Genomic DNA, 68,980 nt, shown 5'->3' with positions numbered 1-68,980 from the left:
TTGAAATTTTTTTAAAAAACAAACACACCCTACAAATCAATTAAAACAAAAACTCAACTCAACTCAACTCTAAATCCAAACGCACTCTGTATTGTTGAATTATGAGAAAAAGTGTGAAAAAGTAATAAATAATTGAGAGAAAGTAATGATTAAGTAATGATTGTGTTGTTGAATTGTGAAAAAGTAATGAATAATTGAGAGAATTTAATATTAAAAATTGAATTGAATGGTTAAAAAAATTTTAAAAATGAAAAAAAGTTTTTTGAATTTTTTTTAACTCAACTCAACTCAACTCTACTTATTTTCAATTCAACATCACAATCATTATTTTTTTCATTTTTTAAATTTTTTTAACTATTCAATTCAATTTTTAATATTAAATTATCTCAACTATTCACTACTTTTTCACAATTCAACAACACAATCATTACTTAATCATTACTTTCCCTCAATTATTTATTACTTTTTCACACTTTTTCTCATAATTCAACAATACAATCATTACAAACCAATTAAAATCAAAACTCAACTCAACTCAACTCTAAATCCAAACGCACTCTTAATGTGTTTGGTTTTTGAGTTGAGTTGAGTTGAGTTTTAATTTTAATTGGTTTGTAATAATTGTATTGTTGAATTATGAGAAAAAGTGTGAAAAAATAATGAATAGTTGAGAGAAAGTAATGATTAAATAATGATTGTATTGTTGAATTGTAAAAAAAGTAATGAATAGTTGAGAGAATTTAATATTAAAAATTGAATTAAATGATTAAAAAATTTTAAAAATGGAAAAAGTAATGATTGTGTTATTGAATTGAAGATAAGTGGCAGTGTTATCAGAACCGGACCGGATGATGAACCGGAAGGGGTACGGGGTCATGGGTTTATGGGTCCAACCGGGGGTTCGATGGGTCGGACCGCTCGTTTATTTAAAATAAAATAAATATTCATATTATTAAAAAAATTATGATAATTAAGATAAAAGTATGATGATTTTAAAGAAATATAACAATAGTATAAGAAAGTATCTATATTTAATATTTCTTACTTCAAAATAAATATTTTATTTTAATAAGTACTTAAAAGTAGAGTTAAAAGAACAAAAAAGTGGTGGTGGCTTGGTTGGTAGTATGCTAATATGAAAAGCAAGAGGTCATGAGTTCAAATCCTTACACAACCAATCAATTTTTACATTAAATAGGAAACCCATAAAAACCCATAGAACCGGCCGGTTTAATGAAATTTTGCTTAAAACCGGCTGGTTCAATGGGTCCGGCGGTTCAAAGCTGCCATTTCGGTTTTTAGGCGAACCGGACCGGACTTGGTGCCGGTTCCCGGTCCGACCGGTCGAACCGGCCGGTCCGGTCCGGTTCTGATAACAATGATAAGTGGAGTTGAATTGAGTAGAGTTGAAAATTTTTTAAAAACCAAGCACACCCACTTTCCGTTTTTTCTCAATTATAACATGAATTTTTGAAAGTTACTTGTAAAATCATGAATTTTCACTTTTGTTCCCCATTTAGCCTATATTAATTTTTTATGTTTTTTTATGATGTGGCAAAGGTCTTGCTGACGTGGCAGACGTCCTGCTGACATGGAAAATTAAAAATTTAAAAGAAAAAGGAAAAAAAACCTAAGATTCATGAGAAAACACAAAGTAAAATAAAAATTTTAAAAATATGAAAATTAAATAGATAAATAAATAAATAAATTCAAAACTTGTGTTTTCTTCGAGTTTTTGCCGACGAACCTTGGTCCAACGCTCCCCCTCACTATCCAACTCCCAATATGTAATCCTAAATACCAGTAATGGACCTCAAAATTATTAATTTTGCATTGACTTTTCATCAAATTTTCTAAACCGTCAGTGTTAATCAAACTTCACCTCGAGCCTCCGATTGGGTGAGTCTAGTTTGCTCCTTGAGCTTGAAGAGAGTGGTTTCTCTTTGTATGAGCTCGGGGCTCCTGAGAGCCGGGTTCGCACAGAAGGGGGGCCCATTGACACCAGGGCTGGGGTCAGGAGTCTAGCAGGAACTCAACCCTATGGTTCTCAAGCTCTAGGTGACTTGAGCAACCACGGGTTCGCCGGACCCGCCTAGTTTTGATGACAATGAAACAAGAGAAAAACTTCTTCCTTTTTTGAATTTTATTTATTTTATTTAAAAGATCTCTTGGATTTCATGAGAAATTCATGTCACAATAGATGGAATACAAAAGTGGAAGTTCGTACTTTTACATGTAATTTTAAAAAGTTCGCGTTAGAATGAGAAAAAGTGAAAAGTTGGGGTTTTTTTTTATGTTGTTTCTCCTAAGTTAAAATGAAAGATATTTTTTAATTCTTTTTTTGAATTATAATGGAGGTTCATGAGTTTAGTGTAATAAAATGAAAATCTTAATAGCTAAGAGACAAGAGTAATTCCACTAGGTATCAGCCTAAAACTTTTTTATTATCAGGCAAGAACGTGCGCCACTGTGCTATAGCCTCTTTCGATAGATGTTTTTCAATTCTGATTTTCGCTACAAGTGTAAGAATTAGAATCTATCCGTATTTAATCGATTCCTTATTTTGGGAAGCAAAACCCATATCTTGAGGGACGTTAGGACCACCCCAGAATCTATCCGATAGGTCCACTCCAAGAAGTTCGGGATAAAATCTTTACCTATGCTTGCTGCTGTGCAGAACTTTCATACAAATAGATTTTATATGTAATCGAATTACGTAATACATTTAAACTCAATAGGGTGATTCAATCCTCTTTTTTAAAAAAAAAAAATTTCAAAATCAAATGACAATTAGCAGATATATTATTGTACACATAGTAAAAGAGTAAACATGATCTCTCTCTAGGGTTTTCAATTTTTCATTGGCAGCTGTCGAAATCTCGGCCTTCTATATATATAGATATTATAAAAGGAAAATAAAGAGAGTAATGCGACCAATTGTGCGTATATATTATGCCTAAATTGTGCAGAATATATATGAAACCCATGATAGATTTGGTGCCGGAAGAATAGATTCAATCGCGAAATTACATGACGGAGGTTGATCAAGACCTGAGGTCACGACGTGTGGACTTGGTAGGTTCACTAGGGCAAACATGTGGAAGGTTCGAGGACAGGGCCACTGTCAAATCTCTCCTGATCAGATAAATGCTCCTGTCACTTGAATATTCACTTGTAATCTGTACAAACATGTTTCGGAATTCTTCTTTTGCTTTCTTTTCTTTTTTCTATATGAATATTGATGATGAGATTATGATTGAGAAATGGCAGATGAATTAGTACCATATTCATGTGAGGAACGTGGAGAATCTGAATATATGTATCTGTTAAATTGTGTGTACGTATATGTGTAATATATATATATATATATATATATATATATATATATATATTTCCTTGCACCCAAAGGGAAAAAGGAAAGTGACAATATGAAACAAAAATTATTCGGAGAGAATCACACACTCAATTAAGAGAGATCGCATTTCAACTTCCACTTGTGCTAGTGATAGTGCTGATATAAGCAAAATGCAAAACCCTAAGAGAGAAGAGAATATAATCTAGCTATTTATGTGTTGACAATGGAAACCTCGAGCAAGGTTTTGATTAAAGCATATCACATGAGAGGGAATATTACAGAGCAAAAGTCGTAATTTGTGAAAGTGATTGATCAAGATATGTATAGATAGTTGCTAATCGGTGCATATAGCATTGGTTCCATCGCTAGACTTTGAGTTCGGGTAAACCTCTTTAACATAACCATCAGATTCTTCTTTAATCGGGACGAAAATCCATTATAACTGCAGCTGGCAAAAATCTTGCATTTGTAATGAGATTATAGCCTTATCTCTAAAATTTCAAATTAGCCAATGGGAAATTAACGAGTATGCAGTGGGCCTCCCTATGTAATGGGAATAAAAAATAACGAGAGTGCGAACTCTTTCGACGGAAAATGTTGCGGTCGCTTTGACAAAATTTAATCCTCACACTGTAAGTCATCAGATTGACTTATAAAATGATCTTACACCTACAGCAGTAAGCCGATATGATGACTTAAAATCAAAGTGATCATATGCCTCTCACATATAAAAGGCCCCCAAAAGGGGTGCTTGTATGATAAAGCAAGAACTAGCTAGCTAGCTAGCTAATAGGCACCGATCGCTTGGAAAACTAGCAAAAATTGTGTATGCGTTCTAGCTAAAAGGTGTAATATCTTTCAAGATGTTATTATTAAGATCTTGGAAGTAAAAATATAGAAAATAAAAAGAAAAAGAAAAGCAAAAAGATTGAGGATGAAAATCCAATATGAATTGGTTATGATGATTCGGTATTTGTTCTCTTAAATAATGTTTCAGATTCAAGTTTTGTTAATTGAAAATTTTAAATTAATATATGCAAGATCCAATTTGATTCCGATATACCAGGATGAACGGCGAAAAAAGAAAATAGGATTGGGGGTACAAAAACAATTAATTTGTTGTGGAGAAAGTGATGTCCACGATCGATCAATTTGGTTGAAGAAACTTAGTAAAAGCCACCGGCTGCTGCTGATTGAGTGACCAGTGCAGCGGCAGAAGACCAATTGGCATCCTATGTTATGGAGGAATCATGAGATTCATGAGACCCCCACGTCATGATCTTGCTTACTCAAATCATATACAGCCACACCAATTTGAAATTGTTCCGATTTTTGACTGCTAGGTTAATCGGGAACCGTAAAAGTTCTATATATGATATTGAGGAGGATGATTGACATTACGTTAATCATAATTAAGAGAATAAATAAATATGATGTCAAATCGTAAATTATTATGGAGGTATTGTCGACAAAACATTTCATAAGCAATAGAATATGAAAGGTGATATTTACCAATGGGGATTAAAAGAATAATAGAAAAAAAATACTAAAACTAAAGTAGGTGTGGAAATATTAAAAGTGGTTTCAGTGTCAGCAGCCCCTAACATGAATTGCTATTGCATAGATAGGCATAAATCAAAATTGTAAATGAATAAAATAATTGAAAGAGATATATGGTGGAGGAGCCTATATAATGTATATAAGGCCTGGTGGTACACACTTTGGTCCTTGGAGGTTGTACGTAAGTTTTACTTAAATATATGGTGGATGCTGATGAAGAAGTCCATTTAGGACCCATTAGCATATTATATATATATATAATTATATGGCCCTACATGCATGCCCAATCAAACCAATCGCCACATAAACATGCATATATGTGTACACATAAGTAGAATTACCAACATAATAAATCAATGAGGATTCGGAAAAAGAAACCGATTGTATACGGAGTGCTTATGAATAGCAGATGCCCACTTAGGCACATGATCTATGCCCAAATGCTCAATCTGTTGTGCCACTAAGACAAATCTTCGTCCTGAAATGGCATCATATTTCCTCAATAAATTCATCTCGTACCCGTTCTTATAGATGCCAATGACTTCTGTTGGGCAAAGTGGGTGGCAGGGTTCAGGGATAGGAAATCGACGTCATCGATCAATAATTGTCAAACATTTGTCCATTTCATAGGAGTATATCACTGTACAAATAAAAATAGAGAATAAAAACATGAGCCTATCGATGGCATGACATTAGTGACATGTGGGACTGAATGCTATGCGTAGATAACACCTTCATAGCCGTAGTAGAAAATGCTATAAGTTAGAACTTCAGTAACATCGATGTTGGCAATCATATATCCAGGGCGATCTCGAAGCTAGAAACTTTAATTAACAGGTCTCTTTGCCTATTGATTCCAACATATTTATCGTTATCATAATAGACACTAAGGGGTCGTTTGGATTCAGAGTTAAAATTACTTTAATTTTAATTTTGATTGTGGAAAATGACAAATGAGATGTGATTATAAATTTGACTTGGTAAACGTGTGTTTTTATTGTATAGTGTGTTGAGTTAAAGTTAAAGTTAAAATTTTTGAATTGGAAAATGTGTATTTTTGTTGTATAGTGTGTTGAGTTAAAGTTAAAATTAAAGTTAAAATCAGTTAACTCTCAATTCAAACGGAAAAGAAACCTATCAAATTTGAGAACTAATTAATCAACCTCTCCTGCCTACGATGTGATGGGAATAATGTGATATGCCTCGAGATTTAAAATCAAGATGGCCAATCATGAAATTGCAAGCCAAATTGGGTTAAATTGTTCTCACTTTGCCCACCAACATGTAATGTATTGCTTTTGCTTTAATCAAATCTTGAATGATTGCTGTCCCTCTTGTTGCAAGAAAGACATCTTGTCAGCATCCCACCTCTTTGTTATGATCATAATAACCACAAAGACAATTTAGTATAATGACATACATTTTCGCTTATCAATTAGGATATTATAACTTCGATTTTTACAGTGAAATTATTTATATTTTTTTACTAATTATTATAATTCTATTGTATTAGTTTTATGGATATTTCTTATGACAGAAAAAAATTATGATCATAATACACGGATTGAGTGGAATTTCACTGTTTAGCCTTCAGATAGGATCCAAGCAACTCCCAATACAATAAAGCAAAGTGGCCACACATAGCAATTGAGAAGAAGAGAATATATGTGTTTTTCTTTCCATGTGCCTGAGTGGATAAGTTTCATGTATTTATTTACATTTTAGGTGGGGAATATATATTGCATCATCATCATCAGGACTTAAAATTCTCCCTTTCCTTTTATTTGGATTCTCTCTTTTTGGAATAGAACGTCATCATATCCACTTCTTATTGTCGATATCTCAGTTGCTAATAATTCCTTATTACCCTTGATTAAGATTAATATATTATGTGTATGGATGTGTCCCCTTATTTACTGACTTTGAGTTTGAACATCTATCTTATTAAGTAATTAATAATAAATTAGGTATAGTTATTACGTAAATATATAATTTTTCAAAATAATTAGTTGTAGTTATCATAAATTTTTCAGGTGGTATCATACTCATGTTCAAGTTGCCATGCGTTTTCGTGGTCTAATTTTTAATCAATTTCATGGGTAAGACCAATCAATAATTCTACTCATTTAGCCAAAGTTTTAAGTAATAAATAATGAGTCACGCAAAACATAAGGTATAATTTAGTGGCACATTCCCTCGTCTAAAAATCAAGAGATTATAAATTCGATTCTATTAGTAAGATCATCCGAACCTTTATTTAACATTGCATTTTTTGCATTAGACTTATAGGCTTTTTATAACCGAAAAGAAATAACAAGTCATATATTCAATTAATTTTGTTAACTTTTCAATGTAATTAGTTGTGGTCATTTTAAAATGATCATAAGTTTCGGTGCAAGAACTAGTTTGGTTTATGTAATTCCACTAAAACTCTCTGATGTCGGAACTGAACTAATATTGAACTAATATCAGAGAATTTTAAGATATGATTGTACAAAATATACTACTTTATTCGAGTGTTATATTTCATTCCATACTTGATTCTATGCAATGTACATTCAATTCCCTAGACACTAACAATCCCTTTTCTTTTTTCTTTTTTTTGGCTTGAAACAAAATATTTTTAGACACTAACAAAACTAACTAATGCTATCCTGAAGTGTAACCTTTTAAAAGAAGAAGAGGAGAGGGGGCGTAAAGTTGGGATGTGTTTATACATGCAAGCTTCTTTTTCCAGCTTCACCTTTTCCCCCAAATCTCATGATAATTTGGGGCCCACACGCAACAATTTGCCCAAGAATCTTTGGCCCACCAAAACAACCAAGAGACATACGCAACCTGAAGTGCCAAGGAGAATCATAGTTTAAGCCTCAGTGAAGTCTGTCTTTGTTTAGAGGAAAATTCCTTGTCCTTGCCCTCCCTTCATGGATATAGAAGCTCAAATCAATCCCATAGTATAACAATCTAATTTCTCAATTTTCTCATGTTAGTGTATATGAGTTAGCAGTAATCAGACACGCTCATATGTAAAAAAATTAGGACCGAGGAAAAAGAAAAATCACCTGTGAACAGAATTATGTTAAATAATTATGTGATTATAATGTCATCATATTTAGTTTATAGTGTACGCACGACAAGCACCATGTATCCAATTAATGGTGCCAGACCAAATCCGTGACCCAATTAAAAGCAAAAACCAACCCCCAACACACTTTTCTAATTTCCTCTTTATTTTTATTTTTCCATTGATTTAAAAATAAGGAAATTAAATTAAACTCCACTCAACCCTCCCACTATTTATACATTTCCCAACCACCTATTTCGCTCAAGTTCACATCCTTCGCTTCCTCTTTACCTCTCTCTCCTTAAATCCTTCCAAATCATTTCCAATTTCAAAAAGAAAAATCCTCAAGAAAAAAAAAAATGAGAACCCTCCTTGATGAAACACCTAATGCACCAACATGGGCTTCATCAGTGCCACCGCCGGCACCGGCGATGGTGTCTGTGCAGCGATCGCCGTGGCATTCTCCGGTGCCCTACTTGTTCGGGGGCCTAGCGGCGATGCTGGGGCTAATAGCGTTTGCTCTCCTCATCTTGGCGTGCTCTTACTGGAAGATCTCGGGGAACCCTAGCGAGGGCGGTGAAGAAGGGGACGTTGAGAAGGGGGCCGCCGAGAAGGGGAAGGAAGTGATAAGGGTTTACGAGGAGAAGATCGTGGTGATCATGGCGGGCGACGAGAAGCCGACCTACTTGGCCACGCCTGTGTGCAGCCGGGGCCCGTCCTTCGGGGACAGCAATAAGAAGAGTGAGGATCAAGAAACCAAAAAGGAATCAGCGGACGACTCAGAGAAAGTTAACAAAGATGGCAATAACAACAACAGCGCCGACTCTGTTGCCGATCATCATGATGACCGCGAGCAAGTAATTGTTCAGTCACTGGGAGGCGGCGAGTCAACACGACGAGCGGTGATTTAAGAGGCGGGTTCAGAGAGAGAGGTTTAGTATAACGGAACGCGGTGTTCTGCAGGGAAAGATCGAGGAGTTCTCGGTGAGCAACACAAGCTTTCATCGGGCCAAGTTAATCCATCGCGGTGTAGCGTAATTTCTCATCTCTCTTCGTGTAGAGAGGAAAATTTTTGTTCTGTGTTGTCAGTTTTGCCCTTTTCAGTATCGATTCGGGAAATGTAAATTTTTTCTTTTAGGTTGACGCTAGAGATGACGAGCAAGTTTCTGTTCTCTTTTTTCGGTTCCGCCCAGCAGCATTGCGTCGGCTTGTCTTTCGATATGACCATGGTCTCTCCTCAATATTTAGCCACCAACTTAACAGATTCGGCTTAAAAAGGGCAAAGAAATTCATGTTTAAACATGATAGTCCGCCCTGGCCGGACGCCGGAGAGACTCCGCCGTCGTCGGAGAGAGATTTTAGCGGTGGCCGGAGAGAGGTGGACACGGCTGGGTTATCGGTGGGGGGAGGGAAGCTGGAGGTGACAGCTGCGGCACTTAGAGCAAAGTGATGTCGAAACGTGTCGGGATCCTATTCGTCTGGGACGAAGTGTAGGGCTAAGCAGGAGAAGGGGCTTTCCTGCGCGGCGACGAGAAACTGCGGGTGATTTCACTTTCCTTGATTACTGTGTCGGCTGGCGGTCGGCTAATGAGCCGAGCGCAGCCGAGCCGGTGCATAGCGCCAGGTTGACCCGACTGCGGCTTAGGTGAGGTGGAGCCATGTCCGTGTGCTTGTCTTCTTTTTTTCCTTTTCTTTCTCCTTCTTTTTGGGGTTTCCTTTTTCTCTATCTCTCCTCATTTTTTCTTTTATTTTTCAGTCAATTGAGATCTTTTTCTGTTGCGGCCTTGCTGGGGAAGTGTAATAAATGAGAAAACGTTACTATTTTTTCGGTAATAATAAGAGAAAAATATTAGTTAAAATTAACAAATATAGTATGCAATTTTTTATATTCATATTTGACACATTATTTTATGAAATTTGCTTTTTTTTTTTTGCATTTTTCTCGGCATTTTGTATTAGTCTTTTAAAATATTTTCTCGTATTAATTTTTTTCAATATAACTCTAGGAAACACGAGATATATAAGGAAAAACTGTCAAAGGAGTTTTCTTCCTTCTCAGGGAAATTCTACTGTACGTTTACGCTAGTGTACCCGGGTCCATGAGATCCGTCGAATGATCAAAGCAAACAGTCCTCAGTGTCCCAAAGATTCTATATATGTTCTTGAAGGAGGTTCTTTTTTCCTGTTATAGAGCTTCATAATTAATATCTCTATCAATTTTTGTTGTCAATGACACATCGCAGCATAATGTTAAGTAACTATTGTCGACCACTCACAACCACGACCACCGAGAGTGTCAATCTTAGGCTTTTGAGGGCCCAAGGTGGCTCGTCATAGTAACCAGGACCCACGGGAGGGGCACAGTTGGGGGCGATTTTGGCCTTCGAGAGGATCATGGTGGTTTGCCCACGACCGCCACCATAGTCTATATCAAGGTTTTCAAAGAGGTCAAGCTGGCGGTCAGTCTTCTCCTTCACATGCTTCCCCCGAAGTAGGGTTTTGCCATGCCAAACCCGGCCATCTCGATCTTTGTTGAGCTTGTTGGCAAGATTTGTCGGCGCCCAACAGCCTTGCTATGGGATGTAATTGTTTACACTCATTTTTCGCACTTCGTGAGAAAATAGAATTGAGGAGTGTTTTGGATTAAGATCAAGTGTGAGGCCGAAGCATCGAGTTTTAGGCCATGGATTTTCATGAAGACGACCAAGATTAATTTGGAGCTCGATCCGAGGTGGCCCGTATTTTATTAGATATGGGTCGTGTTTGATTTGAAGCCCATTCGAGGAGGCCCGTGTCTAGCTCGTTGGATGTGGATTGTGTTCAATTGGAGTCAAGCTTATAGATGAGGCTTATTTAGGGAAGTCAATGCAAGCCATGGAGGAAGATTCAATTAAAGCCTTGGACGTGTTTTGAGGCGGCGGAGGAAATTTGGATGGTAGCTAGCATGCTTATGGAGCAAGGAAGAAATATTACGGGTATCTTTGACTTAAGGCATTGAAGTTATTGGAATATCTCTTCCGGTATAGAATATCTCGTTTTATAGGTTTTAGGTATTTAGGTAGCTATTTCATTTTTGAATAATATTACAATACCGTAATTATAAGAGTATCCGATTATGATAGATTTCTTAGGTTTCATGCACATGCCTATAAATGCGGTGAATTGAAGTTCGTAATAAGGGTCCTCGACCAACACATCAATCATATCTTACTTATCTTTCCCTTTCCCGCACATTATTTTTATCTATCCTTTACTTTTCCTTGCACCTTTACATTTCCTTTCTTGCCCCTATCCCGCTTTCCGGAGCCGAACCCGATTAACCTTTCGGGGTTGTTCAGTGCCCTCTACCTATCTTGGCTTCCAAACCGAGGTAGTCTTCCTGAGTCTAGGTTCCGGCCTAGATTCACTCTTTTCGGCCATTTAAGGTCGAGACCCATTCTCAACACGATAATGAGCAAATTAACCTCTCGAGCAAAATAAAAAAACCTCAATCGACCTTAGTTGGCTGGAAACTGATTTATTGGGTGGAAAGGATTGGAATGCTGAAATAATATTCAGTTAAGTGTTTATATGTGTAATGGGAACGGTCAAAGAAAAGTCATGAAAGGCTGCTGTTGACTCACTCCCATCTTCCTCTCATCTTCTTCATCAACATGATATTATTAATATTAGCAATAAATATTAGCAACATGAAAGGAAGAAGCTTTAAAGGACCGATTGCATTTCTCTGACCCGTTCGTCTTCTTCTACCATTCCCCACAGCAGAGAGAGAGAGAGAGAGAGAGAGAGAGAGAGAGAGAGAGAGAGGAACCAGAGAGGAGATTGAGGGACTTGGACGTACTTGAGACTGAGGACCGCCGAAGCGGAAGCGTTGATCGTAAGGCAGAGGCTGCACGATCACAATAACGTTGTTTTCATACTATTCAGTAAGTTCTTGGTATCATTTCCGAGTTATTTGCATCGTTCTTGTTTTGGTTTAACTAGGCCTGAGAGATAAAGCTCTTAGGGTCGTTAATGGCAACTCTTCATAGGAACCTTTATTGACCCAAATTTCTCGATGCTTTCATTGTATTGATCACTATAATGGATTTTATGGAACCAAATTCGGTTGAATTGTTTGGAAGATATTATGTTTTCAAGTTTCTACAAACATGATGAAAAGTGATATTTGAGCCAGTTTTCTGATCTGTTCTCTTCGTCTTTTGAAATTCTTTTGATTCTGATCTGTACCGTGTTGTTTGGGGATTTCTTGGACACCTAAAATGCAGTAATCCAACTTTTGTTGACATAGAAGCACTCTTCCGTTGTTGGCCTGACAGGCAGTTCGGGGCTGCCCGTTCTAGCGATGCACAACTTTGAGAGGTCCGTTTAATGCTTACTGATGTCTGATTTCAATGATTTTTGCAAGTACGAATTCGTATTTCAATTTCATATTTCCTGTAATTTTATGGGATTTTCTGAAAATATAAAATTTTAAGGTATTTTGGAAATAAATGCAATTGTCGGGTTTTTGGGCCTCATGAGAGCTTAAACATACTCTTAGGTTTTCTGTTTTTATTTTTAGAAAATTATAAAAGAATTGTTGTGTTAGAAATGCGCTTGTGTTGGTATCGATTAAGTCTATTTCGGGATTTTAAGTTGAAAATACTAATTTTCCGAAAATTTGGATCTTGAACCATAATATTGATTTTAAAAAGTGCTGAATTTTGATAAATTATGTTTTCTAACATGCTAAACTGTCCAGATGGAGTTATGACTCTTTACCGACAAATATGGGTATTTTAGTCTTTTCGACTTCGAGGAGTTTTCGAACCATAAGCTACATTAGAAGTTGAATATTAGCAGTGACCCTATACTTCGATTACAGGTTTATTTCCTCATCCGAATCTTCGTTTGTGAGCTGACAATTCAGGAATAACAGAGGTAAGTAATCCGGCCTCATTTCTATTATTTGCAAAATAATGAAATAGAGTTTCTATGCATATCATTGAAATAAGAGTCGTAACCGGCCATTCATTAAAAGGCTTATATTGGTCTAATAGTAAACGAAGCCGTCAATCGAGACATTGTAAGATAATAAAATTACTAAAGTTTGTCTTTATTAAAATTTTATGGAACCGCATCCAACATTGTCAATAGAAGATAAATTTTCAACAAAAATTCTCCGACGAAATTTATTCAATCAAATAGAACTATGAGATGGCTGAAAACCCTCTAACATCCCCGACTCCTCGAACGGACCTTTTAGAACGCTAGCCTCTAAAATTATCCTGAATTCGGATCTTGGGAACAAGGAAAAAAAGGGGTGAGCAAACCACATGCTCAGTAAGTAATCAGCACTCACTCCTATCGAATCAAGTATCGATGAAACAAAATTTATTTCTAAAGCATAATAGAAAATTTAATAGTTCATGAAAGAACATACAAAATTTACTTAATAATTCATGAAACAGATTTAAACAACTATTTTTAATCACGCAATAACAAGATTTTGTAAATACGCAATTCAATTAATCATTGAGTTAAAAAATTATTCAAGTATCACACAAGCTGCAAATACTCACGTAAATCAATTATATTCAAATATTGTCTATATCAAAACATTTATGCTCATTGCCTTTGTACTACATACGGCTCACTAGTTTTAGCTGACTAGATACGGCCTTACCAGTTTTAGCCGACTAGATATTACACCAATAATAAAGTATCGTGATACCCAATAACGTAGTAGACAGACGAGCCTTAAAAACGATAAATTCGATAACTTCACTTTCCGGCATGTTTCCATAATTTCATTTACTTTAAAAGTATTTCGCAAATAATATTCTTAATACCATACAATAAGATCAATCATCATTCATAAAATTCATAAAGTTGAAATATTAATAGCAAAGAGCAATTATCGAAGGAACAATACATAAAGCACCGATTTCTATAAATTCCATATCGATAAATCTGGTGTTTAAATCATTGCCATAGTAAGTTCATTGTCTTCAAATCCTCGATACTTGATCATCCTTTTAAAATCATGAATATTTCATGCTTAAACGATAATAATTATTTTATTTTAAATAATAGTTCAAATAATTTTCATGACATGCAATCAAATATCATTTGGTCTTTCACAATAAGTAGAAATGAGTCCTGATTACTTACCTTAATTGTCCCCAAAATAATAACTCAGAACCGACGATCCAGATCAGGAGATAGACCTATATTCGAAACATATTGTTACTATCAAACGAAGTAATAACATGTCCTATGCGGTCCTTATAGTCCCTTAATCATAATGACTAAATTACCCTCACTTATCGACTATGATCATGTATTGACTTAACCAATTAGTATGCTGTCACGACCCGAAATTTCAGCACAGTTTTCCCTATAGTTCCTTGATATCCCTTATCCCATAACTATTCATATAAAACACGCTTTCCATAACTCCAAAAAACATATAACTAATCCAATAAGCTCTCACATATATATTTATATAAATATAATTCCAGCAGAGTTACATCACTAAACTAACTAGACAAAAGTTTCATGTCGTAACATTTTTAAATACATTCTATACAGAAAGAATACTTATCGAATAACTAAGGTCCTTACCTAGTTCTTCGAACTGTCAAAAATGGTTCTCCCTCGCAGTTAGAAACTTATCTGGAAAAATATATGAAGGGTGTGAGCTGCTTCTCAGTGAGGACCAAATTCCAAAGTGAAATGAACTATTATTAACTAATATATATATATATATATATATATAAACAAAGATAATACTAGCATATCCAAGTCCGTCATTTAATTCACAAACACGACATATTATACAATATATACAATAATTACTAAATTCATTCGTAAACAATCATTTATCTTTGTAACCATATAATATATTATAATTAACTATGAACTCAGCATCAGCTAACGCTCACACACTGACTAAGTCAAACTTCAACAAACAATACAACTTTCACAGAATAACTTTAAACAATCTCAAAATCATCACATTTACAGCAATTTCAACAATCACAGCTCCAACAATCATCACATTTCCAACAATCATACCAAACAAATAATATACAACACAACCAATCAATATAGACATAAAGTTGCATTTCCTCGCAATAGAGTTGTGACGGTACCGTGACCCCGCATATCTTATTCATATCATCCTCAACTCCAAATACTCATATCTCATAAGCGGGGGCCGCCTATTAACCTATGGCGGTAAGAGTTGACCTCGATTTGTATTTCGCTGGGTCTTCGCGGCCGATCGGGCCCCTTTTTCTATTTCGCCGGGTTCAGTGGCCGATCAGGCTCTTATTTATATTCTGCAGGGTTCAACAGCCGATCTGACCCCTATTTATATTCCACCGAGTCTAGCGGCTGATCTGGCCCCTATTTATATTCCGCCGGGTCCAGCGGCCGATCTAGCCCCTATTTATATTCCTCCGTGTCCAGCGGCCGATCTGGCCCATATTTATATTCCGCCGGATCCAGTGGCTGATCATGCCCCTATTTATATTCCGTCGGATCCAACAGCCGATCTTGCCCATATTTATATTCCGCTGGGTCCAGCGGCCGATCAGGCCCCTATTTATATTCCGTTGGGTCCAGTGGCCCTATGGCTATATTTAAAAACACAAGCATAATCAATTGCAATCATGCCATCTCACCTCATATATCATCATACACAAACACAATCCCAATCACAGTACAATGACAACATGTTATCATCAAAATCAGTATTCACAATCATACTGCATCTCCCAAATTAAAATAAAACATAAAATGTAACATCTCTCAAATCAATTCACATAACATAGCAATATCAATTTCTTAATTTCTAATTACTACAATATTCTTTTTCAATAATTTATACACTCCATACAATTATTACTAGCTAAAACTCCTGATAACAATCACGTAACCTCAAACAGACGACTACAACACAAACAGAAAACATCTGAAAAATCCCTTATTATAATCAATCCTATTAATCCCACCAACATTACCATCCACTTAATGTAATATATTTTTATATATACATATATATATAAAGGTGGTGACTCCCAAATATAAATCACCAAATTTAAGTCTTCGAGATACATGACTTTGGCATACTCTATCCCTGATAGAGATTAAATTTAATAAGAAATCAATTTATAAGCATGTATCATACCACCAAGTAACTAATCATACCTTTTGACAGTACGTTTATTTTCCTAAAATTATAAATTATATTGCAAGCTAGTTCTCCATTTCAATATACTTTAGAATAGTTTTCATGAAAAAAAAAGCAATCCAATACTAGTATCTAATATACTTATCTAACAATAACAATAAAAATAATGAAAATAGCACATCATTAACCCCCAAGATCTTTTTATAATTTTATCTTAGATAAATCTACAGAATACTGCTTCATTGAATGATGCAAATTAGTAACCCACCTTTCCTATTACTCAATTCACCCTTTGACATACTCAATCAATTAAAAAAGTAAAAAAAATATTTCCAAACAAAACCAGCATTAACTCACCCATTTCACAACCCATGAGCACCTAAGCAGTACCCTTAAGCACACTAGAATCACCACATCGATCAATACTTATTACCATAAAGAATTACATCTTGTATCATAATCTCTATCATAATTAGCTTAATCAATGTCATTAGGATTATATAGGCCTCTTTACTTATATATACATTGTATGTATATATGCAGACTTTACGATACATAGCAATTAACTTTTTTTCCAATGAATACGTGCTATGCATGTTAGCAAAAACTAATAAATGTTTTAGTAACGACTACACGAAAAAGCGATCCAATTATAGTCTATATAATAATCAAGGATCACATGATTTAGACCGACAAGACAAAATGGGAGGGACTAGTCAAAGGTCATGAAAGGTTCTTCCTGTCTCCCTTTTTCCCATCATCATCAACATATCATCATAATGTAATATTTATTATTGAGTGGTACCATTATCGAGATCAGATCTAGCTCGTTCAAGTTTCTCCCTGCAGTCGTCTTCTTTACCAGTATTGAGAGATCTAGCTATCTAGTTCAAGTTTCTCTCATTCCGTCTTAATTCTTCCATTGATTATCAATCTGTAGGCAGCGACTATGGCTGAACTGATTCTCGGGCCCGTTGTGGAGTCCATCACCGGACATCTCCTTTCCCTCGTCTCCCAGGAGATCGGACTAGCGCGTGGTGTCAAAGTTGAGCTCCAGAAACTCCAGAGTACTGTCTCTGCTATTGCTGCCCTGCTTTGTGAGGCTGAGAGGAGACAAGTCCAGGCTGCAGACTTGAAGGACTGGCTCAAGAAGCTGGAAGATGTGCTTTACGATGCTGAGGACCTGCTGGATGATTTCTCCACTGAAGTGTTGCGTCGTCGTGGCGTGGTGGGAGGAGGTAATCGGATCCTGAATGAGGTCGGTTTTTTCTTATCCTCTTCTAACCAGCTCGTTTATGCCGATAAGATGGCTCATCGAGTCAAGGATATCAGGGAGAGGATCGACGCCATTTCGAATGATAGGGTCCGTTTTCAGCTCGCGGAAAGCAGTAACCTTGTGAGTTTGGTGGAGAACCGGGTCACGCGAGAAACTTATCCTTATGAGCCACAACCGTATGTGATTGGAAGAGATACGGACAAGAAGGAAGTTATCGAGTTCTTACTTAATCCTGATTTTGAGGAGAGTGTTTCCGTCCTCCCAATAGTGGGTTTTGGCGGCCTAGGGAAAACGACACTGGCAAGACTCGTATTCAATAATGACAGCGTGAAGGAGTACTTCGAGTTGAAGCTTTGGGTTTGTGTGTCGACCAATTTTGATGTGAAGGATATTCTGGGGAAGATAGTAGGAGAATGCATTGCTAGCCTCAACATGAATGAATTGAGAAACTTGCTTGGAGAAGAGCTCGATAGAAAGGATGATATGATGAAAATGTCACGGGATCACATTCTGGAAAAGGTACTTGCAAAGCTCACCAACATGAATGAGCTGCAAAGAAAGCTGGGGGAAGTGCTCGATGGAAAAAAGTTTTTACTTGTGTTAGATGACGTGTGGAATGAGAATCGGCGTGAGTGGTTGAATCTTGAATCATTTCTTCAGAACAGTGCAAAAGGAAGTAAAATATTGGTGACGACTCGCAGTCCTCTTGTGGCCAAAACTATGACCGGAAGATCCCATAAATTGAGTGGCTTAGCCGAGGATGAGTCATTTTCTCTGCTAATGCGAATGGCAATGAAGCAAGAACATGAGTGGAGAAATGAAAACTTAGAATCGACCGCAAAAGAAATTCTAAAGAAGTGTGCGGGAGTTCCCCTCGCAATTACAACGATTGGGCGACTGTTATTATTCTCGAGAAATACTGAAGAAGATTGGTTGAAATTCAAGAATAATGATTTATCGAGAATAAATCAAGAAGAAGGTGACATCATGCCATCCCTTAAGCTGAGCTACAATTTTTTGCCGTCACACTTGAAACGGTGTTTTTCTTATTGTAGCTTGTTTCCGAAAGATTGCAAGTTGGAAAAACGTGAGCTCATTCATCTTTGGATGGCACAGGGATATATCAAACCCCTAAGCAACAGGCAAACAATTGAAGAAGTCGGTCAAGATTATTTCATGGAGCTGCTTTCAAGATCCTTTTTCCAGGATGTAGAGGAAGATCTGTATGGCAGCATCGTAAGCTGCAAAATGCATGATTTGATGCATGACCTTGCACAGTCAGTGTCGGGAAATGACTGCAACACCATTGATAGCTCAAATGTGAAAACCTTCCCAGAAGGAACTCGTCATGTATCTATAGTTGCTGCGGGAGATTATAAGTGGAATGGATTCCATAGGGATGGAAAAGTAAGGTCTCTGCTTTTTATTGGTGGAAAGCTGGAGATTGAGAATGGTTATTTGGATGTTTCTGGTTTTACAAATCTCCGGGCACTACGTCTTCGTTCTGCTAATGTATTAAAGATATCCAGTTCGATTGGTAAATTGAAGCATTTGAGAAGCCTTGATCTCTCATTTAATGATGGGTTAAGGTATCTTCCGAATTCCATAAGCAAGTTGTGCAATTTGGAGACGCTCAACCTCGGAGAATGTTGGTGTCTAAAAAGATTACCGAGAGGCATTACAAAGTTGGTCAATCTAAGGCAGCTTATTGTGAGTGGATGTTGGAGTTTGAGACATATGCCAAGAGGAATTGAGAAGTTGACTAGTCTACAAACGTTAGACGTATTCGTGGTGGGGGAGGACCCAGATGCTGCAAGGCTGAATGAGTTAAGTAGACTTACCGGATTGAGGAGTAAAGAACTGACTATTCAAGGCTTGCATAGAGTGGGGAGTACCTCGAGCGAGGTAGATGCTTCGTTCTCAATAGAGAGACTCTGGCCCAATCCAGATCTGAAGGGATTGAGTATAATATTTTACGGTGGTGTTATGTTTTTATCCTGGGTCTCTCAACTGCATAGACTAGTCCAGATTGAGATTATCGATTGTGATAATTGCAGCCATCTACCACCTCTAGATCAGCTCCCTTTCCTCAAAAAAGTCTCCTTGCAGTCCACGTGGAGTTTGGAGAGCATCGAATTATGGGAGAGTAGTGGGCAGGAGGACAAGGAGAGTGGGATGCCACAGTCTAATAATAATTTCTTTCCATCCTTGGAAGAAATAGAGCTGATGGATTTGCCTAAATTCAGGGGATGGGAGAGGAGGACGAGCACCCGAATTGAACGAGAGGCGGATGATCATTCTTCTTCTTCTTCTTCTTCTTCTTCTTCTTCTTCGTTATTAATGCTCCACACGTTCTCTGACAAGGTCAAGGTCTCCATAAAAGGATGCCCAGGATTCTCTTACGCGCATGGTCAAAAGCTACGACAAATGGGTTTGACTGTAACCTCGATCAAACTTGCAGAGCAGTTGCTGAGGGATGCATCTCTAAGCCAAGATCCAACCCCCGTCCTTACTGTAGCGCCAATTCCACCATCGCGGGGGACGATGACCGTGTCTTTTAAATCTCTCTCCACGCTGACGTACATCTTATTCAGTGGAATGAAGGATGCAGAGGACTTGCCTGTGAAGTTGTTTCGGTCCCTCCCGTCTCTCCAGTCTCTTGTAATCAGACACTGCCATCGCCTGAAAGCTCTCCCTGTAAGGGCAATCCTCCGATACCTACCATCCCTTGAGATACTGGAGATTTCTTCGTGCAAAGAGCTTGATTTATCAATGGATGAAGATAGTCACGACGGTGTTGGTGAAGGCATGCCTAATTTGCAATCCGGCGAACCCACTAAACTTCAGGAATTGGAATTTCAAGCGATCCCTAAAATGAAGACTCTTCCGTGGTGGATTCAGCACCTCACTAACCTTGAAGAGTTACGTATCTTGTTCTGCAGCAATCTGAAGGCTTTGCCTGAGTGGTTTCCCAATCTCACCTCACTCAAACAACTTGAAGTTTTTCGTTGCGGGAAGGAGCTGAAAAGGAGGTGCAGAAGGAATACCGGAGAGGATTGGGCTAAGATTTGTCACATCCAGTATGTAGATGTACGCAATTAGTCTGGTTCATTCAAACTCCTGGCCATCTTATCAAAGGTAAATACGCTTCTCATGTCTTTGTACAATTCACCCGTTTAATTAATGCTTCCATCTGATTTCCAAAGTCTCTGCATTTCTGAGTTGAAAAGAGTTGCTTATGTAATTAGGTTTCCTTCGTCTTTCCTAAACTTTTGGTAAACTCAATCTGCAGATAATGTTAAGGGCCTCCTCATCTACTTCCTGCTTTCGCTGAGACAAAAGATAATGTTAGACAGCTGAGCGACGCTGACCATCGAGTTTGATCAATGAAGCTTGTTCTTATTCCACTCCAGGTATATATCGTACATCTGTGGATAGCAAACAATAGGCGAGATAGCCATTATTTTGACTCCTGACTTGTTTCATCTTCTCTCAACTGCATCAAATTTAAACAGGACAGTACTTCCTGTCAGCTGTCGAGATCATATCATCCCAAGCTCACAAATTCATCTTCCCCGACGAGTTTCTGAAAGAGGGACTGGGGAATTGCTGATTTTGCAGTATATATCAACTTCCGAATTTGTCACATTTGAAGAGTGTTGGATATGTTTTATATTAAAAAATCAACATGTCCAGGTAGCACTTCATTTTATATTGCCATCTCTAATTTCTTCCCATTAAGATTTCCTCGTTTTATAATGTTCACATGGTCAGTACCAAAAGAAAATAATAATCTTATCAATTTTTGCACTTTTTTTTTTTTTGATAGACGGATAAGCTTCGTCACTTGTTAGTTTGCTGGATGGAGAGCTGCTCTTGGAAACAGAATAGTGTAACCTCCCGAACTATGTTCTTTCCATGTTTTTCGTGCTGTATTTAGCTGGCACTCATTGAAACCTTGTCAATGGAGCCAGTTTTGAAGGCACCGGAGCAGACAACCCATTAGTCCTCTCCCTACTGTGCCATCATGTGACAACCTTACTATTCAGAATGAGGAGGAGGAGCAGGAGCAGGAGGTGCAACCGAATTGAACAAGAAGGAGATGATCATATTCAGAATGAGGAGGAGGAGGGAGAGGAGGATGATCATTCTTCTTCTTCTTCTTCATTATTAATGCTCCACAAATTTTCTGACAATGTCAAGGTCTCCATATTAAATTGCCTGGTAGTCTCTTACATGCATCACGGTCAGCAGCTACTACATGTGGGGGTTAACTGTGTAGTTCATGACTTCCTTACTTTTTGATGGTTAAAGATTAATTGAGATAGCAATTTTTTAGGTAGCATCAAATTTCAAAAGATGGTACTTCCTGTAACCTGTCGAGATCATTTTACCCAAGCTCACGAATTCATTAATAAGTCGAGTTTCTGAAAGAGGGACAAGCGAGCCGTGATTTTGTTGTATCACCTTCCGGACATCAGTATATGATGGGTGTTGAATACATTTTATCCTAATATCAGCATTTCCAGGTATAGCTTCTGCTTTTGCTTTTGCTGTCTCTAATTTCTTCCAATTAAATCTCCTCGTTCTGTGAGTTCAAGTGATCAGTACAAAGAAATGATCTTATTATTTTTACCCCTTTGTTTTTTCTGATAGATGGAAAAACTGTCACTTGTTCGGTGGCTGTAGAGAGCTGCTCTTGCGAAAAAATAGTGTAACCTCCCCAACTACGTCTTTTCCATGCTTTTCACGCTTTATTTCACTTGCACTTATCATTCCTTGTCAATGCAGCCAGTTTCGAAAGCATGCACCAGCGCACCCAGGAAGTGACCTCAGCTCTGACTCCGATAGAAAACTGGTGAATTTTCTGATCCTCCAAAGTTTTTGTGTTTCTCAGTCGAAAACTGTTACACATGAATTTCTGATCTCCACTTTCATACTACTCTGGATGAATTCAAAGAGATGATTTTTGCGCTGAAGATTACTGCTTATGTGGATTTAGATATCTGTTGCTGAATTGAGTTTCCCTTCATTTCTTCAAAAATTTCGGGCAAATTCAAACTGCAGATCATATGGAGGGCCTCCTCTGCTTTCTGCTTCCAGTCCTGAGCTCAAGCTCTTAAACTGCTGAGCAATATGGCCCTCGAGTTTCAGTTCTTCTCAAGAGGAGACACTGTCTCCTTATCTATGATCATCGAAGCTTTTCTTATTCCACTCCCAGGTATATATATCGTATGTTTGTGAATGATAAGCTGAAGACTTGTTCGCCTTTTGATTAGTTAGAGCAAGCGAGATGGCGAGTTTTCTGACTCATGGTCTGTTTCATCTAATTTAAATAAACAGGACGTTACTTCCTGTAAGATGTTGAGATCATCTTTTCCCAAACTCACTAAATCATCTCCCAGCCGAGTTTCTGAAATTGGGAGAGGTGAATTGCTATCTTGTTGTATCAACTTCCAAACTTCAGCATATGTGAAGAGCGTTTGACAAATTTATCTTGAAAATCGGCATTTTCGGGTACGGCTTATTTCCTTGTTAAATGATGTTCACATGGTTAGTGCAAAGAAACAATCTGATCACTTTTTCGTTCATTTTGTGATAGATGGAAAGGCTTCGTCACTTGTTGGTGGCTGGGGAGATGTTCTTGGGGACAAAATAGTGCAACCTTCCCATTCCCGGATTACGCCTTTTACAAGCTTTTTGCTTGCACTCATCGTTCGTTATCAATGGAATAAGACTGAAGGCATCAGCTGAGATATGTGAAGTTTAAAAGACTCCCATTAGTTTAATCAGCGTAGGTGGTTCTTTTAAAACCCTCCCAGGTATATATCGTACATTTGCAACTGTGAAGTTAACGACTTCCTTACTTTTTGATGGTTAAAGATTAATCGAGATAGCAATTTTTTAGGTAGCGTCAAATAGCCCTTCGGGATGGAGAAGCCATTCAAGACGAAGTTGGTCATGGCTTCCGGGTGAAGAGGCAGCACCAGCCTCATGACTTCGTGGGCCACATTCCATGAGTATTTCATCTTCTATATGTCATCCCAGTTCACTAGCTCGCCTGGTGCTTTGGCGTTAGCAATTCCACTTGCTCTGCAATATTATTATCAAATCGTTTTAGAAACTGAATTGTTACAAATTCTTATAGATAAGCCTATAAGTAGAAGACATATCGAACAGAAGATTACCTTCGTAGACTTCGTTATAGATGTGAGGGAGCTCGACGAGGTACTTGACAATGAATGTGCTGGAGGCGCTAGCAGTGTCATGGCCTCCGATCAATAGCCCCAAGGATCTTGTCAGCGATGTCCATCTCATTCATGTGTTTCCCATCCTCATCAGTGGCCAAGAGCATGTGTGACCGTATGTCCTGGGTTGGGGTGGTCTTCCCTTCCGCCAGGTCTATCTTCCTCTGCTTGATGATGGCGCCGAGGTCCTTCCTAATGAAGTTGGCGGCCTTTATTGCCCGACTTATTATTTAGCATTTCCCTTACAAGTCACCTGAATCGAAAAGTGAAATCCTTATTGAATCATCGATCGGGGGCAAGACGATAAGAATCAGTTCCGTTAAGCGTTAACAATAGGCAAACTCTTCTACTCACAATGGCTTCTCGTTGTCTTCCTCATATTTGCAGCTACGACATCAATATTTACTGTAGATCATTGATCTTCTTGTTAAGCCGATTATGATCTTGTCAGTGTGATAAGTTTCATCCTAAAAAATTATCAAGTGATAGTATATGGCTTGCTGATATGGCTGTTGAAACAGTAGTTCTTGATCACTATTTCTTGATGAGATGAAAAAATAAATAAATATTCTCATGAATGTCTATCTTATTAGTAATTTTAAGCTACTTTTCTACTCACAGTAGAAGATGACGAAGAGGGAGATCGAAACGAAGGAGATGAAGAGCAGGAGGAGGGAGAGGGAGAAGTTAGGCTCCATTGTAATGAGTTCGGGAGGGGGGAGAAGAGTAGCAAATGGGGAGTTCTTGAGGGGATTTTATAGGGGGAGGGAGATCAGTACTTCATGGGTCGTCAAAGAGCCAACAGACGGCATATATTATCATTGCTAAAAAATGCTACTGTACAACCAATGTCATGTTTTAAATGTTCGATACTTGTTCTCTTTAATCAAGATTTGAGATTTGAATATTTTGTTGAAAAAAAGTCGCGCTAAGAGTTTTACTCTCTATATAAGCAGACTTGGCTCGAACTGAATAAGCCGATGTTCATTGGACTTTCGAATATTAGTGTACACTACACCGAATATATTATTTGTCAATTATTCTTCACAAGCAATTCTCTCATCTTTGTACTGGTGCAATTTTAATGATATCATAAGGCTGTTTTTCCCCTAAAAAATGTCACGTGCAGGGCACATGACTCGTTTTGGCCAGAAAATTGACTGGAGGAGAGTAGAACTGTTATTTTCATAAAGGACAGGGGCCTCCGCAAATTTGTAAAGATCAAGGGCAAATGTTACTTACTCCCAAAGTTGAGGTGACGAACTGCTTTTGATTCCCATTTGTTTGAAGAGATTATGATATATCCTCACATTTGAAATTTACATAAAAAAATATGATGAAGACATGGTTCAATGGCAAATTACCTGCAATATAGGAATTCGAAATTTAATGAAAGAATCTTGTAAGTAGAATCTCGTAAGTAGAATCAAGTGCAAACTCTTTTAAGATTAGTATTAATCAATAAATTAAGAATATTTATAATTTCATTGAAAAAAAAGTGTAAGTACTTTGATTTGTAAATAAGCACATATACATTGCTTCTCGGTGTTTTGAGATCTCCATAATTGGTTTTTCCAAATCGTTTTAGCATATCTTTTTTGTAAATTTTGGTAATAAGGACCTCTCTTGTCATGAGTATAAAATTGACTTATCTCATGGGCTCGCAAAATTTTTATAGGGGCCATCAACATATGGTATAAGCACGAATTTATACCCCTCTTTATAAAAAGGACTAGAAAAAATCAAAAGATAATTCGCACCGAATATTAAAAAAATCACAAAATAGAAAATGAACACAAATAAAATAAATTTGGTACCTTGGTATTAGTGCACAATGAAGAAACTCATCATAAACAATGACAAATCGAGTTAGGGCCCCTCTCTAATCAGACGTAAGAAGCAGCTAACTAATACCTAGTAACGTCGCGGAGCATATCTTACGAGCCAAGTCACTAGGGGCCGGGGGCAGAGTAGGGCACATTACCCGTGAAATAGGGTCACCAGAGTTGGGCCAGAATTCAGAGGAGACCAACGGAGCCATAAAGATAAACAGCCCAACGAACAAGAATGATCTCCGGCACCCAACATTTAAGAAATGCCTCTTTAGCAGAAAAGATACGTCCGATCACTAATATCATATCACGCGAGACCCACAAGGTCCCAACTGCACCGTTATAGATAACCTTTCATGGCAGACGTCGATATGCAAGAATAATGAAATCCCATGTTTCGTTACGAGTGGTGTTTAATCCTACCCATGCGATGGGCATTTCCTAATTGTACTCTTATCATCCTGAAAAAAAAAAAAAAAAAACAACAACGGACCACGCAACTCATGCTGCCCACCTACTGCCAGATTCCTGACAGTCTTTATCAATTAATTTGTTGTTTATTATAAAATCAAATCGTGGAAAAATAAATCTTTAGAGCCTTGGGGTGCAAGGCCTTTGAACAAATAAAAGTATATAATATATACAATACAACTTCCCAATATATAATATATACAATACAACTTCCCACCACCTCCCCCCCACAAAAAAAGAAAGAAAAGAAAGTTAACTTGACCAACCACCCAAATAATTCAGCAAGGCGGCATTATTGAATGTCCAAGAAATTCAGCATTGAGCACTATATAAGAACTCACTTCCAGAAAAGAAACACTCACTTATGGCAATGACGTGACAGGGGGCCTCTCTTCCGTTTCTCCAACCCTGATGGCTCCGGTTTCCATTAGTTATCGAAGGTCAGTGTATATACTTAGCTTTCCTCTACTTGTGCACGTAACTCTCATTTTTTGACAAACTAAAGCAATGAAACACAGACCAAAGGTCATCGTGGAGGCTTGCAAAATACTAAAAGGTGCTTATCAGAAAGGACAGCAATACAATGTTGTATGCTTTTCGATCTTCTGATGTTCTGGAGTATAAAAGGTTTGAACATCTCAAAGCAAAGGTCTAGAATTTCAGCCTCTCAAACAAAGCTATTTAATCAAACTATTTTCACTATCCCGGTATCTAAGGAGCACATATGCTCCCTAAAACAAATTAACTCTTCCCAGATCTATTTTCTCACAAGAGTGGAATGGCATAAAACAGAGGGAGGACGATGAGGATGGCCTTGTATGTTCGCTCGTCGTGCGTAATGGCACCATTGCCTTGCCGACAATTCCTTCATTATCTGAGTCCTCTTTCTGCTCCAGTTTTCACGGTACTTGCTTTCCACATTTTTGTCCTCTCAGGCCGTGGTCTCGAACTTTGCAAGCTGCATTGACCACTACTACACGAATAAAGGTCAAAATTGGCTTTTGCATGAAAAGGAAGGCACACCATGACTAATTACTTAGCGTCTCCCTCACAATTCACCTGAATCGTCCACCACCTTATGAAGAATTCTAGAGATACAAACCCAAGAAAGTCCCGGGAAGCTTAATACTAGAATGAACTAGTAAAGTCGAAACTATGTCCATCATGAATCCTTGGAAATCAGGCTTCACAACCATACGGATTAACATAGCTGACCACAACTCAGGTGCCATCTTTACTGCCTGATAGAGAGACTTAAACCCCTTGACCACCCTCATGAGCATAGCATGATCCTGAAAAAAACAAAAGTTTATGTTTCAAGAGATATTTGATATGTGAAGATCTCTTATATTTTCAGTCATCTTGAGCACAAATTTCATAAAGTCCTGCTACAGATAACAATACGGTCAAATTCCAACCGATGCATCTAAATAGCTCAATATTCTTTTGCTATTTTGGGATTCTTTTTTGGGAGCTAATTATGCCAAAAGCCTAGTGAACCACCGTCCAGGCCTTAAAACAAAACCCTTGTGGGTGATTTCACCACCTTGAACAAGGACATGAGGCTTGATTAGATGCTAGAGAAGGAGACATGTTTCCAATTTTCTTCCCACCATAAGCAGAAAAACATGTGGGATGGCTAAAATGGACAACCTTCCTCTTGTCACCGGTTTCCCGCTGAAACCAAAGGCCGTTATACTTATACAGCCCCACTACGGCCGACCATTGACAATCTGGAACGCTGTCTTCTTTCTACATCCCGTTCCTCTCATCTCTTTGCTATTTCGCCCATCTTTGCGACTTCTCTTCAACCTACTGTTTCTTTGGATTTCCAGTTTGCAGATCGCTCCAGCGAAGAGTCGCTCGTTCAACTAACTGGTTCTGTCGATCCTGCCGACAACCTCCGCTGGAGTATTCAGGTTAGTCTTTGTAACCCTCTAACTTTTGCTATATCTGACGCTACTATTAGAGGTCAAATTGCCCTTCCCATCATTTTCTCCCGTTTGTAACCAAACTCCCCATCTTCTATGTCTACAATGTGTTCGGCATATTGCCCCTTCCATTAAAAAAAAAAAAAGGAAAAATACTCGATGGCATCCTGCTTCTTGGCGTCATGGCCCCAACTATAAGCTAAAGTGGGACCATTGTTAGGATTTAAGACTCCAAAAGCAAATGTAATCGATAAACTAGCAAGCAGGATAGACTTGAGTAGCTTTAGTAATGCCCATGTTGGTTGTGGGATCCATTTGATGAGCAATGGATCTGACATGCAAGTCATCGTTACAAACAGAAGCCGAGAACTGGTTTTTAGAGTCAATGATGTATGGCAGTGCTAGCATTATGCCCCTTTCTCCGAAAGTTTGGTCTGCAATGCAATTGTTACTTGTGATTGTTTGATTTTTTCATATCTGCAACTTTAGCTATTGTTTTTATGATGGTATATGTGTTGGCATTTAAGTTTATAAAGCAGTGAAAATGGAGACGTATTCTCAAGGGAAAATGGAGGAATTGAAGGCAAAGATCGATGGGTATCCCGAGCAATAATGTATAAGAGATTCCATGAATCTAGCACTATATGGTGTTCAATATTTTCCCTCATTGAACACTTCGGATGAGTGGCGTTGGTAATCTTGGCTGATAATATTAGATTACCTCAAAATCATATTAGTATATTTAAAGTTGTACCCCACCCTATTAAATAGGGGTAAAAGAGTAAATGCCTTAAAAAATTAGCATATTATATATTGAATTCGAATAATATTAATTATTATTGTTATATATATATATAGTTGTATCCTCCGGTTAGAAAAATAATTTTATAAATAGTAGGGTTAATTTCACTGTACAACACGATATTTTGAAAATTTTCACTACATAGCACATATCGTCATGATCTCACCAAATCGTATGATATTTTGAAATTTTTCACACCATAGCATGAAATGCAATAATTCCATTGTAAGGCACAAAATATCAAAAAAAAAATTCATGGCATAACACTATATTAGTTTTCCGTCAATAACCTAATGGAGATTTGTTGTGGCCGTGTATGACTGGGATGAACAAGGGTAGGCCAACGACGTCGACCACGTCAGATCTCCGTTAGGTCATTGACAGAAAGCTAACGGCGTGCTATGCTATGAAATTGTTTTGAAATTTTCTATCATATAGCAAAATTATTGCATTTCGTGCTATACCGTGAAAAAATTTCAAAATATCATGCGATTTGGTGAAATTATGACGATACGTGCTATGTGGTGAAAATTATCAGAACTTTTTGATGAGTCCAACTCAAAACGGAAAAATTTTGAAGCTCGTGAAGATCAGGTTTCATAACTTCAATAGCGAATGTTTAAACTGGCTCAAGAGTTTTGTCGACACTGGATTATGTGTGTGACAGGATCAGAGTTAGAAACAGCTCTTTCAGGTAATCCCTTTAAGTATTTATATCATGTTACAATTTTAGAATATCTTTCAATCCTGTTTTGTTTTGACCCGCTGGGTAAGACTTTGGAATAACTTGGATATTTTGACCTTAAAGAGGCACCCTTCAGTGAACCTAAATATCAGCAGCTTTTTATCAAGCATGGAAGGTAAGTGAAAGTAGTTTATAGTCACTTGCAGAGGATTTCAGAACTAACTGTTTGTACTTCTATTTTTAGTATATTTTTCAAAGCAACAATCAAAGTTACAAGAAAAAAAAATACTGATGACTGGAAAGAACTTCAAATTATAAGATTATGTAGCTGAGGATTTCTACTTTTAACACAATGGAATTCAAGAACTATCTCTGTGCAAATTGTTGACCCTTTTTTCCGGTGTAAGAAAATGATATAGAGAGTTTATAAAAGAGGATATTATGTTAGTAAGATGATAGACTGTAATTTTACATTCCTTTTGGGTTCTGTGCTATTTATTAGCTCTAGCTTTTTGCGGTCATTAATGCAAGATGACGTTATTACCGGGAACCCCAGCCCTAGATCTGGGAAATCTACCTTGATTTTAGCTTTTGAAGGGAGACTTGTTCTAAAATTAGGTATGAACTTGATAAGATGATATTCTCTAAATATCATTTCAAAGTTTAATCACATTTTATTCCACCATTGCACTCGAAGTGACAATTTTTTATTGAACTTGCTCGATTTAATTAACTGATGACAGGGCAGCATGCCATAAGGAAGCAGCATGCCATAAGTGGCTTGCACTGGTTTATTAGGTTCATTCAAAGCTCAGTTTCCTGTTCATCCTCAAAATGGAATATTATTATCTATATTTGTGTAATATGAGTTCAAATTATTGTCAGTTTTCCTTTTTATTGTTTGATATTGTCTTATTAACTTATTAGTTAATACTTTGTGATTGCCAATTATCTGAAAGATGAATAGAAATGGAATATAAATGAGGATCTTAATAATCAGCTACGCTTGTGAACAAGCACAGGACGCAATAGGCCTTCCACAAATCTTCCAAAATACTTGATCCTTTATTACAAGGATCCTCGGGGTGAAAGTCAATGTTCTTCTTAAGGTAGTGATATTATTGGATGGTTACTTATCCAAAAAAAAAGAAAAGGAAAAATTATTCGATGGCATCCTGCTTCTTGGCGTCATAGCCCAACTGTAAGCTAAAGTGGGACCATTGTTAGGATTTAACACTCCAAAAGCAAATGCAATCGATAAACTAGCAGGCAAGATAAACTTGAGTAGCTTTTGTAATGCCCATGCTGGTTGTGGGATCCATTTGATGAGCAATGGATCTTGAGATGCAAGTCATGGTTACAAACAGAAGCCGAGAACTGGTTTCTAGAGTCAATGATGTATGGCAGTGCTAGCATTATGCCCCTTTCTCTGAAAGTTTGGTATGCAATGCAATTGTTACTTGTGATTGTTTGATTTTGTCATATCTGCAAATTCAGCTATTGTCGTTATGATGGTATATGTTTTGGCATTTAGGTTTATAAAGCAGTGAAAGACACCAACACAGGTGGGTCCAGTGCTGAGAAGGACGGGGAGACGTATTCTCAAGGGATAATGGAGGAATTGAAAAGCAAAGATCGATGGGTATCCCGAGCAATACTATATAAGAGATTCCATGAATCTAGCACTATATGATGTTCAAGATTTTCCCTCATCGAACACTTCGGACGAGTGGCGTTGGTCATCTTGGCTGATAATATTAGATTACCTCAAAATCAGATTAGTATATTTAAAGTTGTATCTCACCCTATTAAATAGGAGTAAAAGAGTAAATGCCTTAATAAATTAGCATATTATATATTGAAAATGAATAATATTAATTATTATTGTGTGTGTATATATATATATATATATATAGTTGTATCCTCCGGTTAGAAAAATAATTTTATAAATAGTAAGGTTAATTTCACTATACAACACGATATTTCGAAAATTTTCACTATATAGCACATATCGTCATGATCTCACCAAGTCCTACGATATTTTGAAATTTTTCATAGCATGGCATGAAATGCAATAATTCCATTGTAAGACACAAAATTTCAAAAAAAATTCGTGGCATAACACGATATTAGTTTTCTGTCAATGATCTAATGGAGATTTGACGTGGCCATGTATGGCTAGGATGAACAAGGGTAGACCAACGACGTCGACCACGTCAGATCTCCATTAGGTCATTGATAGAAAGCTAACGGAGTGCTATGCTATGAAATTGTTTTGAAATTTTATATCATACGGTAAAATTATTGCATTTCGTGCTATGACGTGAAAAAATTTCAAAATATCATGCGATTTGTTGAAATTATGACGATACATGCTATGTGGTGAAAATTTTCAAAATATTATGTTGTATGATGAAATTAACCCTAAATGGTATAAGGTCATAAATGTAAATATTTAAATAAACAATTATAAATGTATATATAATTAGGACTAAATTAGTAAATGCATCTTAAATAATTAAATACTTAGTAATTTTATTGTACAAGCACATTCTTGATTTAAAACATATAATCTCAAAATTTATTTATAAAGATACAATTTCTTAAAATATGTATCTATATAAAACTTTTGGACATAATTAGTAACTAAAAAAATTTACAATATGCAATAATTATGTTTAAATATTGAACACTTTTGAAATAGTAACAGATAAATCTAGTTAAAAATGATTAAAAAAAGATTATTTGCACTTCCTTTTTTTTTACGAAATACATGAAGGTCATCTATTACAATTTTTAAATTTTTGATATTTAAAAAATGTAATAAGTTTTCTAAGTAATATCATTTTCTTAATCCATATTTGGTATTATAATTCATTGCCAATTATTCTGAATTTGTTATTGTAGCACTAATATTTGAATATTTTCAATTTAAGAATATATATAATTTAATGAAAATTTTAATTGTGGTGTCAAAATATTTAAAAATTCATCTAAAAATATTCACTCTAAACAATAACCAGTGTATTGCACGGGTAACAAAGGTGGTAATTATATATAAAGAAAGATCATAAACGGGGTTCGTCTATTAGTAAATCTTTTATTAACGGACAGGGTGCCTCATATATATACATTAATTTGCATTTATATATAAGGAAAGATCATATCCCCATTTATGTATTTATTAATTTGCATTACATAAAAAGAAAGATTTGTATTTATATCCCCCATTTATATATAAAGAAAGATCTTTTATTAATTTGCACTAACTGACAGGGTGCCTAATTTGTATTTATATATAAAGAAAGATCATATCCCCCATTCATGTAATGGATCATAAATGGGGTTCATCATATCATAATCTGTAGTAATTTAGGATATTGGTGCCTCGTATGGTTGCGTTTAGGGTTATAATTTGAGATTATTGTTAATTTAGATTTTCACTGAGATATATTCTCACTTTTAAAATTACAAGTAATGTTTATTACCATATTTGGCATGGATTGGTGATGTTATACATTACTGGGAAGTACAAGTATTGGTAATATAACCAAAATAGATTGATTCGAGTGGTTCGACGCTTGTTCTGCTTAAGAAAAGTCTTGGATTCGAATTCTTGTAAATGTAGAAAATCCACGTTGGGAGAGTTTTACTTTTTAGTGTACCGACCCGACTCGACTGAATTAGTGGGATCCAATTGAACTTTCGAATACTATAGTTCACATCGTAAAAAATATTAGTAACATAGCAAAAATGTGTTCTTTTGGTAATGTAGATAGACACCTCTTAGCTTGGAAAATAGATTACCAACAGAGTGAAAATTTTGACTAACTTAGAAATCCATATTACCATTAATTTGTTTCAACCAAACATGGTAATATAGTGGACCATCAAAATCAGATTCCCAAACCTCATACCAAACGCCTTTCATTTATATGTGTGTATATATATATATATATATATATGTCGTGTATAATTTATACATCATCTTGGCAAATTTTATATTCAAAATATCGGTGCCAGTACAATTTTGATCTTGATTGTAAATATGAAGATCGGCTCAGCCTTCTCTCTTTCATTTGCAGTTGTTTTGCTTCTTCTCTCATGCGGTATGATTTATTTATTCTTTTATTCTTTTACTATGCTGTTATATCAATAATGAAGTTAATTAATTACTTAATTGGCTTTTAAATCCTTTATTTTTTTTTCCGGTGTGCACCTAGGTATACAAAAGCCCAATGGGATTAATCCAATTTAATGAATTATTTTATTTTATTTTATTTTTAGGTACTATGCTTGGAGAGGCAATAGAAATCGCATTCCCGCTTCTTCAGATCTCTCCTTGCTCAGACTTCACATGTGTTCACCGCTGACTCGATACGTATGGCGAGACCATCAATGAAGCCTGTGTCGACCCAGAGCACTATTGCTGCAATACGTTGCCAAAACCGCCGAAGATCACCGGGGGCCAGCTTTAATGCTCAGTATTTCACCTCAATTATCAATGATAATAATTCATTGTTTTATAGAGAAACGAACTTCCGTCAATTCATTTGTTTGAAGAGATTATGATCTAACCTACGTTTTTGCAATAAATGTTAAATAAATCACGAGGGTGTGGCACGGCATAGTATCTATGGTACAACATAGGGTTCCAATCCTACCAGAAATACTTCTTTGCCAGGACGAAGCCCACAGGCATATGACATTAGTCCTAGCTAAGCTAATAGATTGAGTAGACTCTAACCTGTTTACTTTTGGAGAATTTTTTAATTTTATAGGAAAATTTTTTAAACATGAAAAATTGCAAAAAATTTATTTACTATATTAAATTGAATTAATTTTTCTAAGAAAATTTTCTTCTCCGTTATTCCAAATTGTATGTAGATTAGAGAAGCTCTTTTTTTTTTAGTTCTTTAGTTTTTCATTTGTCTATTATTTCCTTTTCTAAATTATAATTAATAGCTTTCCTTCTCTATTGACTTTTTTCATTGATAAATTTATTTCATATCATCTTTTTATGGTAATTACTCCAACTATTCTCATATTAGAAAATTTTCTAACTTAGCATTAGTAAAAATATTTTTACATTTTTCATCGAGAAATAAATATAGAAGAGAAATGGAAATCAATTTTCTAAAAGTAAACGGGGCATGTCTACACTCATTGTACAATAGTGGCCGAATATCTGCATATATGGAATTTAACAATTCTTTGCATGATAAGAAGAGATTTATTTCCCAGTATTCTCTTTCTTCTTCAATCATGAATGTTGATTGTATAACAGTACATTATAAGATGAAAAAAGTAAAAAACTTATTGACAGACCAGGAACGAAATGTCAGTGTACCGGTCTCCTTAATTGCTCCCGCATATCTCGTAGAAAAGGAGAAATAACTGCATTAATTAATCCCGTACTGTCTAAGTCAAACCATAAACAATCAAGAAACTCATAATAAAGAATGACTTGAACCCCTACTACTATCTCCAATGCCACGGGGAATGAAACATCAACAATGGTAACCCATCTCTAATCGGATATTTTAGATCATTCGTCTCTACAAAGGCAAAGGACGTATCATAGATGGCAGCTAAGTAGTACCTTAGCAACGTTGCTGAGGATCTACAAGCCAAGGTCACTAGCTTTCCTCTTCTTGTGCACATACTCTTGTTCTTTTAAACAAATTGAAGCAATGAAATTCAAATATAAGGTCGTCGTGGGCACCTTTAAGGGCTTGCCGAATACAAAAAAGGCTCATAGGAAAGACAGCGAGATGATGTTTTACGGTTTGATCTCTTGATCTTCGGATGGTAAAATGTTCAAACATTTCTAAGCAGTACTTCAACCTCTAAAATAAAAGCTATATATTTAAATATTTTCACCATATATGCCAAATTCCGAAGACAACATATGCGCATTGCCACCTAAAACAAATCGACTCTTCCGAGATCTATTTTCCCATACGATCAAGTGGAATATGGCATAAAATAGAGAGGGAGGATGATGAGAATGACCTTATTTGTTCGCTCATAGTGCGTAATGACACTCTCGCCCCCCCTTGTTTGCGGGCTCCTGCATATGGATTATCTTGACCTTCCTTACAATTCTCCAGTCAATGACCCGCCTTACCGCAGATTATCAAGCCCTTCACTCTCCACATGGTATACCTTTGAAAGCAGCTCCACCGCATGCAGGTCTTAATGTCCCCCCTAAATCAACATCAACGTAGACAATTAGATCTTTCCATATAAATTATAATCACAATTATATTGAAAATTAACTTATTTTCCTGTAAATCATGCAGAGTAATAGCGAAATCTATTAGGATAGTTTGATCCTACAGTGATGAACTTGATACGACAATATGCGGATTAACCTCTTGAGCTAAAGATGAGAATCTCAATTGACTTATCGGGGGCAAAAAAAACTCGATTGACCTATGTTTCACTCGAAACGATTGTTTTTTACATCGATCATATGAAAAAGTTGTCCAATTATTGTATGTACTTCTGGTTGAAAACGAGACACGTTTATATCTGTGTTTTATACCAATAGGACAAAATTGTAGTTTGCCGCTCTCATCGGCTACTAATTGGACATAATTAAAGTTTACGATGTATATATAAACTGAACTAATCCTCCAATAATTGGACGCGTTTATACATTTCTACCAATAGGACAAAATGCAGTGGGCCGCTCTCATCCGCTACTAATTGGACGGAATAGTCAAAAGGTCAGTTTACATAATTAAAGGTTATGATGTATATATAAACGCAACTAATCCTCCACTAATTAGTTCTGTTTTTCTTTACTTTTTCTCTATCTCATGGTCTTTTTTTCATTTAGATGATAAAAAATTCGCTGAAGATATTCCTTTCATAATTTCAGAAAATTAAGCCTAACAATTGTACTTATTGAGATTCTAATTTGTGCTCCTCCTTATGAAAATTAAAACTGCTTTCTTTAGAATATTTTTCAATTGGTTGAAGCAGTCAAATTATGTGCGTCCAAAACTCTCTTTCGGAGTTCATTAACATGTTATAAATATTTGGATAATTATATTTTCCCTCTTTAATAAATACTATTATAAATATAAGTTTCAATAGTATTGCAAAATAACTTAGCAAAAGATATAGGATGATTTGAGCCTACAATGAGGAGCTTGAGGCGATAATGAGCAAATTAACCTCTCGAGCAAAATATAAAAACCTCAATCGACCTTAGTTTGGCTGGAAACTGATTTATTGAGTGGAAAGGATTGGAATGCTGTAATAATATTCAGTTAAGTGTTTATATGTGTAATGGGAACGGTCAAAGAAAAGTCATGAAAGGCTGCTGTTGACTCACTCCCATCTTCCTCTCATCTTCTTCATCAACATGATATTATTAATATTAGCAATAAATATTATTAAAGGACCAATTGCATTTCTCTGACCTGTTCGTCTTCTTCTACCATTCCCCACAGCAGAGAGAGAGAGAGAGAGAGAGAGGAGATTGAGGGACTTGGACGTACTTGAGACAGAGGACCGCCGAAGCGGAAGCGTAGATCGTAAGGCAGAGGCTGCACGATCACAATAACGTTGTTTTCATACTATTCAGTAAGTTCTTGGTATCATTTCTGAGTTATTTGCATCGTTCTTGTTTTGGTTTACCTAGGCCTGAGAGATAAAGCTCTTAGGGTCGTTAATGGCAACTCTTCATAGGAACCTTTATTGACCCAAATTTCTCGATGCTTTCATTGTATTGATCACTATAATACTATAGGATTTTACAGAACCAAATTCGGTTGAATCGTTTGGAAGATATTCTGTTTTCAAGTTTCTACAAACATGATAAAAAGTGATCTTTGAGTCAGTTTTCTGATCTGTTCTCTTCGTCTTTTGGAATTCTTTTGATTCTGATCTGTACCGTGTTGTTTGGAGATTTCTTAGACACCTAAAATGCAGTAATCCAACTTTTGTTGACATAGAAGCACTCTTCCGTTGTTGGCCTGACAGGCAGTTCTGGATTACCCGTTCTAGTGATGCACAACAACTTTGGGAGGCCCATTTAACGCTTACCGATGTCTGATTTCAATGATTTTTGCAAGTACAAATTTGTATTTCAATTTCATATTTCCTGTAATTTTATGGGATTTTCTGAAAATATAAAATTTTAAGGTATTTTGGAAATAAATGCAATTGTCGGGTTTTTGGGCCTCATGAGAGCTTAAATATACACTTAGGTTTTCTGCTTTTATTTTTAGAAAATTATAAAAGAATTGTTGGGTTAGAGATGCGCTTGTGTTGGTATCGATTAAGTCTGTTTCGGGATTTTAAGTTGAAAATACTAATTTTTCGAAAATTTGGATCTTGAACCATAATATTGATTTTAAAAAGTGCTGAATTTTGATAAATTATGTTTTCTAACATGCTAAACAGTCCAAATGGAGTTATGACCCTTTACCGGCAAATAGGGGTATTTTAGTCTTTTCGACTTCGAGGAGTTTTTGAACCATATGCTACATTAGAAGTTGAATATTAGCAGTGACCCTATACTTCGATTACAGGTTTATTTCCTCATCCGAATCTTCGTCTGTGAGTTGACAATTCGGGAATAATAGAGGTAAGTAATCCGGCCTCATTTCTATTATTTGCAAAATAGTGAAATAGAGAAAGGAGAGAAAGAACATTTTTATTATTATCCTAATATATGTGACATAGCGAGAGACGGGGATGTAAGATAGTGGCATATGCCATCACTTGATAGCCTAGAGATTTCAGATTTGATTATCATAGTATGGACTATCGGTACTTCTTTATTAGGTTTTTCATTTCTTTCTACTAAATACATGAGCCTCTTTTTGTAACTGGAAAAAAAAGTACATGCGACTTGAATAGACTTGGATTATATTAACGTAGAGGTAATATAATTAAGATGAGAAATTATTTTCATTAGAATTATATTAGGTCTCTTTACTTATATATGCATTGTATGTATATATGCAAACTTTACAATACATAGCAATTAAATTTTTTTCCAATGAAGAAATTACCAGCTGTAAGAAAGTAGCGTGACTATTTCTTAGTGACATATGTATGAAGAAAGATTTAGTGATTTTAAATTTTAAATTGAACAAAAAATATATATCATCTAGATAGAAAAAAAAGTTCTTCCGATTACTTCCAACATTAGTTTACTTAATTAAGAATTTACATAAAATATATAGGATGACTGGAGCCTGCATTACAACGAGGAACTTGATAAGATCATAAGAAAATTAACCTCTTGAGCAAAAAATAAATAAGAAACAATAAAAACCACAGTCCACCATAGTTTGATGGGAATACGTGCTATGCATGTTAGCAAAAACTAATAAATGTTTTAGTAACGACTACACGAAAAAGCGATCCAATTAGAGTCTATCAAGGATCACATGATTTAGACCGACAAGACAAAATGGAAGGGACTAGTCAAAGGTCATGAAAGGTTCTTCCTGTCTCCCTTTTTCCCATCATCATCAACATATCATCATAATGTAATATTTATTATTGAGTGGTACCATTATCGAGATCAGATCTAGCTTGTTCAAGTTTCTCCCTGCAGTCGTCTTCTTTACCAGTATTGAGAGATCTAGCTATCTAGTTCAAGTTTCTCTCATTCCGTCTTTAATTCTTCCATTGATTATCAATCTGTAGGCAGCGACTATGGCTGAACTGATTCTCGGGCCCGTTGTGGAGTCCATCACCGGACATCTCCTTTCCCTCGTCTCCCAGGAGATCGGACTAGCGCGTGGTGTCAAAGTTGAGCTCCAGAAACTCCAGAGTTCTGTCTCTGCTATTGCTGCCCTGCTTTGTGAGGCTGAGAGGAGACAAGTCCAGGCTGCAGACTTGAAGGACTGGCTCAAGAAGCTGGAAGATGTGCTTTACGATGCTGATGACCTGCTGGATGATTTCTCCACTGAAGTGTTGCGTCGTCGTGGCGTGGTGGGAGGAGGTAATCGGATCCTGAATGAGGTCGGTTTTTTCTTCTCCTCTTCTAACCAACTCGTTTATGCCGATAAGATGGCTCATCGAGTCAAGGATATCAGGGAGAGGATCGACGCCATTTCGAATGATAGGGTCCGTTTTCAGCTCGCGGAAAGCAGTAACCTTGTGAGTTTGGTGGAGAACCGGGTCACGCGAGAAACTTATCCCTATGAGCCACAACCATATGTGATTGGAAGAGACACGGACAAGAAGGAAGTTATCGAGTTCTTACTTAATCCTGATTTTGAGGAGAATGTTTCCGTCCTCCCAATAGTGGGTTTTGGCGGCCTAGGGAAAACGACACTGGCAAGACTCGTATTCAATAATGATAGCGTGAAGGAGTACTTCGAGTTGAAGCTTTGGGTTTGTGTGTCGACCAATTTTGACGTGAAGGATATTCTGGGGAAGATAGTACGAGAATGCATTGCTAGCCTCAACATGAATGAATTGAGAAACTTGCTTGGAGAAGAGCTCGATGGAAAGGATGATATGATGAAAATGTCACGGGATCAGATTCTGGAAAAGGTACTTGCAAAGCTCACCAACATGGATGAGCTGCAAAGAAAGCTGGGGGAAGTGCTCGATGGAAAAAAGTATTTACTCGTGTTAGATGACGTGTGGAATGAGAATCGGCGCGAGTGGTTGAATCTCGAATCATTTCTTCAGAACGGTGCAAAAGGAAGTAAAATATTGGTGACGACTCGCAGTCCTCTTGTGGCCAGAACTATGACTGGAAGATCCCATAAATTGAGTGGCTTAGCCGAGGATGAGTCATTTTCTCTGCTAATGCGAATGGCAATGAAGCAAGAACATGAGTGGAGAAATGAAAACTTAGAATCGATCGCAAAAGAAATTCTAAAGAAGTGTGCGGGAGTTCCCCTCGCAATTACAACGATTGGGCGACTGTTATTATTCTCGAGAAATACGGAAGAAGATTGGTTGAAATTCAAGAATAATGATTTATCGAGAATAAATCAAGAAGAAGGTGACATCATGCCATCCCTTAAGCTAAGCTATAATTTTTTGCCGTCACACTTGAAACGGTGTTTTTCTTATTGTAGCTTGTTTCCGAAAGATTGCAAGTTGGAAAAACGTGAGCTCATTCATCTTTGGATGGCACAGGGATATATCAAACCCCTAAGCAACAGGCAAACAATTGAAGAAGTCGGTCTAGATTATTTCATGGAGCTGCTTTCAAGATCCTTTTTCCAGGATGTGGAGGAAGATCTGTATGGCAGCATCGTGAGCTGCAAAATGCATGATTTGATGCATGACCTTGCACAGTCAGTGTCGGGAAATGACTGCATCACCATTGATAGCTCAAATGTGAAAACCTTCCCTGAAGGAACTCGTCATGTATCTATAGTTGCTGCGGGAGATTATAAGTGGAATGGATTTCATAGGGATGGAAGAGTAAGGTCTGTGCTTTTTATTGGTGGAAAGCTGGAGATTGCGAATGGTTATTTGGATGTTTCTGGTTTTACAAATCTGCGGGCACTACGTCTGCGTTCTGCTAATGTAGAAAAGATATCCAGTTCGATTGGTAAATTGAAGCATTTGAGAAGCCTTGATCTCTCATTTAATGATGAGTTAAGGTATCTTCCGAATTCCATAAGCAAGTTGTGCAATTTGGAGACGCTCAACCTCAGAGAATGTTCGGCTCTAGAAAGATTACCGAGAGGCATTACAAAGTTGGTCAATCTAAGGCAGCTTATTCTGAGTGGATGTCGTAATCTGACACATATGCCAAGAGGAATTGAGAAGTTGACTAGTCTACAAACGTTAGATGTATTCGCGGTTGGGGGGAAATGGTACAACCGAAATGCTGCAAGGCTGAATGAGTTAAGTAGACTTACCGGATTGAGGAGTAAAGAACTGACTATTCGACGCTTGGATAGAGTGGGGAGTACCTCAATAGAGAACTTGGCTCTTCAATCTTTGAAACTAGAATGGCGGGATTTAGTAGACTCAGAAGAGGTTTTGGAGAGACTGAGACCCCATCCAGATCTGAAGGGATTGAGTATATATGGATATAGTGGTGCTAGGCTTTCATCGTGGGTTTATCAACTGCATAGACTAGTCCAGATTGAGATTTCCTTTAATGGTAAATGCAGCCATCTACCACCTCTAGATCAGCTCCCTTTCCTGAAAAAAGTCTCCTTGCAGTTCATGTGGAGTTTGGAGAGCATCGAATTATGGGAGAGTAGTGGGCAGGAGGACAAGGAGAGTGGGATGCCACAGTCTAATAATAATTTCTTTCCATCCTTAGAAGAAATAGAGCTGGAGGGGTTGCGTAAATTCAGGGGATGGGAGAGGAGGACGAGCACCCGAATTGAACGAGAGGCGGATGATCATTCTTCTTCTTCTTCGTTATTAATGCTCCACACGTTCTCTGACAAGGTCAAGGTCTCCATAGAATATTGCCCAGTATTCTCTTACGCGCATGGTCAAAAGCTACGACAACTGGGGGTAACCACGAATAAACAGGTACAGATGTTGCTGAGGGATGCATCTCTAAGCCAAGATCCAACCCCCGTCCTTACTGTAGCGCCAATTCCACCATCGATGATGACTATGACCGCTGTGTCTTCTAAATCTCTCTCCACGCTGACGCAAATCATTTTCAGTGGAATGGAGGATGCAGAGGACTTCCCTGTGGAGTTGTTTCGGTCCCTCCCGTCTCTCCAGTCTCTTGTAATCAGCGAATGCAATCGCCTGAAAGCTCTCCCTGTAAGGGCAATCCTCCAATACCTACCATCCCTTGAGATGCTGGAAATTTCTAACTGCGAAGAGCTTGATTTATCAATGGATGAAGATAGTCACGACGGTGTTGGTGAAGGCATGAACAATCTGCAGCTGCAGGGCATGACTTCTCAGGGGAAGCTACGCGGCTGTCCGCAGCTTGACTTCTCAGGGGAGTCAGGAAATCAACAAGGCATGCCTAATTTGCAATCCGGCGAACCCACTAAACTTCGGAAATTGATATTTTTCTCGATCCCTAAAATGAAGACTCTCCCGTGGTGGATTCAGCACCTCACTAACCTTGAAGAGTTAAAAATCTATCACTGCAGCAATCTGAAGGCTTTGCCTGAGTGGTTTCCCAATCTCACCTCACTCAAACAACTTCTTGTTTTTGGTTGCGGGAAGGAGCTGCCAAGAAGGTGCAGAAGGAATACCAGAGAGGATTGGCCTAAGATTTCTCACATCCAGAATGTAGATGTAGACAATTAGTCTGGTTCATTCAAACTCCTGGCCATCTTATCAAAGGTCAATACGCTTCTCATGTCTTTGTACAATTCACCCGTTTAATTAATGCTTCCATCGAGAGTACAAATTGTTGTCTGTAGATCTCTGCGATTATTGTTCCCTGTCACATCTGATTTCCAAAGTCTCTGCATTTCTGAGTTGAAAAGAGTTGCACGCGAATTACTTCTGTCCAATGTTTCTACTTTTCTGGAATGGATTCACTGAGACGACTTTTGAGCCGAATGTTACTGCTTATGTAATTAGGTTTCCTTTGTCTTTCCTAAACATTTGGTAAACTCAATCTGCAGATAATGTTAAGGGCCTCCTCATATGCTTCCTGCTTTCACGGTACTTAGCTTAAGCTCTTAGACAGCTGAGCGACGCTGACGATCGAGTTCCAGTCTTTAATGACTGGGGAACCTTTGAAAGTCTCTTCTACTTTGATCAATGAAGGTTGTTCTTCTTCCACTCCAGGTATATATCGTACATTTGTGGATAGCAAACAATAAGTGAGATAGCCATTATTTTGACTCCTGACTTGTTTCATCTTCTCTCAACTGCATCAAATTTAAACAGAACGGTACTTCCTGTCAGCTGTCGAGATCATATCGTCCCAAGCTCACAAATTCATCTTCCCGGTCGAGTTTCTGAAAGAGGGACTGGTGAATTGCTGATTTTGTAGTATATATCAACTTCCGAATTTGTCATATTTGAAGAGGGTTGGATATGTTTTACATTAAAAAATCAGCATGTCCACGTAGCACTTCATCTTATATTGCCAAATGTTACTGCTTATGTAATTAGGTTTCCTTTGTCTTTCCTGTGCTTTTGCTGTCTCTAATTTCTTCCAATTAAATTTCTTCGTTCTGTGAGTTCAAGTGATCAGTACAAAGAAATGATCTTATTATTTTTACCCCTTTGTTCGGTGGTAATTAGTATTTGTGTTTCTCAGTGGAAAACTGTTACGCGTGAATTTCTGATCTCCACTTTCATACTCCACTTTCGAAAGCATGCACCAGCATGCCCAAACCCATCAGATCTCTCCTGACCTTATACACCATGCCCTCATGTAACAACATCACTATATATGTCAATTCTCATCTTATTCTCATCAGTACTTGTTTGCACTATGTTCATTGTTTTGATCGATTCCTGAAAGTCTCAGCCATCTGATGATGGAAGGGTGCTATTTGAAATTCTCTTCTATGCAATCTTGTGTAGTTTTGTTGAAAACTGCCAGATATATGAACTGTGCTAAATTCTCGTCGTTTTGAGATTTGATCAAATTTCTTCCTCCATTGTTTCTGCTAGTTTGGATGACTCTTACCATTTGCTAACTGAGTATATTATCCAAGATGACTTTAGGATTACATGTCTGTTGCCGAATAGAGTTCCCTCTCATTTTCTTTTTTCCTGAAGCTCTGGCATACCTCAATCTGCAGGTAATATGAAGGGCCTTCCCTCTCTGCAACCTACTTCCAGTATTTAGCTCAAGCTTTTATACTGCTGAGGAATCTTGGTCGTCGAGGTTCACTTTTCCTCATAGGGGAAAGTTGAAGAATCCTTTACGTTGGTCAATGAAGCTTGTTCTTAGTCCCTCCACTCGAGGTATGTATTACATGTTTTCCAATGTAAAGTCGAAGACTGCTTTACTTCCGATAGTTGAAGAGTAAGCGAGCTAGCAAGTTTTTCTTTTTTACTAATCGCTTGTTTCATCTTCCCTCAATTGCATCAATTTTGAATAGGAAGTTAATTCTTGTAACCTGTCGAGATCGTTTTATCACAATCTCACAAGTTCATCTTCTCAAGTCTAGTTTCTGGAAGAGGGAGGTGCGGAAGTGATGCTGGAGAGGACTGGCATAAGATTTCTCAAATCCAGGAAGTGACCTCAGCTCTGACTCCGATAGAATGCTGGTGAATTTTCTGATCGTCCAAATTATTTGTGTTTCTCAGTCGAAAACTGTTACACGTGAATTTCTGATCTCCACTGTCATACTAGTCTGGAATCTGGATGAATTCGAAGAGATGATTTTTGCGCCAAAGATTACTGGTTATTTGGATTTAGATCTCTCTTGCTGAATTGGTTTCCCTTCATTTCTTTAAAAATTTCGGGCAAATTCAAACTGCAGATGATATGGAGGGCCTCCTCTGCTTCCTGCTTCCAGTCCTGAGCTCTTAAACTGCTGAGCAATGTGGCCCTCGAGTTTCAGTTCTTCTCAAGAGGAGACACTGTCTCCTTATCTATGATCATCGAAGCTTTTCTCATTCCACTCCCAGGTATATATATCGTATGTTTGCAAATGATAAGTTAAAAGAATTGTTCGCCTTTTGATTAGTTAGAGCAAGCGAGATAGCAAGTTTTCTGACTTATGGCCTGTTTCATCTAATTTAAAACAGGACGTTACTTCCTGGAAGATGTTGCCATCATCTTTTCCCAAACTCATTAATCATCTCCCAGCCAAGTTTCTGAAATTGGGAGAGGTGAATTGCTGTCTTGTTGTATCAACTTCCAAACTTCAGCATATGTGAAGAGCGTTTGACAAATTTATCTTGAAAATCAGCATTTTCAGGTACGGCTTATATCCTTGTTCAATGCTGTTCAGATGATTAGTGCAAAGAAACAATCTGATCACTGTTTCGTTCATTTTCTGATAGATGGAAAGGATTTGTCACTTGGTGGTGGCTGGAGAGATGTTCTTGGGGACAAAATAGTGCAACCTCCCCATTCCCGGACTGCGCCTTTTACAAGCTTTTTGCTTGCACTCATCGTTCTTTATCAATGGAATTAGTCTGAAGGCACCAGCTGAGATATGCGAAGTTTAAAAGACTCCATTAGTTTAATCAGCGGAGGCAGTTCTTATTACCCTCTCAGGTATATATCGTACATTTGCAACTGTGAAGTTAATTACTTCCTTATTTTTTGATAATTAAAGATTAACCGAGATTGCTATTTTTAGGTAGCGTCAAATAGCCCTTAGGGATGGATAAGCCGTTGTAGATGAAGTCGGTCATGGCTTATGGGAAAGCGCCCTGAAGAGGCAGCGCCAGCCTCATGACTTCGCAGCCCACGTTCCATGAGTATTTCATCTTCTGGATGTCATCCCAGTTCAGTAGCTCGCCTGGTGCTTTCGCGATAGCGATTCCACTTGCTCTGCAATATTATTATCTAATCGTTTTAGAAACTGAATTGGTACAAATTCTTATAGAGAAGCCTATAAATAGAAGACATATCGAACAGAAGATTACCTTTGTAGACTTCGTTATAGATGTGAGGGAGCTCGGCGAGGTACTTGACAATGAATGTGCGGGCGGCGCTAGCAGTGTCATGGCCTCCGATCAATAGCCCAAGGATCTTATCGGCGATGTCCATCTCGTTCATGTGCTTCCCATCCTCATCAGTGGCCAAGAGCATGTGTGACAGTATGTCCTGTCCTGGGTAGGGGTGGTCTTCCCTTCTGGCAGGTCTATCTTCCTCTGCTTGATGATGGCACCAAGCTCCTTCCTAATGAAGTTGGAGGCCTTGATCGCCTAACTTATTATTTAGCATCTCCCTCACAAGTCACCCGAATTGAAAAGCGAAATCCTTATCGAATCATCGATCGGGGGAAGACGATAAGAATCAGTCCGTTAACAATGGGCAAACTCTTCTACTCACAGCGGCTTCTCATTGTCTTCCTCATATTCGCAGGTACGACATCAATCTTTACTGTAGATCGTTGATCTTCTTGTTAAGCCGATTATGATCTCGTCAGTGTGATGAGTTTCATCCTAAAAAATTATCAAGTGATAGTATGTGGTTTGCTGATATGGCTGTTGAAACAGTAGTTCTTGATCACTATTTCTTGATGAGATGAAAAATAAATAAATATTCTCATGTATTAGTAATTTTAATCTACTTTTCTACTCACAGTAGAAGATGACGAAAAGGGAGACCGAAACGAAGGAGACGAAGATCAGGAGGAGGGAGAGGTGGAAGTTAGGCTCCAATGTATTGAGTTCGGGGGTAGAAGATGAGTAGCAAATGGGGAGTTGAGTACTTCATGGGTCGTCAAAACAGCCAACAGACGGCCTATATTATCATTTGCTAAAAAATGCTAATGTACAACCAATTTCACGGTTTAAATGATTCAATACTTGTTCTCCTCAAGCATGATATGAGATTGGAATATTCTAATGGAAAAAAAGTCACGCTAAGAGTTTTACTTTCAGTATGAGCAGACTCGACTCGAACTGAATAAGTCGATGCCCATTGGACTTTCAAATATCAGTGTGTTGTACTACACTGAATCTATTATTCGTTAATTATTATTCACAAGTAATACTCGCATCTTTGTACTGTGTAATTTTAATGATATCATAAGACAGTTTTTTCCATAAAAAATGTCACATGCACAGCACATAACTCATTTTGACCAGAAAATTGACCAGGCGAGAGTAAAACTCTTATTTTCATAAAGGACAGAGGCCCTCCGCAAATTTGAATAGACCAGGGGCAAATGTTACTTACCCCCAAAGTTGAGGTGAAGAACTGCTTTTGACTATCATTTGTTTGAAGAGATTATGACCTATTCTTACGTTTGAAATTTACATTAAAAATATTATGAAGATATGGTTCAACGGCAGATTACCTGTAATATAGGGATTTGAAATTTACTGAAAGCGTCTCATAACTAGAATTAAACACAAACTCTTGTAAGATTAGTGTTAATTAATAAACTAAGAACACTTGTAATCTCATTGAAAAAAAAGAAAAGGTAAGTACTTTGACTTGTCAATAAGCACATATACATTGCTTCTCGGTCTTTTGAGATCTCCATAATCGGTTTTCCCAACTCGCTTTAGTATATCTTTTCCGTAAATTTTGGTAATAAGGACCTCTTTTGTCATGGTGTAAAATTGACTTATCTCATGATCTCGCAAAGTTTTCATATGGGTCATTGACATATGGTATAAGCTTGAATTTATACCTCTCTTTATAAAAAGGATTAGAGAAAAGTCAAAAGATAATTCGCACATAATATTATAAAGAAATCATAAAAAAACAAAATGAAAATAAATAAAATAAAATAAATCCAATAGCTTGGCATTAGAGCACAATGAAGAAACTCATTATAAATAATGACAAATCGAATCATGACCCCTCTCTAATCAGACGTTCTATATCATTCCCGTTTCTAGCGGCAAAAACATACCATAAGCAGCAGCTAACTAATACCTAGCAATGTCGCGGAGCATCTTTTACGAGCAAGTCACTAGGGGCCAAGGGCAGAGTTGGGCCCGTTACCCGTGCAATAGGGCCACCAGAGTCGAGGCAGAATTCAATCGAGACTGACGGAGCCATGAAGACAAACAGCCAACTAACAAGAATGATCACCGATCCAACATCTAAGAAATGCCTCTTTAGCACGAAAGATACGTCTGAACACTAGTATCATACCGCGTGAGACTCACAAGGTCTCAGTTGCACTGTTATAGATACATGTTCGCGGCAGACGTCGATCTGCCAGAATAATGAAATCCCATGTTTCCTAACAACTGGTGCTTTAATCCTACCCGTGCAATGGGCATTTCCTAATTGTTCTCATCATCCTGAAAAAACAACGGACCACGCAACTCACGCTGCCCACCTACCGCTAGAAAATCAAATCGTGGAAAAAATGAATCTTTACAGCCTTGGGGCGCAAGGCCTTCTGTATAAATGAATATATATAATATACATACCACCACCCCCCCCCCCCCCCCCCCCCCCCCCCCCCCCCCAACCACCCAAAAAAAAAAAAAAGAAAGTTAACTTGACCAACACCCAAATAATTCAGCAAGGCGGCATTTGAATGTCCAAGGAATTCAGCATTGAGCACTATATAAGAACTCTCTTCCAGAAAAGAAACACTCACCTATGGCAATGACGGGACGGGGGGCCTCAGGTTTCCATTAGTTATCGAAGGTCAGTGTATATACTTAGCTTTCCTCTACTTGTGCACGTAACTCTCATTTTTCGACAAACTAAAGCAATGAAACACAGACCAAAGGTCATCGTGGAGGCTTGCAAAATACTAAAAGGTGCTTATCAGAAAGGACGGCAATACAATGTTCTATGCTTTTCGATCTTCTGATGTTCTGGAGCATAAAAGGTTCGAACATCTCAAAGCAAAGGTCTAGAATTTCAGCCTCTCAAACAAAGCTATTTAATCAACTATTTTCACTATCCCGGTACCTAAGGAGCACATATCCACAGTTTTCCCTAAAACAAATTAACTCTTCCGAGATCTATTTTCTCACTAAGAGTAGAATGGCATAACACAGAGGGAGGACAATGAGGATGGCCTTGTATGTTCGCTCGTCGTGCGTAATGGCACCATTGCCTTGCCGACAATTCCTTCGTTGATCTGAGTCCTCCTTCTGCTCCAGTTTTCAAGGTACTTGCTTTCCCCATTTTTGCCCTCTCAGGCCATGGTCTTGAACTTCGCAAGCTGCATCAGCCTACAACTACCAAAAGATTTGTACTACTACACGAATAAAGGTCAAAATTGGCTTTTGCGTGAAAAGGAAGGTACACCATGACTAATTACTTGGCGTCTCCCTCACAATTCACCTGAATCGTCCACCACCTTATGAAGAATTCTAGAGATACAAACCCAAGAAGTCTCGGGAAGCTTAATACTAGAATGAAATAGTAAAGTCGAAACTATGTCCATCATGAATCCTTGGAAATCAGGCTTCACAACCATACGGATTAACATAGCTGACCACAACTCAGGTGCCATCTTTACTGCCTGATACAGAGATTTAAACCCCTTGACCACCCTCGTGAGCATAGCATGATCCTGAAGAAAACAAAAGTTTATGTTTCAAGAGGTATTTGATATGTGAAGATCTCTTATATTTTCAGTCATCTTGAACAGAAATTTCATAAAGTCCTGCTACAGATAACAATACGGTCAGATGATCGAATTGGAGGAACTGGATGCATGGCCTATCATGCTGATCAAATTCCAACTGAAGCATAGTATACACGCTAAGTAAATAGCTCAATGATCTTTTGCTATTTTGGGATTCTTATTTAGCAAGGGATTCATGGTGGAGCTAATTATGCCAAAAGCCTTCTGAACCCCCATCCAGGCCTTAAAACAAAACCCTTGTGGGTGATTTCACTGCCTTGAACAAGGACATGAGGATAAGAACGTGGAATGTATTGACAACTCCCGGTGCACTATTTTAACCAGTCGACCAAACCTAGAGGAGTGTGTGGGTCTTAGCATGCTGTTAATGACAGGAACTGCCGTTGATTGGCCACAACTATTGCAACATTACCGACTTTGATCAATTATCCTGTTGTTGTAATCTAATCGTGGAACTACCAACCTCTCCAGAAGATATATCAAGTCAAGATCCAACTGACTTAACCGTGTAATCTTCCTGAAACCTCAATTACCAACTATGGTTCAACTGCCACAAAATCAAGTAAATGCATGAAACTGACCTCAGAATGTGATTTTTCAGTGGCTTCAACGTTCTCATTCAATATGCAACCAAGTACTTCGTCCTGTAGAAAAGCATCGGCTGCTTTGATTATATCCCGAAGAAGAAATATCCGGACCCTTGAACCCTTTTCAGACAAGATGAACTGTAAAAGATCTTCAGTAGCAGCAACAACAGCACGCATGTCAAATGATTTCCAGCCCATAGAATTTGAAGAATCTTCTTCATCGTTAGAAGGTTCTGCCGATTCAGATGCCTGATCAGATATCGCAGCCACCTGAAGAGAAGCATGAGATGAAATTAATATTAGAGACTGTATTGTAATTCAAGCATGCATAGCCATTGTCAACGGCCTAATTAGATATGAGCTTAATGATCAAATATGATGTCGCGCTCTTATATTATTATAAAAAGCAAAAGTCAGCTGAGAAAAAACACTCCAACAAATCATCCTTTCAAGCCAGAGAGAGAGAGAGAGAGACTCTCCAATAAACAGAAATGATAAGCAATTTAGGGTCCTCCAGAAGTATAGTAGTTGGACAATATGGCTTCATTAGATGCTAGAGAAGGAGACATGTTTCCAATTTTCTTCCCACCATAAACAGAAAAACATGTGGGATGGCTAAAATATGTCAGGAAGTCAAATCATCACATTCTTTTCATTTAATATTCATTTTTGCTTTATCATGAAGAGGAAATTGAACTGAAATATTTTTTTCCAGGTTTTCTACAATCAAATAAGAATATAAGTTATCTAGAAGGAAGAAAAAGGAGGAACAACCCACCAGACGTTCTAACCGATTCCATCGAATAGACCCATCATTACGAATGAGAAGTTCCAGCAAAATTTTTCTCATGTCAGGATTCGGGTCTGCAAGAAGTCTCCCTATGACAAAAGGATATGCCGTCTCAATGACTTTGAAGTCGGGATCGAGAACTTTTGCTGTGCCTTCCAATGATCCAAGTGCCCTTATTACAAGAGCATAATCAGGTGGCAGTGAAAAATTGAACTCGTACATAACATCATATAGCTGGTGCATTACTCCCTGAAATTCAAAGCAACAAAAGCAGAATAGAGATTGTTACCACTAAACTTCCGTTTAAGATGGGGAAAACACAAAACCTCAAAGAACCCAGTGCTTCTGGTCAGATCTTGCATACATGAATTCTAAAAGAACTGACAGCTAGAACCATATAGAAGCATGCTGCTGCGAGAATGTGATAGTTGGAGAATAACCCCAGTTACAGGATTCACCCAGAAAATCATGCTAACTGACCAAAGAAAAAGAAGTAATACATTCTAGCTTATTTTGGTTGGAAAGATCCAGGTAAAAGATGCCATGTATTTTTCTATTACTTTCTTGATGACGTATTATATTATCTTGTGGCCTTTCTAAGTTTCAGCTAAAAGCTACAAATTGTAGTTAAGCGCTTATAAAACCCCTCTCATTTTGGCAATTGCACATTTGCAGCTAACACGTATACCTTTGTTTTTTGTGTGTGTGAGGAAGTAAATCAGATATTAAAAAATGTCTCCATTTGGTAATTCTGATGGAATTGACAAAAGTATACAGCATAAGAAAAAGGTTCAGGAAATCACAGGAGCCAAGTTCCTGTGAATCTCATTACAAACCTGGAAATCATTAGATTGTCTAGTCCCAACAAAAGATGCCCGTAATGCATCTGAAACTGCTCGAACATCAACCCCTTCAGGAATAAATCCCAAAGAGAGAAAGTCATTTGCTAGGCCCAAAGAGTCACGATTAACGAAGTGCACGAGCTGAAAGAAAGAAAAACTGATCAAGCGGTTCAGAATCCCAGTCAAACTGCAGACAAAACTGGCATATTATCACACTTCAGGATGAAGTATCTCAGCAGCAAGTATGTTCATCAAATATAAAGTGTCCCAAATAAAGTACAAAACCAAGCGCATGAATTGAAAAATAGCTATTACTGAAATGAAAAGGGAATGTCCCAACATGAGACTGAGGTCTGGGGACTACATAACAAAATAATATGTCAATTATAGCACGTCCATATTTTACAAAGTTGACAATCTTAACAGAAAAACTGCTGAAATGTCAGAGTATAAACTCTAAGGGGAAAAAAAAAATTCAAATGATCCAACACCAAGAGTAATAGAGCTTACAGCACAATTTTTAACATCAAAGGTGCTTACCACTTGAATAAGTCCAACACGATAATGACGAGGTATGTCTCCCATCATGCCAAAGTCAAAATAGGCAAGAGATCCATCACGAGTAGCAACAAGATTCCCAGGGTGTGGATCAGCATGAAAAAATCCTACCTCAAGTAGTTGTCTCAACGAGCAGTATACTCCCTGTGGGAATACAAATGATAAGTTGCACTTTTCCAGTTTCCACTCGAGCACCTTGAAAAGACTAATCTCATCCACATCACAATAACTATCCGACCTGTCAATAAGCCAAGCATTTTGCACCAATACCTGATCAATGAGTTTCCTTCTGTCCAAACAGGCCTTACTCAGGTTAAGTTCATCAGTGAGCTTAATTCCATCTATCCATTCCATTGTAAGAACTGCTTTACGAGTAAGGTCCCAGTATATTTTTGGAACTTTGACTGAGTTTGGATTCTTGGACTTGGCAGTATTCCCTCCTGTTGCTTCTGACTGAATCCTCTGGTCATTGGCTGTTGACAAATTGGAAGAAACTTATAATAATTTCCAGTTCATCATAAACCATAGAAATAAATTTCTGCAGAAACAGCTTTCCAGCTTACACCACAGGCCAAAACCAAAAAGTTCTCAGCTAGCTACCCAAACTGAAATCTCAGGCAACCTTACCGCCAATGAGTCTTTCCTTAAGTTATAAAGAACGATACAAGAAATATTACAATTTACATGTACGGATAGTCATTTAATATCAACTTTGTTATTCAGCTCTGAATTTATTTATTTATTTTAATGAAGAAAATTTAGTCCTCCAGGACCCCATTGATTTCCACATCACCCATGGGAGCAGTCAATCTTGTAAGCAAGCACACAAGTGGTGGCCTTCAAGAACTCTGCAGCAAGTGAATATCGAGACGAACGGCCTCTCTGGGTCTATAGTTGAGGGCGATTGACACAGATTACTTGCCACATTTGAAGGTTAGCTCAGGTATTTTGGACAGGAATGGCAGAAAAATCTGCATGGAGATGGTAGATCCAAAATATTTAATGCAGTAGCACTATCCCCTGCTGCCCCTATATACATGATGCATGACTTGGATGCAGTCACATGATAAAGGGAGTTATTATAACTCACATCGGTAAGAGCCATAGAGAGTAGCAAAGCGTTCAGCATTTTTCCCTTCAATGACATAATCAATTTCAGCAAACATATGCCTTACCTGTGTCAATAGAGACCAAACATGTCCATGAAAAAAATAAGACACAGATGAACAACTAAGGAATGCAAGACCTAATACAAATTTGGCATTCAAATCTTAAGCATGTAAGCATCGCAGTACTGAGAATGCTGACTGTCCGACTAATTAAACAACACATTTCACGACTAGTTCTCCTTTCCTGACACTTGTATGCTGATATACAATCACAAGCAGGTCCAGGCTAAGGTAGGCAATCATGTATGTAGAAATTGAATCATTCTGGATGAATATTTGAGGACTATACCCAACACATTCCTTATAATTCTTTACACATTATGAGGATACCCAAAGTAGCAAACTTGGTTAGAAGCAGAATTTATCGAAAGGAAAATATGACTCTGTCCTCTGCATAGTCATATATGTTTTAAGCAGAAATTTCCAGAATAATCATTCGAGAAGAAACCTTTCAAACTCCCATACCATGTTTTCCTACAAATCCACAGAATCCCTCAAGGATGCCTTTGCCTAGCCTCGAAAATACATCAATAATCTAGTGATAAACACTTATCAAACTGAACTTTGAATAATGCAACAAACATCCATTAAAAGTAATGCAGGTTAAGACTTTGATCCTTCATACGACTTTGTTTATTCCTAACATTATAAGTCAACAACCATATGGGAATATTTTCTGAAAATGTTGACATACTAAATGGCCAGTGAGACGGGATTACCACTTCATTTACAGCCACTAATAAGTCCTTGCGTGCCTTGGCAAACCGCTTTAGTTGGCCTCCCATCATATGAAACAACATGGCATCAAGGGTTAATGCAAGTGGCATCCCAGGTCTCTGTACCTTAACAGCTACAAGCTCTCCAGAATGCAAGTGAGCTGCAACAGTTGTAACAAAGAAAACTTGGTATGGACTTTCCAGAACAAACCCAAGCAGAGTTTTTCCTTTGCAGAACAAAAATATCTCCAGTGTTTCTGACCTTTATACACTTGGCCTAATGATGCTGCTGCAATTGGCTCTGGACTTATGTCAGCAAACATCTTTGAAATGGGAACACCCAACTGGGTTTCAATAGATTTAATAGCGACAGGAGTTGGAAATGGGGGTATTTGATCCTAGCAGAACAGAAAAGTTTCTGCTGTAAAATGATTCAAAAAAGTATGAAAGAACTTCAGCACAGCTCTAAGAGCATCTCAGAACATAAGTTATGGAAGATAGAGCTACTTTACCTGTAATTTAGCAAGCTCCTGGCAATATATGGTTGGCAATATATCAGGTCTGGTGCTCAGAGCTTGGCCAAGCTGTAAAGTAAACAATTTTATCTTCCCATAAAACCATTACCGATAAACACTACTCTGAAGCTTCTATCGAGAAGCCAGAACAATAACAGAAGTTTTACTTACCTTGATATAGAAAGGCCCCAAACATATAAGTGTTTCTCGAAACTGCAATAGATCATGGGGTGTTACTTACTCATGTTTGAAAACCCAACAATTGGTAGAAGTAGCAGCACTACCAAGATGCAGAAATTTCAATATATAGACACAGTGACTCGTGAACTATGTGAAGTACCTTGATGGCTCTTCTGTTCATATCTTGGACAAAGAACTGCCATAGGGTCAACTTCAACACATAGAATGAAATAATTGCCGCTCTATAGAAAGCTAAAAATGGACCAAAGTGATAGACAACTGATAATCCCTTGGAGCTATCTCCAAGAGCATGTCCAAATTCACTTTCTAGTGATTCCTTCCTCAATTTAGCATACTCTGCAGATGGCCTCTCACCGTGAATGCTGGTGTAGCCAGTCGAGAACCTAGAACACACGAGCCCATTACTTCTTGAAAACAATAGCTCAAACTCAGAGACAAATTATCATTAATGCAATGCCTAACAACTCTTACACAAAAAGCAAGTTTTCCACTTACAAACATTGTTGTGAAAAGACTGGTGGCAACCAACTATTTTTCCTCTGAGTCATTTGAATATCTTTCATCACATAGAACCCTAAATAGCTCACCCCAGTGCCTTCAATGTTATTTCCAAGGCACAAAACTGCAACCAAAACCAAAATGCCAGCCAAAGGTAAGCAATGTAACTCTTCCATAACTAGCTGACGAGGGCCTGATACCAATAGAAACATAATTGCATGACAAACCAAATGGACATTTCCCAACTCCTAAAAGCAGCAAAATCGAACCCGAATCATAAACATCTGCCAATATCCTTTAAAGGCGACCAAGAAGCACGACTTTATGCTATCACCACAGCTTAACATGATATCACTACCTAATAATTCGAATCAGGCTAGTTAAAAAAAGGGATTAAAAAACCAATTTAAGAATTACTACTGGATTTATGACATGCACCTTCTTGTTGTCTCTTCACACACTGTTACTACTAAAAAAATGGAGCAATACATGGAAACTACAATAACTGCAATACGGTTTTGTTCTCCTGTAGTCGTGCAATGGAAATAGCAACAATTCCGAACAAAATTTCATCCTAAATCGCCGGGGAAATGATGAACAGAAGGAAACCAACAAGTCCAAAGCCTTTGCTGCATTTTAGCAGTGGAAGCTCTAGAATTGATCAAAGCATCAGAATATCAACTCAGCTGCCGAGCGGGAGTCGGGAAAGGAGGAGAGGAGTACTCTTGGAGAGCACAGCAGACCGGCGGTGGCGCCTGAGGCTTCCGAAGACATTCCTCATCGGACGAGATCGAATGTGGCGCGAGCTGCGTGTTCACGAATCCATGCCAAACCTCTGCATGGCAACTGTTCGGTGAATTGCCTCAGTGATAGAGCCACCGATACTCAGCATGAGCGCCGCCGCTGGGAGACTGAGGAAGAGAGGCCGAGCGAGCGAGCGAGCGAGCGAGCGGTCCGTGCTTGAGTAATCAGAGAGTTGCCACGTGGATCGGCGTTAGATGGACTACAGGGCTGCCACGTCGCGTACACGTGGCAGCTCCGGGGATACCCAGAAGCCATGAGCCATGCCTAGCCTTGGTTGCTCGTCCGCTGACGACGTATTGCCGTCGCGTAAAAGCCCTTAGCTTCATACGCTATTGACCAGCGCGCATTTCTATCTTTTATCTTGCTTACTTACCTAGGGAATAAGAAGTATATGATTGTTGCTCGGACGGAACGACGTGGTTATGGTTTCGTGGTTATGGTTTACTTGATCATTGGGGTGATCTTTTATGGAACACGTTGAGAGTCCTAGGTTTGCACTAGAACTTCCATGTCTCTTAATCGACTCACGTCATAAAAAGTTGACATATCGCATTGCATAATTGTCCCGCAAAAGGAGAGTAGGAATTTGTATGTGGGAACAAGTCTCTACATCCACCGACTGAGTGGACGGAAAATTGCTGACGAATTAAGCCCATTACGGCCCATCGGGCCCAATTTTTGTAGTGGGCCCATATTCCATCCTACTAAATCTATTCTCTGCCAACAGAGAAATCAAACGTTATGGCCCCATGTTCTTTGCGCTTTTCTCGCCCATGAAAATCAAGAGCAGATCCTTAATACAGGGAGAAAAATTATCTCCTTTTCTTTTTTTTAATGTGTAATTAGGAAATTTTAACCAAAACAAATAGAGAGTTGGCATATAATCCAACAATGGAAGAAGAAGATGAAGTGGTGAACCTCCTGAGAGATCGATTCAGGCTCTCCGGGATCTCCATTGCCGAAGTCGAAGGTTCAATTCTGCTCCATTCATTACTTACGATCGTGTGGTTTGTTCTTTTTCCGAGTACACTACGTGAATTTCTTCTCCGTGGTGCATTTGACGAATCCGATGAACTTCTCCTTTGATATCCTCAAGCAGCCAAGAGAAATGACGTCCATATACAGGAACATGTATCAGTTTGCATTGCCGATTTAGCCTTCAAATATGCAGGTTCGAGTTTTTCTTCTTGCAATTTCTTACATTATCCATCTTTCCTATGCTTTGTTAGCGATATGTACTTAGGCATCTCGATCACCGGGGTCGAATGATACGTGAGCCAAATAAGAACTTTAAATTGATAACGCGTGCTAGATATAAGTTTTCCGACTGCAAGCGCGTTCACTTGATTGATGGAGCATGTTTTCTGGTGCACGAAAGCAGAACACCTGGCAAAGGACCTCCAGTTATTCGCATGGCATGCGAGGCGTAAGACTGTGAAAATGGAAGACGTGATCATCTCGAGTGAGTATCAGTATCCTTTTTATGTTGTTTACCTGAAAAACGCTCAGGACGAAATGTAGAAGCCGGCGGAAAATGGTTTTCTCATTTCTCACATACTTGCCCGGTCCTGCAGTAGTAAGAAAACCAGTTTCTGGGAAACCTTTTTAATTGGATCGGAGAAATAAACTTCGCTCAGAAGAAAACCTTGAATGTTCTGTTTAATGCAGCAGTGTCCAAGACCAAATGTCCCAAACAGTCTCAACGAAAAACAAAATCCAAATGAAAAGCGATTGTAGCAAATGAAATGAACCTAACATTTTCCGCGCATATGGTACTTTATTAGTAAAGTACGAGGGAATATGACTTCACCACATTATCGTTTGTGTATTATCATAATTCAATACCCGTCCTTCTGTTGCGTCGAGCAGGCTCTCTTTTTCGGTTTTTCTTCTTTCGTATTCATCATGAATGCATTTCTTGCGTTATTGACTTCGAAATTTGAATTAGCTCACAGGAATGAAAACCTAGCAGCTTCAGCGAGGTCCTTCTGCGATAATTTGGCTACAAAAGCTCCCAAGTCGGAGAGGAGGCCTAGGAGGAGCAAGCTGTTGATAACCGATGACAAGGCTGCCTCGAGTTTGGACCTTGAAGATCAAGAGCAAGAAGATATTACTCCAACTGATTAATCAAGAACCGATTAGTTCTGCTGTTACCACACGATAGAAGGCACTATTTTTATTAAATGTGGTAAAAGATAGAACTGTAGATCCTGTGCTAGTATGATCGATGTGTGTCACCGCTACGGGGATTTTTTTTTTTTGGGTAGGTATTCCGGCAAGAATAGTAGGCACGGGCATCAATTTTTTAATAATCTCATTTTCTTGGTGTTATAATACAGCTTCAGAAAGAGTAATGATCGATCAGGTTCAGATGAAGCTTTCATTTTCAATGACCATTGCCTTCGAAGCATTCCTGGTCGCCTGCTCGAATGACTTTTAAGGTGTTTTATATCATAGTAGTTAGTCTCGGGTACTTCTTCCTCTTATTTTCCATTAGGCCTCATTTTTAAATTTTAATAATGAGTAAGAAATTCATACATGATATCTAACAAGATTAAACTTTTAAAACAGATGATTATGATAACCTCAAATATTATAACAGACGCCCCATTCATGTGCATCCCGTTTCTTAGGCATACTATTCATATATCAAAACATCGATCGACAAGACAACGTGATTTTGAATCTGGCGTGTCTTACAAGAGTTTGCATTTAGATTTAGCGTGTCTTACAAGAATTGACCATTACCAACTTAAAATCCCCAAGAAGCATCCTGTCTGATAAACATACCACCACAATTGGCAAAAACACAACCTTTTCCTTGGCATCCTATAATCTTCGGGCAATGTGGAAGTCTGATGTGGTCACTTTGCCCCGTTTCCCCTGCTTTACTTCCAAGAACAGCATTTGCCCACCTTGATGGAGAAAACTAAAGGCAAGTCACCTATCACGAAATATCCGATTAATCATGTCTCAGAAAAAAAATTGAAAGACAATACGTTGTGGAATAATGGTTAGCTATTCATAGAGAAATATCTAACGTGAGGGGGTCGAAATACACATTGTATATGGGGGTGATATTAAATTTCAGCACGTTGCGGGATGATAGTTAACCGGAATTTTGGATTTGCTTTCTGTTAGATCATACCATTAGAATGATTTGATTGCTTGCTTGTCGATGGTTTCTAAGAATGGAAACTCTTGTGATGAGATGAGAAATTGCAAAAGTGATGCGTACAAATGCTACCCATTGAACTTTATTTTCAATTGCCTGAAAAATTACCCGAGTTTTATTTTCGTTTTTTCATCCAATTACTGGTTTTAGACCAACCAAACCGTGTTTTTTTTTTCTAATTTTAGAATGGCGTTGGATTCACCACCGTGCGGATCACCCCTCAGTCGCTCTCTTCGTGACCCGTCTAAGACGGTGGTGCCAGCGCTGGAGGAAGCCCAGCCACCCCCTCCCTCTTCTTCCCCATCTTCTTTTTTCGCATGCTAGGTTTTAAATTTTTTAAATAATTTATAATCTTTTCCCAACTTTTATAATTTCTGAAATTTAAATAGATAATCGAATTCTACAGTTTGGTCAATAAAACCACTTATTGATTTGGTGTATTGACGGGTTAACGTGGCGCAAAATAATTGGTACATTAATTAAGACGACGTGAAAAACAAAAATGCTAGCAATATAATGGATGAAGAACTCAAAAGCAAAATGTGAAGAATTATAGTAAAAATTTTGGAATCCAAATTAAAAGTAAGAAAATCTTTATTTAGAAATAGAATTAAATTCCATTACAAATCTACACTTCATTTTTTCGTAAATTCAATAATATATTCATGGCTATTTTATCTTTTTATTATATTTAATAATAAATTTTCATACATATATTTTCATCTTCATTATTATAATTAATTTTTTAATAATAAATTTATCCACTCCACTCCGTCCCTCATTCAATTCAATAACATTTATTTGGTTTTGTAATATTATTTTAGAATCACAATTCTACCTTAACTCTACTCACTACAAAACAAAATAACTTATACAAAATCAAAGAGTGTACTACATTTATATCACTTTTTTCCACAACAAAACAACATAACTCATATAAAGTCAAGAGTGTGCTTCATTTATACCACTCTTTTTCAAAATTAAATTTTAATTTTAAAATTTTATTATAAAATTAAACGCAACATTAATTTTTGAAATTTGGGTACTATCATGACTATTTTTTAGTGAATCATTGTAATATCAATTATGGATAATTATTCGCAGTCCCAGAGACATGATGTCCCCTTAGAATTTTCCCTTCAAGTTTTGGCGATGCATTGGGAGGTTATTCATGTCCGAATCCCGAGATGATCGACCCAACTTTCAGCCCCACTTCTCTGATGGCGGACTACTTACAATTTATTATGCCATTTTTGTTCTATATAAATTATATTATCGCCAATCATTGAATTTTTATTTTTTGCATAATGTATTCATTTATTAATATTGTTATTATTATTTTATTAATAAGATACAAACATCGACGTCGTCGTCAACAAACTGTCACAATTATCGCTTGTTTTTGTTTTAATTTGCTCTTTGGCTCGTCGCCGCTTCAATTTTCACTCCCTTGCAGATTAAGCAAAGTCCACTTTCAAACTCTGACTTTCTCGTGGTAATATATATATATATATATGTATGTATGTATAACTTTCTATGTAGTATTTTTATCACTGAAGCTAAATCCACACCTTATATGATAGGGTCACCGCTTTTATTGTTCATTGACAAAATTATCTCTTGTCTCGCCATAAAATTCAATTTTGTAAGGTCCACTTTTAAAGGTAATTTTGTCCATTTACCATAAAAGGGATGGCCCTAACTATATATGATGTCTGGATTTAGCCCATCCTACTTTTATTTGTATTTGGCAGAAGATTATAATTTGTTGGTAAGTTTACGAGATACCATAAGTTATCCACTGTTTCATTAACATCATAGTAGTCCAAGAAACATTACGACCCACAATCTATTGTGGAGCCGAATTTCACGTGTTTAATTTATTGAAAATATTTTTCTGAATCTTTTGAGATATCAGTATAATAAGTTCATTTGATCTTTCTTCAGGCATTAAAGTTTTAGGTAAGATTTTACAATTTTAAGTTCTGAAATATTCCTTTCTATTGAAGCAATATTTACAGGTTTAGCATCATTTAAAGCATTAGTTGTGGACTTCGTACGATACACTAGATAGAATGTAATTTTTTTGGGAATTTATCATATATAAAATACGTGTTATAAATTATTGAAGATAGTAATTTATAATCAATAACAATATATTATTACACATACAAGACATTGATTATTTAATTTCATGATTAAAATAAGAAAAAATTATTTAAAAGAAATAAATCATTATAAGTCTTGAAATCAAATATTTCAAGATTATGCATAAAAAATTTAAAAGATGAATTCCACTCATAGTATGATGAATTTTTGTCTTCAAAATTTTAATGGTGCGTTTGGTTTCAGAGTTAAAGTAACTTTGATGTTGATTATGGAAAATGAAGGCCCCGTTTGAAATTTGGGTTTGATTTTAGAATCGTGATTTTGATTTTAACTCTACCTATAACAAAACAAATTACGCTCATCAAAGTCAAAATAATGGGCCCCACCCATAAATATTTACACCACTCCATTTTAATACAATTCCATAATTACAATATTCTCAAATGAATGTGGGCTCGCAAGTTTGACCAAATACTCCGTAAAATCACAATCAAAGTCAAGTTAAAATCAAACCTAAATTTCAAACGCCACCTAAATGATTGTGTAGTGTGTTGAGTTAAAATTAAAGTTAAAATTTTTTACTTGGGAAATGTGTATTTTTGTTGTGTAGTGTATTGAGTTAAAGTTAAAGTTAAAATTTTTGTGATTTTAATTGCGAAACCAAACGGAGCATAAAGATTCATATGATTTACATCGTGTTATGTTATCACATACATAAAATTGGAGAATCAAAAATTTCTTCAAAGTTTATGAGAAAAAGTAAAAACTTGAAGAATAAACCTTCACGTGCGTGCGTACAATTGAAGAACTCCAACAATAACAATATTTTTATGAGCCAAATCAGTTATAATTTGTGCGTGATACCTTCGTTATATATAACATATCACACATTATATAACATAGGAAACAAGTCATATATATATCTATAAAAAAATCTAAATTTTATTTTGAAAAATATATATAACACATCATAATACTATTTAATTCAATTTTTAAAAGCAAATTACAGTTTTATCTCGAGTTTCTCATAAAATATTTATAATTTTAAAAAATTCAAAAAAATAAAAAAATGATTAGACCCATAAATCTATAACTAAATATTTTTAAAAAAATCGAGAAAGTAACAAGTGCCACAATTATATATATATATATATATATATCTTTTAAAAAAGAAAAAAATATTTTTTTAAAGAAAAACTAAAAATCTAGAAAATAAAGAATGGTCCCACGAATCTATATCTATATATTTTTAAAAAATTCAAAAATTTGTTTTCTAAACTCAAAAAATCGAGAATATTCTATATAGAAACGTAGCATTCTAAGACCATTTGGCTGGACGTACTTTAAAACCGCCCCACGAATCTTTTGTTTTTTTAAACTCATTTAGAAACCGAAAATATCTATATATATATGAAAAAAAATTGCTTTCATATTATAGATATTGGAATGTTACTGTGTTAATACTTCTCAACGAAGAATAAATAGACTAAAGCGAGCTCTCTTTTGTTGCTGACAAAATTAATAAGTTAAGAGTAAAAGAATAAAATAAAATAAAATAAGAATACTTGCTATAAAAAAGATATGTTACCACTAGAGAAAAAAATTGAGGAAGGAAGTTATTGGGTCTTAGAAATATATAAAATAAAATAGCGGTGATTGGGAGTAACTTGAATGTCATGAATTAGTGTGAAGTATAAAGAGATTATGATCGTGGAAGACAAATGCAAAATAAATTAGATTAATGGAGAGAAAATGTAGTAACTGGGTGAAATTAATCTGGCAGTATCTGATTAATAAGTGCAAATTAGATTAATTCGATATTTATGGATAAATTTTTCTACTCATTATAGAAATGATGTTTTATATTTATTCGTGAATCGAGAAGTTTGTTTTATTTTTATTATAATAATTAATTATGATTGTTATGTTCAAGTAGTTAAAGAGCCACTCAATTATAAGCTGTGAGTATTAAGGAAAAGACTTCTGTGATGTTTCCTCATTGTGTTTTATAACTTTTATATATTATAATTGATTGATTGATTAGAGAGAGTGAATATATTAGGAGGCAATTTTTAACATGACACCGTTTTCCTGCTAATTGGGACATGGGAGCGATTAGATGTGGTGTTGTATGCACGGGGCCACGTGCATTACATAGTTTCCAAGTGAGAATTATCATGACCCTGTATCATATTAGTTAGGAATTTCCCGAATTGTAGAAGTAAAATTCAACCTGTGACCTTTGGGGTGGGGCCCCAAGCAACGGCTCATTGGCCTTATGCTTGAGCTAGCCCTTATCCTCAGACATCAATTTATTTCGAACTCCTATTATCGCAGAAAATCATAATTTTATTGGCCTCTATTATTGGAGCATTCGAAAGACGAGATGGAGATGCTAATAACTGCAGCATGGACATATCATCAACAAAACTTCTCCAGTGCTTCTGAGTTGTAAAGCTGGAAAATATCATACGTAAAACTTATATTAAGTGCTGTTTAGTCTTAAATTAATTAACAATCTTTTTTTCCGGATAAGTTGTAAGCTAATTAAAAAATTTATGGAAAATTCTAGCATGGGACACTAAATAATGTCTCATGGTGAGATATATACAAAGTATTAAAACTTACATTTTAACTCGCGGTTTTTTTCAATCTTGTTGTGATATCATCGAGTCACATTTCAAAATAATCAAATATGTTAGGTTGATGATCTGTCACATGTAGACACCGACACATATCACAATTACTGTCGGACCCTTTAACTGTTCATATCTGAACCACGACAAACCCAACCCGTCTTTTTTGAATCAAACGATTTTTCAAAAAACCTGGCTTAACATAAAGCTGTTCATAATTAAATCAGCCCGAATTTATCGATCTGATTCGTAAACTCGGTTTAAACATTAGGTTTTGGACGAATTACAACAGAATGAAACAATACATAATCAAGTGAATCAAAAGAATTAATTTGGTCAACTTATTATTAAGTTTCAAGACGACAATGGTGCTTGTCTTGTTGTGCAGTTGGACGAAGATTGAAGTTGAACGAACATGACATTGTGGAACGCAAATTTATGAAATGGCAACGAGATTGTTGCAATAAGGCTCAACATATTTTAAAGATGATGAATGCCATCATTGATGGCAGCTTCCGATGAACGAATGGTTGCATTTTCTTTTTAGTTATAAAAAAAATTCGGAAAAAAATAACTTCCATAATTTAACTTCCTAAAAATATGGAATGTTAGTTTTTTTGGGATCACTATCTCTAAAATTATGAAATTAAAAAAATTATATTTAGGAAAATAAGCAAAAAAAATATAAAGAACACAATACCACTAACCGCCATTTACTTCTAACCGGACAATAACTTGCTATTATCCTTTTAGTTAGATTTGTTTAAGCGGATTATGAAATTGGCCAAGGCCAATATATAAATATACTAACTTATTTTCTTTCATTGGGGTCCTCTTCACCGATACTTTTGTTTTTCCTCCTAAAAAAAATTATATTCCTAAGACTATTTACAACACAAATGAGTTATGGCAAACATGACAATTAGGTTGAGCCAGTATAAAGAAACAAAATAGAAGTTAATTTTGTTCCAAATATTTGTTTCTATCATATGGTGGTCATTGTTGCTACATTCAATTGATTGAGGCTATAAAGAGGAATAGAATATGAAGGTCGTCGTTGACAAGTCATCGAATTAACCAAAATCAATATTGCTTGAAATCTTTAACAATTAATCGTTGTTATTCCTTTAGTTAGATTTGCTTAAGTGGATTATAGAATTAGTCCAAACCAATATATAAATATACGAACTTATTAGTTTTTCATTAGGATCCTATTCACTAAAGCTTTTGCTTTTCCTCCAAAATAAAGTTATATCCCAAAACTATTTATAGCACATATGAGGTATGACAGACATTATAATTAGCTTGTGCCAATATAAATAAACAAAATAAAAGTTATCTATATTCCAAATATTTTTTCCTATCAAATTGTCGTCATTATTGTTGGATTCATCAACAGCTGAGATTATAAATAAGAATACAATATGCATTGGCAAGTCATTCAATCGACAAAAATCATTATTGCTCGAAGTCTTTAACATTAATTACTCGTTGTTATTCCTTTAGTTAGATTTGCTTAAGTGCATTACAGAATTTGCTTAAGCCAATATATAAATATATGAACTTATTAGTTTTTTTTATCAGGTCCCCCTCATTGATATTTTTATTTTTTTCCCTAAAGAAATTTATATTTATAAGACTATTTATAGCATAAATGAGCTCTAGCAGATAAGACAATTAACTTGATCCAATAATACAAAATAGTTTTAGAAAGAAAAATTAACTCAATTAACGAACGATATATCCTTGAAAAATATCAACTTGCAGGAAAAAAATTGCAAAATATCTCTCAATATTAGGGAATAACATAAGGAAATTATCGTTGCAAAGATGAAAAGCTGATCAGAGGCCAGCAATAAAAAATAAAAAAATAAACAAAGAAACGTCGACATGGCTGGCCTCCGATGAAGTCTCCGAGAATACTATGGGAAGCCTTGAGCCATGACGCGGTTTGACGAAGTGAAGCAAAACATGTCGATAAAAATTGGTCATCATAATCGAAACTAGTTTCCCGTTGCAATGACAGGACGTCCGATATGAGACTCTTTTCATATTGAAAGCATCGCGAAATTGATGAGGGAGTTAAAGTTTCAATTTCGATGAACAAAATTTTCAACTAAGTACAAAGAAATGCGAAAATCGGTTGTTTGTGGAAACAATTTGATGATCGAAAAGGTCGCAACCTCTGTATCAATTGTTAGATAATGATTGAACGTTGTGATCGGAATTGAAAACGATAGAATAAACCAATGAAAAATCGAAGAAACTGGTTAAAAAATGATAGAATGAACCAATGAAAAATTGAATAAACTGGTTGAATAAATAAGACCAAGTCAGATTTGCAAAAAAACGATACTATAGGTTCAGTATTAGTCGGGTTAATTTGGGTCAAGTTTCGTGCATTACCTAATTACATTTTTTCTCGCGTATGGACAGGTGCGATGGTGTGATTGAGTCATATGTCAGATCAGTGAGGGAAGAGTACAAATTATTGTAGGAAAAAAATCGTTAAATGCATAGTTGAAATACTACAATTTGAAGGGCAAAATATGTAAATTATGAATGATCAAGATTTCATGTTGAAATATCTAATGGATAGGATCAGTGTTCACCATAAGATATTATTTAGTATCTCATGCTATAAGCACTCAAAATTTATTAGGAGCACGTCCCAAAATTAACTACCTACTTATCAAAAAAAAAAAACTTAACCTTCTACATATTTGTCTGGTCATCAAATTTATGTCCACAATCCATTTCGGAAACAACTCAGTTAATCTTAAGTACTAATAGAGTCGTTCGATTTCAAGCAATGTGGGAGAGCATACAAAAACTTTTCATACTCTGGCAATTTTTTTAATTCTTCATTATTTAATAATTTATTTTAATGTATTATATATTTTATTTAATCTTTAATGAATAAAATAAGAAAAAGAAAGTAATTATATTTGTATTCCTATTTTATTTTATTAGGCAATTTAAAATATAAAATAAATATATTATTTAATTAAAAACAAAGAAAACGAAATAATCGATCTATTACTTTCTCTCTTTCTACTCGATCCCCTTCGTTACTTTTCTCATCAAAAATGAAAAATTAATAATAGTTCATGATAAATTCGAGATAAGACTAAAAGTTAATGATTTTTATGTAAATTACCATAATATTTATTTTTCTCTGTCCTATTCTATAAAAATTGATAAATATTTTTTTTATTTTGAATATTACAATAAAAACTTCATTTGTCAATTAGTTAGACAAAAAAAAGAGAATATATAATTCGTACGTGAAGTGAAAAACATACCGTTTTGTTATATATTTAATATTTAATTTAGTATATTATATACTTTATTCAATTTGTAATGAATAAAATATACTCATGTTGTTTTTGTTGGGCATAATTTTTTTTAAAAAAAGACTACTTCATGTAGAGATAAGAAAAATGAATAAGCCTTTCATTTTCGTAAATATTCTTTTATTCCATTTTGATTAATTCATTGATATCATAATCATTACTTGTTATGTATATCATTTTCAATCTAGACATAAATTTCCTTTTATTTTTTTCTTTTAGTTTTATTTATCATTATTTTAGTTATTGTTAGTATTTCGTAATATTTTGTTAATATCTTAAAATATTAGGTTGCCTCTTACAATTAACTTTTGTAGTTAATTGAAGCAATTAATGGCTATCTGCACCTCTTAGAGTATGCTTTTAACATTAAATTTTATTCAATTAATTGCATCAAATATGTAATGTAAATTAATGTACTAAAATATGAAAATGGGAGTACCATAAATACAATGTTTATAAATGGTAATATGACCCGCTCAGTTTACCAAAAAAAATACGCGTGCATGCACGGGCACAATGCTAGGCCAATACATATTTGTTTCACCACAATTCCAGACCTCTTATGTGAATGATGGATTTTTTTTTATTTGCATCATCAGGCATATAGAAATCCAATAAGCACCGATTAATTCGAGTTTGAACAAACTCATTCCCCTATAAAGTAAAACTTTTCTAACTTTGAATTTTCTCCATTTATAAGAGCCAAACTCGAAAAATTTTTTGACGGGTCCTAAAACCGAGAATTTACTCAAGGAAAAGATATGTCCGACCACAATGGTAAATAATAATAATGATTTATCTAACTTACCTCTTGAGGACATAGAATCAAATCCAATTTATGATGATTTAGATTTTCTAGACTCGCAACTATATTCAATTTACCAATTAACTACAAATATTTATTTCCATTTCATATAGAAGATACGCATATTTATGGCATCTGATCAATTTACTCTCTGCAAATTATAGGTTAGGAAATATCATAAAAAAAATTTAGTAGGTAAATATAAATAAGGATATGAGAAATGATTAAAATGTATTTACCAAAAAAAGATAAAAATATATTTTTTTCACTTTTGCTCTGCCAAGAAAAGAACGAGGGCCAGCGCAGAGGTCCACTTCACTGTCAGCCTGACATCGAACCGGCCATGCCTTTTCTCTTCTTACGTCACTCTCTCTCTCTGTAGAAAATATTATCGAAAGAAAATGATAAAAGATCACATAAAAAAACCCCCCAGTTCCCGTAGCCAGCCAGCCAGCCTCCATAGAGTGAGAGAGTGTGTAGGGGCAGTGGAGGGGAGAGAGAGAGAGAGAGAGAGAGAGAGGAGTAGTCCCCAATGTGCACCACTGAGCCGACTCGCCCGGGTTCTCGGCCGGCGGCGCCCGAGCCGGAATGCTCCAGATCCAGCTCCTCCTCCTCCTCCGCCGCGGCCGGGGCCGGGTCCTCCTGGATCGCGGAGTCCAT

General features: G+C 36.7%; 7 protein-coding genes across 28 annotated transcripts in view; 6 read left to right on the top strand and 1 right to left on the bottom strand.

Moving 5' to 3' along the window:
* Nucleotides 1-8,235: 8,235 nt before the first annotated feature.
* LOC116188285 (protein GLUTAMINE DUMPER 2-like) lies at nucleotides 8,236-9,842 on the top strand. The gene has a single exon (XM_031517546.1). It carries the CDS (start codon nucleotides 8,339-8,341, stop codon nucleotides 8,888-8,890), a length of 552 nt encoding a protein of 183 aa, XP_031373406.1. The 5' UTR covers nucleotides 8,236-8,338; the 3' UTR covers nucleotides 8,891-9,842.
* A 1,812-nt stretch (nucleotides 9,843-11,654) lies between these two features.
* LOC116188282 (putative disease resistance protein RGA4) lies at nucleotides 11,655-24,189 on the top strand. 12 transcript variants are annotated; one of them, XM_031517543.1, is made up of 15 exons: nucleotides 11,661-11,905; nucleotides 12,248-12,341; nucleotides 12,847-12,902; nucleotides 17,102-20,575; nucleotides 20,730-20,850; nucleotides 20,953-21,133; nucleotides 21,267-21,329; nucleotides 21,412-21,640; nucleotides 21,777-21,966; nucleotides 22,094-22,151; nucleotides 22,229-22,295; nucleotides 22,505-22,658; nucleotides 22,781-22,954; nucleotides 23,040-23,259; nucleotides 23,346-24,189. In XM_031517543.1, the coding sequence occupies exon 4, from the start codon at nucleotides 17,111-17,113 to the stop codon at nucleotides 20,537-20,539; it is 3,429 nt and encodes a 1,142-aa protein (XP_031373403.1). In that variant the 5' UTR covers nucleotides 11,661-11,905; nucleotides 12,248-12,341; nucleotides 12,847-12,902; nucleotides 17,102-17,110; the 3' UTR covers nucleotides 20,540-20,575; nucleotides 20,730-20,850; nucleotides 20,953-21,133; nucleotides 21,267-21,329; nucleotides 21,412-21,640; nucleotides 21,777-21,966; nucleotides 22,094-22,151; nucleotides 22,229-22,295; nucleotides 22,505-22,658; nucleotides 22,781-22,954; nucleotides 23,040-23,259; nucleotides 23,346-24,189. The 12 variants fall into 12 exon arrangements, with proteins under 12 accessions (XP_031373404.1, XP_031373405.1, XP_031373398.1 ...); XM_031517540.1 differs by having other exon boundaries at nucleotides 21,412-21,683; XM_031517541.1 differs by having other exon boundaries at nucleotides 21,412-21,700.
* Nucleotides 24,190-26,042: 1,853 nt separating this feature from the next.
* LOC116189280 lies at nucleotides 26,043-31,290 on the top strand. Of its 6 annotated transcripts, XM_031518875.1 has the most exons (5): nucleotides 26,043-26,428; nucleotides 26,507-26,637; nucleotides 26,744-26,892; nucleotides 27,824-27,907; nucleotides 28,447-30,297. In XM_031518875.1, exons 2-5 carry the CDS (start codon nucleotides 26,579-26,581, stop codon nucleotides 28,530-28,532), a joined length of 378 nt encoding a protein of 125 aa, XP_031374735.1. In that variant the 5' UTR covers nucleotides 26,043-26,428; nucleotides 26,507-26,578; the 3' UTR covers nucleotides 28,533-30,297. The 6 variants fall into 6 exon arrangements, 5 of the variants coding, with proteins under 5 accessions (XP_031374735.1, XP_031374736.1, XP_031374732.1 ...); XM_031518876.1 differs by lacking the exon at nucleotides 26,744-26,892 and having other exon boundaries at nucleotides 26,507-26,544; XM_031518872.1 differs by lacking the exons at nucleotides 26,043-26,428; nucleotides 28,447-30,297 and adding an exon at nucleotides 30,941-31,290 and having other exon boundaries at nucleotides 26,516-26,637; nucleotides 26,744-26,975.
* A 5,524-nt stretch (nucleotides 31,291-36,814) lies between these two features.
* Nucleotides 36,815-46,874, top strand: LOC116189317 (putative disease resistance protein RGA1). 6 transcript variants are annotated; one of them, XM_031518938.1, is made up of 13 exons: nucleotides 36,815-37,005; nucleotides 37,405-37,864; nucleotides 37,956-38,011; nucleotides 39,085-42,681; nucleotides 42,969-43,134; nucleotides 43,237-43,322; nucleotides 44,103-44,268; nucleotides 44,475-44,574; nucleotides 44,790-44,937; nucleotides 45,058-45,230; nucleotides 45,316-45,532; nucleotides 45,618-46,348; nucleotides 46,571-46,874. In XM_031518938.1, the coding sequence occupies exon 4, from the start codon at nucleotides 39,094-39,096 to the stop codon at nucleotides 42,643-42,645; it is 3,552 nt and encodes a 1,183-aa protein (XP_031374798.1). In that variant the 5' UTR covers nucleotides 36,815-37,005; nucleotides 37,405-37,864; nucleotides 37,956-38,011; nucleotides 39,085-39,093; the 3' UTR covers nucleotides 42,646-42,681; nucleotides 42,969-43,134; nucleotides 43,237-43,322; nucleotides 44,103-44,268; nucleotides 44,475-44,574; nucleotides 44,790-44,937; nucleotides 45,058-45,230; nucleotides 45,316-45,532; nucleotides 45,618-46,348; nucleotides 46,571-46,874. The 6 variants fall into 6 exon arrangements, with proteins under 6 accessions (XP_031374798.1, XP_031374799.1, XP_031374800.1 ...); XM_031518940.1 differs by lacking the exon at nucleotides 37,405-37,864 and having other exon boundaries at nucleotides 36,816-37,005; nucleotides 46,574-46,874; XM_031518934.1 differs by lacking the exon at nucleotides 37,405-37,864 and having other exon boundaries at nucleotides 36,816-37,005.
* A 1,837-nt stretch (nucleotides 46,875-48,711) lies between these two features.
* On the bottom strand, nucleotides 48,712-56,749 carry LOC116188179 (uncharacterized protein slr1919). Its single transcript, XM_031517366.1, has 14 exons — nucleotides 56,159-56,749; nucleotides 55,433-55,559; nucleotides 55,077-55,320; nucleotides 54,908-54,949; nucleotides 54,734-54,805; nucleotides 54,484-54,619; nucleotides 54,225-54,382; nucleotides 53,427-53,511; nucleotides 52,607-52,809; nucleotides 52,319-52,480; nucleotides 51,773-51,919; nucleotides 50,925-51,185; nucleotides 50,141-50,416; nucleotides 48,712-49,484 (listed from the first exon to the last, which is right to left on the bottom strand). The coding sequence occupies exons 1-14, from the start codon at nucleotides 56,214-56,216 to the stop codon at nucleotides 49,242-49,244; spliced, it is 2,214 nt and encodes a 737-aa protein (XP_031373226.1). The 5' UTR covers nucleotides 56,217-56,749; the 3' UTR covers nucleotides 48,712-49,241.
* Nucleotides 56,750-56,995: 246 nt separating this feature from the next.
* On the top strand, nucleotides 56,996-58,681 carry LOC116188973 (protein MHF1 homolog). The gene is made up of 4 exons (XM_031518431.1): nucleotides 56,996-57,209; nucleotides 57,339-57,410; nucleotides 57,621-57,701; nucleotides 58,188-58,681. Exons 1-4 carry the CDS (start codon nucleotides 57,131-57,133, stop codon nucleotides 58,364-58,366), a joined length of 411 nt encoding a protein of 136 aa, XP_031374291.1. The 5' UTR covers nucleotides 56,996-57,130; the 3' UTR covers nucleotides 58,367-58,681.
* A 10,054-nt stretch (nucleotides 58,682-68,735) lies between these two features.
* The window catches only part of LOC116187957 (protein ENHANCED DISEASE RESISTANCE 2-like), a 1,583-nt gene continuing 1,338 nt past the window's right edge, over nucleotides 68,736-68,980 (top strand). Inside the window, exon 1 of the mRNA XM_031517016.1 lies at nucleotides 68,736-68,980. This exon is cut by the window's right edge and continues 855 nt beyond it. Within this exon, the coding sequence (XP_031372876.1) occupies nucleotides 68,853-68,980 (128 nt within the window). The 5' untranslated portion in view covers nucleotides 68,736-68,852.

This window comes from Punica granatum, chromosome 8 (assembly GCF_007655135.1).
Source record: "Punica granatum isolate Tunisia-2019 chromosome 8, ASM765513v2, whole genome shotgun sequence".
Classification (NCBI taxonomy): Eukaryota; Viridiplantae; Streptophyta; class Magnoliopsida; order Myrtales; family Lythraceae; genus Punica; species Punica granatum.
Note: the sequence above shows the minus strand (reverse complement) of the source record. Positions and strands in the feature narration are given on the sequence as shown.

Bases quoted from the DNA above. Each gene is read 5' to 3' on its own strand.
- LOC116188973 (XM_031518431.1), top strand. From the start codon at position 57,131: ATGGAAGAAGAAGATGAAGTGGTGAACCTCCTGAGAGATCGATTCAGG. The intron at 57,210-57,338 runs GTTCAATTCTGC...ATCCTCAAGCAG, and splicing joins CTCCATTGCCGAAGTCGAAG to CCAAGAGAAATGACGTCCAT. The intron at 57,411-57,620 runs GTTCGAGTTTTT...GCACGAAAGCAG, and splicing joins TTTAGCCTTCAAATATGCAG to AACACCTGGCAAAGGACCTC.
- LOC116189317 (XM_031518939.1), top strand. From the start codon at position 39,094: ATGGCTGAACTGATTCTCGGGCCCGTTGTGGAGTCCATCACCGGACAT.
- LOC116189280 (XM_031518872.1), top strand. From the start codon at position 26,579: ATGCTTTTCGATCTTCTGATGTTCTGGAGTATAAAAGGTTTGAACATC. The intron at 26,638-26,743 runs GTCTAGAATTTC...AACTCTTCCCAG, and splicing joins TTGAACATCTCAAAGCAAAG to ATCTATTTTCTCACAAGAGT. The intron at 26,976-27,823 runs GTCAAAATTGGC...TTGGATTTCCAG, and splicing joins CCACTACTACACGAATAAAG to TTTGCAGATCGCTCCAGCGA.
- LOC116188179 (XM_031517366.1), bottom strand. From the start codon at position 56,216: ATGAGGAATGTCTTCGGAAGCCTCAGGCGCCACCGCCGGTCTGCTGTG. The intron at 55,321-55,432 runs GTAAGTGGAAAA...CGTGTGTTCTAG, and splicing joins GTCTTTTCACAACAATGTTT to GTTCTCGACTGGCTACACCA. The intron at 49,485-50,140 runs GTCAGTTTCATG...TGTTTTCTTCAG, and splicing joins CTGAAAAATCACATTCTGAG to GATCATGCTATGCTCACGAG.
- LOC116188282 (XM_031517545.1), top strand. From the start codon at position 17,111: ATGGCTGAACTGATTCTCGGGCCCGTTGTGGAGTCCATCACCGGACAT.
- LOC116188285 (XM_031517546.1), top strand. From the start codon at position 8,339: ATGAGAACCCTCCTTGATGAAACACCTAATGCACCAACATGGGCTTCA.